General features: G+C 55.0%; 6 protein-coding genes across 7 annotated transcripts; 3 read left to right on the top strand and 3 right to left on the bottom strand.

Annotated features, from left to right (window-relative positions):
- Positions 1-7,322: 7,322 nt before the first annotated feature.
- On the bottom strand, positions 7,323-10,013 carry GPR3 (G protein-coupled receptor 3). Its single transcript, XM_016219590.2, has 2 exons — positions 9,961-10,013; positions 7,323-8,877 (listed from the first exon to the last, which is right to left on the bottom strand). The coding sequence occupies exon 2, from the start codon at positions 8,867-8,869 to the stop codon at positions 7,880-7,882; it is 990 nt and encodes a 329-aa protein (XP_016075076.1). The 5' UTR covers positions 8,870-8,877; positions 9,961-10,013; the 3' UTR covers positions 7,323-7,879.
- Positions 10,014-16,628: 6,615 nt separating this feature from the next.
- On the top strand, positions 16,629-19,797 carry CD164L2 (CD164 molecule like 2). The gene is made up of 5 exons (XM_016219579.2): positions 16,629-16,772; positions 17,210-17,377; positions 17,472-17,543; positions 18,081-18,125; positions 19,649-19,797. The coding sequence occupies exons 1-5, from the start codon at positions 16,685-16,687 to the stop codon at positions 19,795-19,797; spliced, it is 522 nt and encodes a 173-aa protein (XP_016075065.1). The 5' UTR covers positions 16,629-16,684.
- Positions 19,798-23,343: 3,546 nt separating this feature from the next.
- Positions 23,344-27,248, top strand: FCN3 (ficolin 3). Its single transcript, XM_016219176.2, is given in 9 exon segments — positions 23,344-23,431; positions 23,711-23,806; positions 24,151-24,195; positions 24,438-24,470; positions 24,685-24,812; positions 25,857-25,968; positions 26,060-26,174; positions 26,176-26,192; positions 27,007-27,248. Coding segments are annotated over 9 exon segments (876 nt in total).
- A 1,623-nt stretch (positions 27,249-28,871) lies between these two features.
- On the top strand, positions 28,872-39,895 carry MAP3K6 (mitogen-activated protein kinase kinase kinase 6). The gene is made up of 29 exons (XM_087820819.1): positions 28,872-29,276; positions 30,599-30,738; positions 30,824-30,847; positions 31,125-31,315; positions 31,433-31,601; positions 31,954-32,060; positions 32,463-32,633; positions 32,721-32,833; positions 33,204-33,363; positions 33,564-33,726; positions 33,809-33,916; positions 34,037-34,086; positions 34,175-34,270; positions 34,426-34,513; positions 34,593-34,726; positions 35,103-35,230; positions 35,471-35,607; positions 35,935-36,040; positions 36,537-36,694; positions 36,796-36,988; positions 37,104-37,242; positions 37,546-37,705; positions 37,847-38,023; positions 38,301-38,406; positions 38,662-38,830; positions 38,919-39,028; positions 39,120-39,193; positions 39,491-39,567; positions 39,777-39,895. The coding sequence occupies exons 1-29, from the start codon at positions 28,949-28,951 to the stop codon at positions 39,865-39,867; spliced, it is 3,867 nt and encodes a 1,288-aa protein (XP_087676945.1). The 5' UTR covers positions 28,872-28,948; the 3' UTR covers positions 39,868-39,895.
- A 338-nt stretch (positions 39,896-40,233) lies between these two features.
- On the bottom strand, positions 40,234-48,791 carry SYTL1 (synaptotagmin like 1). The gene is made up of 15 exons (XM_087820818.1): positions 48,669-48,791; positions 46,023-46,251; positions 44,932-45,080; positions 44,639-44,711; positions 44,511-44,556; positions 43,993-44,065; positions 43,641-43,741; positions 43,391-43,504; positions 42,999-43,165; positions 42,649-42,745; positions 42,170-42,328; positions 41,785-41,863; positions 41,570-41,669; positions 40,651-40,856; positions 40,234-40,454 (listed from the first exon to the last, which is right to left on the bottom strand). The coding sequence occupies exons 2-15, from the start codon at positions 46,211-46,213 to the stop codon at positions 40,315-40,317; spliced, it is 1,695 nt and encodes a 564-aa protein (XP_087676944.1). The 5' UTR covers positions 46,214-46,251; positions 48,669-48,791; the 3' UTR covers positions 40,234-40,314.
- A 2,829-nt stretch (positions 48,792-51,620) lies between these two features.
- TMEM222 (transmembrane protein 222) lies at positions 51,621-60,461 on the bottom strand. Of its 2 annotated transcripts, none has more exons than XM_016216740.2 (6): positions 60,271-60,461; positions 57,157-57,241; positions 55,874-55,905; positions 54,046-54,142; positions 53,832-53,962; positions 51,621-52,672 (listed from the first exon to the last, which is right to left on the bottom strand). In XM_016216740.2, the coding sequence occupies exons 1-6, from the start codon at positions 60,459-60,461 to the stop codon at positions 52,585-52,587; spliced, it is 624 nt and encodes a 207-aa protein (XP_016072226.1). In that variant the 3' UTR covers positions 51,621-52,584. The 2 variants fall into 2 exon arrangements, with proteins under 2 accessions (XP_016072226.1, XP_016072234.1); XM_016216748.2 differs by having other exon boundaries at positions 53,876-53,962; positions 60,271-60,436.
- Positions 60,462-60,870: the final 409 nt, after the last annotated feature.

The raw sequence follows: 60,870 nt of genomic DNA, 5'->3' as shown, positions 1-60,870 counted from the left end.
GCTGTTCAGAGAGAGTCACCCACTGGCATCCCGGGAGAAGGGGCAGAAGTTTTGAATTGTCAACAACTGCGCCAGCCGCTCAGCTCATTGCCGAAGGTGGGAGTGCAGGGGAGGGGGCTTGGGAGCCGCTGGCCCCTGTGGAGCCCCTCACTCCACCCTCCTACTCAGGCCTGTGTTTAGTCAGCACTTGGCTTCTCAAGGCTGGTGACTGACAGGCAGCCAGCCGCCCGCCCTGGGAGAAGACAAAATGGTGGTGCCGGGAGCCGCCCTTGCTGGGGAATCGGAGGGAAGGAATGTGGTTCTGGGAAGCAGGAGGCCCAGCCTTAAATTTCGGCTTCTCCACTTGGAGCTGTGAGCCTGTGCAGGTTGCTTCACCTCTTGAGCCAATGCTGAGAATAAGAAGCATTTACTGAGTGCCTACTACCTGCCCCAATCTGCATACATTTTATTTCAACCTTATAAGGCAAGCAAGGGTCCCCCTTATTATACATGAGAAAAACAGGTTCAAGGGGGTAAAGTGAATTTGCCTAAGATCACATAGCTGGCCAGAAACAATGCCACATTTCGAGCATGGGTGTCCAGCCAGAGCTCATTCTCTGTTCATGCAACTTAAACAGCTTTCAGAATCTCTACATCTAGAATCAAGGTCTTTAGTGTCCTAAGGGGTATGTTAAAGGTTTTCCCTTCTTGTCTACCCACTTCCAGGTAATGGTTAATTTTGTTTTTGCTTTGAAATCAAGTGAGCTAAACTGAGAGCCCAGCTGTTGTAGACCTTTAGAGTTGGAAGTACTTGCACCCTAAACTTCCTCTAGGTACCAGATAGGGCTTCCCACAGACACACACTACTTAGTATGTGCACACACACCTGTTCAGATGCACACTCATGCACACTCAAATAGACATCAATTCATGTGAGTGGGCACACGAGAACCCAGGCCCAGGGACACTGGCATACACGCAGAGCCGTGCTCTTGTGCAAACAAGGACACAGATCCGCACACAGTTACAGGGATACACATAATCACAGGCAAACCTCACAAAAAGTGCTTGGGAGCCACCCCTCCCTTCACACTGCCAGTTTCTCACTGCCCCCTCCTGGCCACCCAGTGGCCAGGGCAATCTGGCTCTATTTCCTGGAAGTTCTATGGGTGGTTGTCAGCTAGTTCCGTGCTAGATCACAAGACTCAACATTTTCGGGTGCTCACCATGGACTACCTCTCAGCCCCAGGAGATGAGGGTGCCTAGAGAGGGTTCTGTAGCTGGAGGACAGAAAAGGCCTTTCACACCCAAAGAAGCCACGTGGTAGAATTGTCAGTGCCAGGGTGCCAGGAGTCCTGCATAGCGCACTTCTGTCTCAGCAGTCAGTATCTCCGCCCTTACCTCGGCAGCTGTGCACACACTTGCTCACATACATACGTAGAGAGGAGCAGACTTACTGGCTGAGGTCAAAAGTCAGCTCTTTAGGCTCCCACCTTGCCGTTCCCTTTGTGGGCCTCACCTATTCAGTGAGGAGTTGACCGTGATGACATAAGCAGGCCTTTCCACTCTGGCATCTCATCGTCTTGAGAACTAATACCTCCCCCAGATGTGTGTGCCTGAGTAAAGCACATTCATAAAGATGACCCCATGGACTCCTCAGACCAGTCCTAGGAGGATTACCAACACAAAGCTTTTTATTCCTATTTTACAGTTGAGGAAAAGGGGCACAGAGAGGCACAGCAACTTGCCCAAAGTCACACAGCAAGTGGTATCAGGCATGGAAATAGAAACTCCCTTTCCAATGCCCCAGGTTGCCTACAACAGAGTAGAATACCCTGTGGGCTTGGTCTCAGAGCCAAGGAGACAGGAACTACAGAGGCTAAAGCCAGAAGCTCTGCCCTTCTGTCTGGGAGCCCTGAAGGCTAAGACGAACTCAGAGGAGGACCCAGGCTTAGGCATTAACATGGACGTAGAAAAAGGCAGCTTGGAACCTGGGTGGGTTCCCCCCATTCCCATCCCCTCCAGTGGACTGCACCAGCCTTAAGCTTCCTTTCCCTCTGCAGAGCCAGAGGCAGGCTACAGGGGTTTCTCCCTATGCTGTGGTCACCTGGTAGCTTGTTCATCTATTTACATGCATGTGAGTGGGGTGCACAAGTGTGCCTGGACCCCACAGTGTGCACTCACGTGTAGGTGTATGGTCGTGCATGCCTGCAAGTATACTTAGGAGAACATTCATAGGCAAGTGTTAACATATAAGTATGTGTTTGCAAGCCTGTACATGTGACTGCATTTGTGTGTGTAGGCAAAGTGCAATGTGTGTTTTTTAAGTTTATTGATTTTAGAGAGATTGAGAGAGAGAAACATCAGTTTGTGGTTCTGCTTATTCACGCATCATCGCTTGATTTTTGTATGTGACCTGACCTGGGATCAAACCTGCAGCCTTGGTGTAGCAGGACGATAACCAATTGAGCTATCCAGCCGGGGCTCGAAGTGTGTTTTTATGTACATATAAATTGTCTTGGGATATCTGGCAGGTGCATTGATGTACATGTAAGATTTTGCTTGCATGCCTGCTGGGTTTGTTCATGAGTGTACTCGGGTATGTGCAAATGTTCACTTTTCATTTGTGTGAAGTGGGTGGGGCATGGCCATGCACAGGACTGGTGAGTGTGTGTGCATGAAGGGATGGCTTCATGGGACTGTCTACATGTGAATCAGAGGAGGGCCCTCCTAAGAAAACATGATGTCGGTGTTTCCCCAGCCCTGGCATAGGGGGTGCCCTACCTGGATCCAGCCAGGCCCTGTGCTTACAGCACCCTCACCCTGCCCCTGCACTCTATTCCCCAGATCCATCCTACTTAGCCAATTTGCAGCCTCTCGCTCCCAGCTCCCGAGAAGGCCTGCAGCAAAGTTGAGGGGCTGGTGGCCAATTAGCGAGGGGGTTAATCAGGGATCTGGGGACCCCTGGGGTGGGAAGCCAGAAGGCAGGCATTGGGGTTGGCAGGAGCTGCAGCTGCCTGTCATGAAACTGGAGGAGGGGAGAGGCAGGGAGGGGAGGTTGAACCACCTCAGCTCCATGGTGCTAGAAACCAAGGGTCTGCCTGTGAATTCATGATTGCTAAGCATTGACAGCAGTGGGGAGCATGTGCAACTGTGTATACTGTGTGCAAAAGGGCATGTACTGGCCTTCAAGTCATTAAATGCAGTCCCGTATGCTAATGTGTGTGCATGACTATGGATACCATCTGTATACACGTGCAGTTTCCTGTCTATATATGTGGGTGTGCAATGGTGTGTAAATGGGTCTGGGTATGCATGTCTGGACCCATGTGCACACATGTATACAAGGATAAGTCTGTGTTTGTGTCTATACACATGTGTGCAAGGGCAAGTGTTCCTGCATGCAACCATGTGCACATGAAGTTGACATGGTCTGTCTACGTGTGTGCAATGATATATCTGTGTACGGATGTATGTGCCAGTGTGCAGATACATCTGGTTATACATGCATGTTTGGGGGAGTATACATGTGTGTGTTCTCTGAACAGCCAGGGGCCTGGCCCCCCACATGTGTGCTTGTGTGTATGTGCCTGTGTACACACAGGCCTCAGCATGTAGGGAGCTGGGCTATGCGGGGCTGGAGGGCTCCAGGCTCCAGGAGAGAATCTGACAGACAGACTTGCCGCAGCCCCCAGCCCCGGGAGTCTGTTTTCCAGCCTGCAGAAGCTGTGAGCCTGTGAACTCATCTTATATTAATAGCTGCTGTCTCCTCACTTATTGCAGGGAGAAGCGGTCATGGCCTCAGCAGGGGCTCAGCACTCGGGCTGCCCCCCCTTCCCCACACAGGACCTGGGAAGAAGGGGAGAGATGGGCCCCACCTCCAGCCCAGGGTCTACCCCAGCAGGAAGGCAGGGCTCTGGGCCCCAGCCCTTGCCTCCCCCAGTCCGGGGAGCCCAGACTGGAAGTCTTTGCTACCCCCCCCCCCCCCCCCACACACACACACAGGCATGCGGTCCTGAGCAGCCGCAGGCTGAGCACCAGATGAGTCTGAAGCTGAAAGAGACATGGAAGGTTCAGTTTCAGAGGGCAGACATGTCCCTCTGTTGGAGGGGAAACACACAGCCCTGCCTCCAGGGGTCCCCTGAGAATCCAGAGATTCTCACAAGGAAGGCAAGACTTCTCTATAATGTTTAGCCAGAAGTGCAGCAAGGTGTGTTGTATAAATCACATCTTCACAGTTACAGGAGGGCCTGGTCAAGGAGGCTTCCTGGAAGTGGGTGTACGGGAAGATCCTGAGATATATCTGAAGAATCTGGGAGTAGGGAGAAGCCATCATATGGGCACACATGCTTCAACTCAGAGGCAGATTGAGACACCCCTCAGGGTGGGCCCAGGACCCAAGGTAGAGACTCCAGATACAGGCCCCCTGAAATACCTCATATCTACACAACCACACTGACAGAAAGACAGTGGGGGATCCACAGCATGGGGGTCCACCACAGGCCCTCCCAGATAGGAGGCTGGCCAGCATTAAGGCCTGCTGAGCCCTGAAGCCAGAAGCTGGGATGGGGAAGCCAAGGACCAAGCCCGCCCCGGGTAGGATGGGCACTGGTCTCTCCTTCTGAGCCTTGGTTGGGGCTCCTGGGGAGCATGGGGAGGCAGTAAAGAAGCCCTTCCCTATACTACTCTTCTCAAAAGTCTAGGGATATCCTGGAGACCCCCAATTCTTCCCCAGCCCAGTGTCAGAGTTCCCTGCCCTGGTTTCCATGGTTTCCTTGTGTGCTGTTTTTTTGTTTGTTGTTTAAATACTTCTTTATTGATTCCAGAGAGAGGAAGGGAGAGAGATTTGAAACATCAATGATGAGAGAGCCATTGATCAGCTGCCTCCTGCACACCCCCGACTGGGGATCGAGCCCTGACCAGGAATCGAACCGTGATCTCCTGGGTCCTACGTCGATGCTCAACCGCTGAGCCACGCCCAACCGGGACTTGTGTGCTGTTTCTGAGATGCTCCTGAGACCCACTCTCTCAACCAGGAAAGGAATAGATTTGGAGTCAAATGGACCTGGATTCAAATCTGAGCTCAACTTCTTTTATTTTTTATTTTTTTATGCATTGATTTGAGAGAGAGAGGGAGGGAGAGAGAGAGAGAGAAACATCAACTTGTTGCTCCACTTATTTATGCATTCATTGGTTGATTCTTTATGTGCCCTGACCAGGGGTCAAACCAGCAACCTTGGCGTATTGGGACGATGCTCTAACCAACTAAAATACCCAGCCAGGGCCCAGCTCAGCTTCTTATGAACTGTGTAACTTTAGGCAAATCAATTGTCACCTTCAGTAAGGCCTTTCTTGGGCATCCTTATTTAACTATCACACATACTCCCTGTGTCCCTTCCCTACTTTATTTTTCTCAGAGGACTTATCACTCTCTGATATTACCATATTTTTAACTTAGCACTTTATTATTATCTCCCCCGGCTAGAACTTAAGCTGTCCACAAGGACAGCAGTACATGAATGAATGCCCATTACTCCCAGAGCCTCAACTTATTCTTCTGTAAAATGGGGAGAGCAGTAGTGAAACCCATTGGGTCCTGTGATGATGTGTGAAATGTTTGGCCCAAAGCTTGTCATGGGGGAGGGGCTTGCTGAATGGGGGTCTTTTCCCAGGGACCTTCCAGGAAGGTGGGGAGAGAGGATAAGGCTCAATATGACCTGGTGGGGCCTCCCCACTTTGTGCCTCGACTGGACCCATGTGTAACTCAGCCAGTCCTGCCCTCTACCAGCTCTGATCCAGCCCCTGCTGGCTGGCATGTCCATGCCCTAGGTTTCTGTGACCACTAATGGGGAGGAGTCTTGTACACCAGGCAAAAGAGCTCTGCCTAGGGAAATAGAGAAAGACCCGAGTCCTAGCCTGGCACAGCTGTGTGAGTTTAAGCAAATGGCTGTTCCTCTTCTAGCCTCAGACTCCCCAGCTGTGCAATGGAGGGGTGGCCAGAATGCTCTGAGGGCCCCTTCCAGGCTTTGGCCCTGGAGGCTGGGAGGCGTGGCTAGTCAGAGCTCCCTCTTCAGCCACGCCCAACCTGTTCTTGCCCTTTCCTAGTGAGCACATTGTTTCTGGTTCCAAAATCCCTTAAACCAGGGTCCTGCACACTTATGTCTTCAAATGCACCCAAGGGTACATACTCTTACCATCACTCACTTTTGCATAAAAAAAGCTATTCTAGTTCCAAAATGACCAGACCCTATCCAACCACTTCCCAAATGTGGCCACTGGCTCTGAGAATGAACCCCAACACAAATCAGGGTCCAGAATGTCCTAGGTCCCAGATTTGGAAGGAAAGGAGATGAGAGGCTAAGAAAGAGCACAGGTTCTGGAAATATGTTCCCTTGGGCCATTCACCAAACCTGCCTCATCCTCAGTTTTCTCATCTGTAAAATGGAGATATTACCTGTGCCCTGGGATGCTTGTTAGGCATAAATGAGGTAACACGTGTAGTATGCTTAGCACAGTGCCTAGCACACAGTACACAACCATGATTAAAAGGGGCTGTAAAGGAAATTAACAGGCTTTGAGTACATACTTCATGCTAAAGCCCCAAATTAAAGTTAATGTTGGCAGGATGTGAACATTCTCAACCCAAGAAGGTCCAGCATCCCGGTTCCTATCCCCCAGGGGGAGGTGGTATCCTTGTCTGGTGGTACCCGGGTATGAGCAGAGGGGCCCATTGGATTGGCATCCTGGGATGGGAGTGTCACCTGCCAGCCACACTCCACCCTGGATCTCCAGCTTCTCAGGTCCCCCAACAGGCACCCAGGTGTGGGTTAATCCTCCCATTCCATGCTTTCCCACCTCAGGCCCCACTTCACTCCCTCCACACACAAAGACAGAAACATATTACAAAATCAGCTTTTATTAAGGGTTGGGTTGGGGACAGGAATAGGGGACACTGGGGGCCATACCCAGATTGGCAGAGAGGGTCAGGTGTTGGCTCGCATCCTGCCTCCTCTAAGGGCACCTCAAAGTGAGGCCTGGCTCCCAGGCCATGGCTGTGGCGCTGGACGCCAGGCTGGAGTGGAGTTGGGGTTGCCACGTTTGGTCCTGGCTGCTTGGCCAGGCTGGTTTTCCTCAAACCACCACCAGAGGGCAGCAGGTCCCCAGCGCAGAGGAATTCTCGGTTGCTCAGGTGATGGCTTCTTAAAAAAATAAAAAACCAGAGGCTGGTGTGTTCCCCTCACAAACCCCAGAGGAGCGGGCCTGGGGAAGAGGCTCTGGTTTCTATGATCTCTTCAATAAAAAGTAAGCAAAAATACTAACAAAATACGTGGTTTCTTTCCCTCCCCCCCCCCCCCCCCCCAGGAACTGAGGTCAGAAATGGGGGTGTGGGGACTGGGAGTACCCTGGTATGGTCTGGATTTCAAGGTATTGGTCTCTTTTTCCCCCTTATACTTATAAATAAATTCATAAATAAATAAATAATATTCTCTTCATATGTGCACACATATATATAGATAAATCTTTTTCTCCTATCTAGGCAACAGAGTGGCTAACATCTCTAACTCTAGCTCAGAAACTCAAAGTGACAAGGTCAAGGGAGGGGGAAGCCCAGGGACTTGGAATGGCACTGTAAAACACCCAGCAGCATTCTGGAACTCCAAGCCAGCTGGGCTGTGGGACATTTCTGAGTGGAACCCTGACCATCTGAACATTCTAGAATCCTGGAGCCAGCTGGGCTCTGCAGGGATCTGAACAGAATCCTGTGAAACACCCAATGTCCTAGAACTCCAGAACCAGCTGGGTCTTCGGGGTGTGGAGCTGGGGGTTGGAACAAAACCCTGGAGGATCTAACATTCTGGAACTCTGCAGTGGTCAGGGTTGAAGGGTCACCAGTACACAACTAGACATCACTGGGAGAACGGGATCGGAAGGGGATCTTGGAAGAGGAACAGCAGCAGCAGATGGCCCACAGCACCTTCTGCACATCCTGGTTGCGGAAGGCGTAGATGATGGGGTTGATCATGGAGTTGTAGGTGGCAGGGAGCAGAGTGAGATAGGTGTAGAGAGATGGGGAGTGGGCATCGCCCAGCAGGCAGTAGACGGTGAAGGGCAGCCAGCAGGCGGCAAAGGCGCCAAGCACCACAGCCAGTGTGGCAATGCCCTTGCGGGTGGCCACGTAGTGGGAGGCAGGCAGCAGGTGCCGCTGGAGGGCAATCTGCTGGGCATGGCGGCAGACGATGCGGCAGATCTGGGCATAGAGCTGCAGCATGATGCCAAACACCATGAAGAAGGCAACAGCCAGGACCACCAGATGGTTCTTGGAGAGTGGATATACCACGCCGCACGTGGTCGGGGCGTCCAAGCAGTTCCAAGCCAGCACAGGCAGCAGCCCTATGCCGAGCGCACCCCCCCACACCAGGGCCAGCATCACATAAGTCCGAGTCACCGTTGTCTCTGAATAGTAGGTGAGGGCATTGTACAGAGAAAGGTAGCGATCTACAGTGATGGCCAGTAGGCTGCCGATGCTGGCAGTAAAGGCCATTGCCAGGACGCCAACCAGCACCAGGCTCATTTCCGCTGAGCCAATGCAGAAGACAGCAGCAAAGTGCAGGACTAGGCCCAGGCCTGCCAGCAGGTCTGCAATGGCAAGGCTGCCCACTAGCAGGAACATGGGGGCACGGAAGGCAGGAGTGCCCACAATGATGGCCACCACCAGCGCGTTCTCGCAGGACACCAGTGTGCCTGAGATGCACAGCACCACATCCCAAGCCCTGGGTGAGGGCAACGGTGCAGCTGGGCCTGTGGGCCCCTCTGCTGAGCCCACGCTGCTCACGTTCAAGTTGCCTGGGCCTGCAGAGAGCCAGGCCAGGGGGCTGCCTGCACCCCACATCTTGGTACCTGTAGGAGAAAGGCTCTGTGAGAAGTTGGCAGGGTTAGGCTCTGGGTAGAGGGGTCTGCAGGAGCTGAGGTGCCTCTCCAGATACTTGGTGGGAGTCTCTCCTCAGGATACCTAGCTGGGTCCCAATGTCTTGTCCCCCTACACATGCCCCAGGATTCCTTCCAGGATATTTTATTCCTCTCCCATGCCCTCATGTCTCCTTTTCTGGGAATCCCAGTCCTAGGTCTCTTCATCTCCCTTCCAACTCCCTGGGTCCTTCAGGCCTCTTCCTCCCACGTGTGTGACCAGAGGAGAACCAGATGAAGGACTACCTTGAATGGAGACTTGTAAAATCCGGGAGATGCTGCGAAAGTCCAGGACTGGGGGCTGGGGGGGTGGGGGTGGCGAGAGGGGCGCACATCTCAAGACTGAGGGCCGCTCTGCTCCCTCCCCCTCAGGGAGAATGACGCTCAGTTTCTGAGGCTTGCCAGACCCCTCAGGATTCTCAGAAAGGCCAGCCCCAGGCCCCGCCCCCAGGGAGTGCGCGCGTGAAGCTCCCGCCAGCCCCCACCCTGCACTCCTGGGGTAACAACACCTGGGAACTCAGCCCCACCCCCAAACATACCCACCCAGACTTCTGTCCCCGGCCAGACCCTTCTTTCTGCCTACACCTCTAGGTTTTTGGATCAGACACCCCCTGCTGGAAGCCTGGATTCCTGAGTCAGACCCCTCCAGCCCAGACTCCCGAATCTTGGGCCTGACCCCGCCTCCTGCCCGGAAGTCTGCATCCCTAAGTCAGACACCCTCCTTCTCAGACTCCTTAGTCCCAGTCCTAGCCGCCTCCTGCCAGCCCAACCTCAGATGACCATCAGTCCCCTCCAGGGCCTCGGGTCCTTGTAGGAGTGCTCACCCCTTGCGGGTTCACCTCGCTGAGGACGCTTAGCATCCAGACAATGGGTCCCACCTGCTAGCCCAGAATCTGGGTTTCAGGTCTTGACCTCCGACCCTGGCCCGCCGCTGGGTGCCTGACAGCCAGCTCAGCGCCCCAGCATCCTGCGTGCCCTCCCGGACGCCTGGTGACCGCGGCGGGGACCGCTACTCACCTCTCGGGACCGGGCGCGGCCGGGCCGCGCGGGAAGATTCCAGTCGGGTCTGGGCGATGCAGAGTGTGAGCGGACCACTCCAGGCCCCCGCGGCCGCGGGAGAGGCGGCGTGAGTCACCCCGCCCCGCCCCGCCCCCGGCCCCCGGCTCGGTGACGTCAGCGGCTCGGCGAACCAATGGGCGCGCCGCGCTGGCGCGCAGGGCGCGTCGCGCGGCATAGTAATAAGGCTTCGCACCGCCCGCTCCCCCATTCATAAAAAGCGACCGTGGCCACGGCCGCGGCCCCGCCCCTCCCGATTCGGCCCGAGCTGTCCTTGGCCCCGCGCCCTCTGCGGGCGGGGGGTTTTCGGGGCGCAGGTGGGAGAGCCTTAGAAAAGTCTGAGAGAGGCTGCGGGGGGGAGGGGGCAGCGGAAAGGAGACCGGGATAGGCTGTGGGGTGATGGGACTCTCGGGTAGCAGAGATAGGCTGATGAAATTCAGGTGACAGAGACCCAGTGGATGGGGCTGAATGGGCCTCCCTAGTGAGGATGACAGAGGCCATTAGGTGATGGTGACAGGAGCACGAGGGAGGTGGGTGGCAGTGACGGTAAGAGCATGGTGACAGAATCTTGGGGGATGGTGGCTGAGGGATGCTGATGTAGAGAGGGAAGCCTCCAGGGCAACCATACCAGTGTGAGGGTGACTCTGTGGCATGATGGGGTTCAGAGATCCCAGGGTGGCAGAGGCAGTGGCAAGGGAAGACGGAGTGTGCAGGTGATGGGACTTCAGGTCACCATGACCCTGAGGTACTGAGGTGACAAAGTTACTTAAGTGATGAGGGTTGTGGGATTGAATGAAGATAGCAGGTGACTATAGTGAGTGGGCTCCGGGGTGGGTGGGACAGGGTAGAGGGTCAGGATTGACAGTGATCAGGCAGGTAAACTGCTTCCAGGGCAGGTCTTATGATGCTGAGGCTGGGATAAGAAGCTGGGTGACCTCACTTATGTCAGCTCAATAGCACCCTCACAGCACAGGAGGGTTGATCTAGGCAAGATTTCAAAAGCTGAATTATTTATTCAAGAATCTAGAAAGCTAGCAGCATGGTGTATATGTGGGGAAAAGGGTGGGGGGCACTTCCCCGAAGCAGCTGGAGAGGGGAAGCGAGGAAGAACTTGGAAGCAGAAAACCTGGCAGCTCAGTCCCAGGGCAGGCCCCTCTCAACCTCCTGTCTCAGGCATCCTGGCAGGTAGGGCATGGAGAAGGAGCTCTATCTTCCCCAACCCTGTCTGTTCTTAGTCCTAGATTTCTCCAGGTGGGACAAATAAGGCCAGTCCTGGGGGAGAGGAGCTGGCTGCTCTCCTCCCTCTCTCTAGCTTTGATCATTGAAATCATCCAGGCCCTGTGGAATGGGGGAGGGGGAAGGGATCAGGTTAGGACTTTGGGAAACCAGAAGGGCCCAGATCCCAGGTCCCACCAAACTTCTCCCTCAACACAGCACCACTGCAGTTCCCACAGTTTGTGTGAGCAAGGAGAAAGGAAGTGACAGGCCAGTGGCAGGGTACATGGGAAGAGGAGAAGGCTGGGCTAGGAAAGATAATGCACCTCAGGTTGGATACCGTGACTTCAGGGTGCTTCGCAGGTAGAGGTGGTCAGGAGTGTAGACTGGATTCAAACCCCAGTTCCTCCATTTCCTAGCTGTGTGACTTTGGGTGAGCTGTTAGACTCTTTTTGCCTGTTTTCTCATAAAAAAGATATGGATAATGTTAGTATCTACCTCATAGGATTGTTGGGAAGGGCCTGGCACGTTGTCAGCGGTGGCTGTGTGGGCTACCAACAGTATATCTGGCAGGAGGAAGGCACCCAGGAGGCATAGGTATGCAGGTAGTGACTGAGGTTCTAGGGGTAGATGACATCACCTGGGGGGAGCAGAGAGTGAGGAGCCTCAGGGAACCCCACCATTAAGGGCATAGCCTATGGATGCAAGTGTTCCTGTTCCTGGGCCTTTGCACTGGCTGTTCCCGCTACCTAGACCCTTTCACTTCATTACAGTCTCTGCACCCAAGTCAATTCCTTCCAAGCAGGCTTTCCTGTCCTCTACCCTAGATTAGCACTCTCCCAGCCCCCGCCCGGCCTGTAGTAGATGTTGACAGATATTTGTTGACTGGATAATTAAACTAAAAAGCAGCATCTAGAGAAAGAGAAGGAAAACAGAGAGTAGCAATATCCACGGTGTCAAGGAAGGTGAGGGTGCCAAAGAGAGAAAATATAGGGGCATCGGTACCCCAGAACTCAGGTATCTACTTTCTCCCCCATCAGAGCTGGGTCCCAAGAGCTGTCCAGCTTGTCTCAGAGAAGAGTGAAAGCTGATGGGAGGCTGGCATGAAAGGGGTGTATAACAGAGTATTTTCTGGTATTCTGAGTGGCAGTGATCTTTTAAGAAATTTTTCAGTTTACTAATTATCTCATGAAAAATCTGCACAATCACCACATATAAAGTCATTGCAGAATCTTTACTCCTTTTTGCACCAACATTGGCCTTTCCCGTAGCCCTGACTCTCTTCGTTCTGTTCTTGAGTTCCATTCGCTGTCTTTTTCTTCCGCAGGCCATGTCTTGCAAGCTTGTGTTTGGGTTTATTTTTCTTTACATAATCCAAGGAATAACAGATTATGTCAAAGCCAGTTGTTTTACCACCACCAAAATGGATTCTGACTCCAAATATAAAGATGAAATCTGGTGTGGTCTTGTATATTTTGGCTAGTTTGTCCCAAATTTCTGTCTTAGGTACTGTTGCCTTCCCAGGGGGAGGACATGGATGACCATGTTTCCACCGAAGTAATTGGTTGGCCAGTAGTTCCTGATCCAGAGAGTTACTGTGTCATTCATGGTAGAGGTCGATCCTCAGGTGGCCAGGGAGGAAAAGAGTGCAGTGATAGCTCTAACCCTAATATCCAAGAGACTCAAGTGAGCCTATGGATTTTCACCCACACACTCTCATGCTCCAAAACCACCCCATGCCAACAGGACAATTGAGGCCATCCCTGCCAACCAGGTCTCTGGTCTTCAAATATCTGCTGTCTAGAGGAAGAGGCAGCCCTTCCTTCTCTCTCCCCCTCAGGCTCTGTACCCTACCTCCTTGCTTCTCCCCACCGTCAATACCCTCTCCAATCTTTCCCACCTACCAGGTGCCAAACCAGAGCCCAGTGCTTACAACAACCCTGTATCCCAATTTCATAGGCGAAGCCCAGAGAAGCAGAAAGTCCTGCTCCAAATCACACAGTAAATGACAGAGCTGGGATCTGAAGCCAAGGCTATCTAACCAAGTCCAGTGTGCCTTCCCATTCTAGCCTAACATCACGGTCTCCCCAGAAGTGATACTTGACCAGGACTGACAATATCTGAAGTTCCCCAGGTGACCACCAGATGGCTGTGAGTAATCAGTTCCAGGTAAGAATTCTTTCCTGTGGGCCTAGGTTCTCAAGGGAGGTTTGTGTGAGTGAGACACAGATAAGATTCACACAAACTCCTTGTCCAACCCTGAAGAACCTGAGTATCGTCAGTGCACACATTCTTAGCACAGACCCATTCATTCAGCCGATATTCACTGACAGTTCCCTGGGATTGGGTTTGAGTGGGTGCTATGGACAGAGATGATCTGACCACATCCTGCATTTTCAACATTCAATAAATATTTATTGAGCATCTCCTATTTGCCAGGCACTGTTCTTTGCCAGGCACAGAGGATACAGCAATAAACAAAAATTCCTGCCTTCCTCATGGAGCTTCCATTCTAATGGGGAGAGATGGACAATCACAAATAGATACTTAATATGATATTGAGTAGGCAGCCTGTGAGGGTCTCACAGATCAGTGGGACAGACAAACACGTACACAAACAGTCACACCATGGTGCAGTATGGGTACTCAATAAACACCTGCTTAGCCCTATGTGTGCAGGGAGTTAACTACGGAAGAGGGTAGATATTGTCCCTGCCGTCGTGGAACTTATAGCCTGGGAAACAAATGAAGAACATGATGCATGTTCTGAAGGCAAAAGGAGGTGTCAGGATGTAGAATATCCGGGAGCCCTCTTTTAAGCAGGGAGGCCACAGAGTGAGCCATTTGAAGGGAGAGTAGAAGAGTTTCAAGGAGAGAGCACACCAAGTGCAAAGTCTCCGATGTGTGTTTAAGGAACAGGGAGGAGGCCAATGTGTCTGGAGCCAAATAAGCTCAGGAGTAGGAATTGAGCTCAGAGAGGTAGGTGGGGTGGGAGAGTGGGGTGGGGAGGGAAGGATCATGTAAGTCATGGAAGCCATTGGTGGGCATAAGCAGGAAAGTGATATGATTTGACTTACATTTTCAAAGGATTGCTCTGACAGCTGAGTGGAAGACAGACTGGGGCGGGGGGGGGGGGGGGGAGCAGGAGCAGGAGCAGAAGCCCCACCTACTAGGAGGCCTGCAGTCACCCAGCCAAGAGATGATGAGGAGGTGAGGGCTCTGGTGCAGGAAAGCAGATGGATTCAGATCTACCAGCTGGGACGAGTGCTGCAGCAGCTCAGTCTTGCTTTGAGACAGTGACAGAGGGCTTCCTGCAGGAGGTGGCTCTTTAGTGGTGTCATGAAGGATTAGTTGGCCAGACAGATGGAGTCAGGGGTGAAAGAGGACCCTCCAGGAGACAGAACAGCTATAGGATAAAGGCAAGGAAGTATAAAAGGCAAGGTGTGTTGGGGAGGGGCTGTTCTATCTTCTTGGAGAGTAGGAAGGTGTTGGGGTGAACCCAAGACATGCTGGAGGGACCAGGTATCAAAGGGTTGTGGAGGTCAAGCCATTATGAACTGAAAGTGACATGGTCAAATCCATGGTTTCAGGAGAGCACTGCACTGTGAGGGCCAACTTGGGGAAGGGCCCAGAGGCTGAGAGGCAGTGAGGCCAGCAAAGAGAAGACAAGGGAGTAGGACCAAGGAGATATGTAGAAGCAGAATCTGCAGGATTTTTGTTGTTGTTGTTGTTAATCCTCACATGAGGATATTTTTCCATTGATTTTAGATGAATGGAAGGGAGAGAGGGAGGAGGGGGGGAGAGAGAGAAATATCAATGTGAGAGAGACACATTGATTGGTTGCCTCCTGTATGAGCCCAGGTTCGTGTCCTTGACCAGGCATTGAGTGCTTGACCCTTCAGTGTGCTCTAACCACTGAGTCACACCAGTCAGGATTTTAATTTGGGAGACAAAGGGAGGGGGTAAAGATGAGACCGTGGTTTCCAATCCGGTGTCTTAGGGGATGAAGGGGCCTCTCTGGGTGGGGAAGAGGGACCAGGCAGTTTCAGAGGCCTGAGACACACTCAGGTGGAGATGCCCAGGAAGCAGATGGACCCAAAGGAGGCACAGCAGAGGGGAGAGCAGCCTCTGGCCACATTGGATCCTGGGCTACATCCTGACCCTCCCGTTGTGATTGTGTACCCCTGGGTAGGTGATGTTACTTCCGAAACCTGCAATTTGGGGTTAACAAAACCCATACCTAGAGGGTAGTGGGACATTAGGTGAGAAGCTGCAATAAAAGCTCTTAGTAGAATGTACATTCTGCTAATAGTTAGGGGTCAATAATTGTTAACTATGTATCATTAGTTACGGGTGTGGCAGCTGGGGAGTGAACACTAGGCTGGAGATGGAGAGATATTTGTGGGCTTTCAAATGGGCACTGATGGCAAAGGAATGACTGAGCTGACCCTAGGAGGGCTCAGGACTGAGCTGGGCCACTAGCAATGATGATCCTGAAGGAGGAAAAGGAGAAGCAGGGTGGGAAGAAAGGGAGCGGAAGAGAAAAGGAGGAGGGGAGAGAGCAAGGAGGCCCTGGCCGTGGTGGCTGTTGGTTGGGCATCGTCCTGTGCACCGAAAGGTTGCTGGTTCGATTCCCCATCAGGACACATGCCCCGCTGGATCCCCGATCCCCGGTAGGGGGCGTGCAGGAGGCAGCCCTAAAAATTTCGCCCCTAAAAATTAAAAAAAAAAAAAGAAAGAAGAGGAAGAGGAGGAAGCCTCTAAGGAACCAGAGAGGTGGCTGTGGTGGGAGAAGAACCAGAAGAGGTCGGTGCCAGGGTGGGAGCCGCGACAGAAGGGAAAACTGTGAAGAGGCTCAGTTGCCCCAGTAACAGACCTGTGACTTGGTCAGAGGATGTGGTGGTTTGGAGGCAGACATGGTGGGCTGAGGGGCAGAAGAGAGGAGGGTGCAAAGATCAAAGCCAGGTGACAGCCAGGGCCTAGGGGCCAGAGGAAGCTGGTCAGCAGTTGTGGGGCCTGGATGGAGGGTGCACGCCACAAGGCCCCGCCGGCGCCGACCCTGGGAGGCAGGAGAGTGACCTTGCTTCAAATACAGATTTTGCCACTAACTCTAGTCGCTCACCTTTTCTGAGCCTCAGTTTCCTCACCTGTGAAGGAGGGATAGCTCGCTACTCAGCAGTTTCTGCAAAGCTGCTGCGGGGGCGCCTCCAGCGACCCGGTCCGCTTCCAGTCCTGGGCCCCGCCCTCTTTTGTCCGAGCCCCGCCCCACCTGACCCCGCCCATTAGCCACACCCTATCCGGCTCCACCCCGGACCATCAAGCCCCGCCCCTCCTGGCTGCGCCACTGGCCCCGCCCACCTGGCCCCGCCCCCAACGCCCGGGCCTCCTTCCCCACCACCTGGCGGAGCCGAGTCCAGAAGGGACGCGCCACACCTGCTCTCCGCCGACCCCAGCCCCCGCCCCGGCGCCCATGGCCTTGCCGGGACCCCGAGCCTTACGGGCTGCGCTCTGTGGTGGCTGTTGCTGCCTCCTCCTGTGTGCCCAGCTCGTTGTGGCTGGTAACGCGGGCCAGGGTCTGGTTAGGAGCAGGGGCAGGTGGAGCGCGACTTTCACCCAGGAGCAGTCTGGGCTGGGAGGGGCGGGGTAGGGGGCGAAAGGGGACCTTCCTGACGCGTGTAGGGCTCCAGGGGTGCGTAAAGGGGGCTCTAGCTGTGTGTGGAGCCCCGTGTATGTATACTGTAGGGAGCCTCAGGTGTGTCTGAGGGACGCAGCTTCAAATGTATCTGGGGAACCCCAGGTATATGCAAAGGGAGGGAACTCTGGGTGAATGTCAGGGAGGTTTTAGGTGTGTGTTATCATATTTGTGGAAACTCCAGGTAGGTAGTGGGGATTAGGGGATCCAGGTGAGTGTATATGTGCAGAGGGTGAGAACCACAGTAATGGGGAAGGGGGGTTGCAGCTCAGACTCAAGGAGTTGCTTCCACCCCACTCCCAGGTAAAGGAGCTCGAGGCTTTGGGCGGGGAGCCCTGCTACGAATGAATATCTGGCCAGCTGTCCGAGGGACCTGCACACAGCTGAAGCTCTGTGAGCACTGTGTGGAGGGGGACAGAGCGCACAACCTCTCTGGCTGCGTGTGGGAACAATGTCAGCCCGAGGAGCCAGGTATGGAGTTTGGCCCACCCCAAGTTGAGTGCCCTCGTTCTGAACCCCAGGGCCTTGCCCCCCCAAACCTCTCCCCTGCACCTTCTCCCACCAGGACACTGTGTGGACCAAGCTGAGGTGGTCAAGGAAGGTTGCTCTGTCTACAACCACTCAGAGTCATGTCCAGGTAAGGGGGCTCCTGCTGGCCTAAGCCAAGTTGGGGGAAGGGGGCTGAGGTGTCCCTAGCCAGAGCCTGCCCTCCAGGAGAAATCTGTCTCTCTCGGGGAGTGGACCATGCCTACGAACACCTGGGTCCAGTTTCAGTTCTGCCTTTAGCTCACCAAGAATTCCCTTCCCCTCTCTGGCCTGTTTCCTCATCTGTAAATTGGTACAGATGGAGGATCCAGGACAGGGGTGTGGAGGGGGTGGGGGAGTTAGCTCTTCTCATTTAAAGCATAGTGAGGACTTTGGAAGTTCAGAAGGGAACAGGGGAGGGCTTTGTGGAGGAGGTAGCATCAGAGATGACACTTAAAGGTCAGGATGGAGAGAGGGCACATCTGGTGGAAGGAACTGCGTGAGCTAAGGCCTGAAAGTATATTGGGTGGGTCTGGACCTGGGACAGAGGACCTGAGTCAGAGTTCCAGCTGTTGGCTAGGCCTGGGATCATCTCTATGGGAGTCAGGGGGTGGAAAAGCTGGGTTCTTATGGATTCCTGTCTCTCTAGCTGCCCACCACCACCCCACCTATGAACCGAAGACAATCACAACAGGTAGGTACTGCCTCGGGGAACTGGGCAGTGGCAGGACTAGAGGTGCAGGGAAAGACAGAGCTGGGCTGAGGCACTGACATGCTCTGTGACCTCAGACCTGTGACTTCTCCCTCTGAGCCTGTTTCCACATCTGTAACATTGGTTGGGTACCACCTTACATTGTTGCTGTGAGGATTTTATGAAAGGGTATGTAGCACCTAGTCCAGTGTCTGATGCAAGGAAGGCAATCAAGAAATGATGGTTTCAATCCCTTCTCCGCAACACCATTTCTGAGAACTCAGAGTGACCCCCTCAAGGACCTCTGCTTGGTGCTGAGGGTGTATGGCTCAGATTGCCAATGAGATGTCCACTGTGACCACCTACTGTCCAGAGAGCGTCACAAAGCAGATTCCTGGCAGAACAGAGGCAAGAACCCCACCCCTTGGCCCCCGCTGCCCCTCAGGGCCTGGAGTTCAGCAGGCTTGGCAGGGATGGCTGAAGAGGCTCTTGGTTAATTAAACCCAGAAACGTGATCTCAGAGGCTGAATTATTGATGGTTCAGCTCCCTCCAGCTCAAGCCCCAGATCAGTCTTGTGCAGCTCATTTCTTTCCTCTTCTGCTCCCCTTCCCCCAGAAAGGGCTCCCCGAGCTGCAGCTGGGACCACCCTTTGCCCTTCATATTCTCAGACCTCCTTACACAAGCTACCCCCTCTAGGATGTGGACCCAGCTCCCAGCAGGGCCCAGTGTCCACTGCCCCAGAATGATCTCCCACCACCAGCCCTGCCCTGTCCTGGGCACCGGGCCCAGGGCCTGAAATCAAATCCCTGTTGAGAGTTGATGGCTAATGTGGCACAGCTGGGAGCCGCCCAGGCTCAGCCTAACAACTATGGTCCCTACAGTGGGGCTGGAGAAGGGGCTAGGGGACACTGTGTAAGTCTGGCTCTATCCTAACTGTGAGGTGACTCTAGTCAGGTTGGGCCTCAGAGCCTGGCTTCTCCCTCTGACATATATCATCTAGTCCCCATTTTCTGTGGTAGGTAAAGGTGTGGGCTACTGCTTCTTCCTCTGCTCCTTCCCTTTCTAAGTCAGGGCTCTGACATGGGGTAGCTCCAGGGTCTCAGAAGTCCTGAAAGGGAATCGTATCATCTGTATCTGGGCTTTGAAACCTGAAACCCAAAGTCGAAAGGGGTCTGGATGCCAGAGTTCTGGGTTCACTCTCATTCTATTGGGCCAGTGTGGGAGAGGGAGTCTGGAAGGGAGCTCAGTTGCCATCTGGTCCATGTGATCAAGAGGCCCAGAGAGGGTGTGAGAAGCACCAAGTCACAGAGCAATTCAGGAGCAGAGCCAGGGCCCTGGCCCCCAGCTGGGCACTGTCCCTCCCACCAGGCACCTCCCAACTGCCCACAAGATCTGGCTGAACTTTTAAGCCCGCTGCTTCAGGCTCCCATAGTGAGGACCGGCGTCTCCAGGTGACCTGTGTGGGTTACTGGGGTAGGCCTGGGATCCTGGTCCTCAGTGTCCTGCCATGACCTCCACCCTGCAGGCAGTCCTCCTGTCCCTGAGGCCCACAGCCCTGGCTTCGATGGGGCCAGCTTCATTGGAGGCATCGTGCTGGTGCTGAGCCTACAGGCAGTGGCCTTCTTTGTGGTGCGCTTCTTCAAGGCCAAGGACAGCACCTACCAGACACTGTGAGTACCTGACCAGCCTGCAGAGTCTGGCTCACTTCCCCCACCCCACTCCTGCCCCTCAGGTCCCCTTAAGTGACAGTGGCAGCCCTAAGGGCAGTGACCCCCTAGCAGTGTCCCCCATGTGAGCCACACCCCTCTCCCTCCTCCAGTCTTGGAGTTCTCTCTGCCAGGTATTGACTCAGCCTGGGCCTGGTGTCTGAGAGCCCAGCTGAGCCCACTTGCCTTTGTCCCCTCATGCTGCCAGCAGGGAGGAGAACCAGTAGGTGACAGCCTAGGCGAGACTTTGGCCTGCAGCTCTGTGGCCTTGGCAGGACCTTGGCTGTGTGTGCGGTTTGGTTTTCCTCTGGAAGGGGAGCTGCTCCAAGGCCCCTGTGTGCCGTGTGTGCTGTGGGGCGGGTCATTGCAGCCTCCATTAAAGTGTTTGCTCTTCCAGCTGCTGCTGCTCTCTGGGGGTGGGGTCCTTGGCCCCTGCCAAGGCAGGGCCACTGCCCTGAGTGCCCTCTCTGTCTGGCCTCTGCAGAATCTGACCCCCTTCAGGCCTGGATTCCACTGAGGGGAAGGAGGTTGAAGAGGCTGCCTGCTGGGCCCCCTTGGGGGCACTGGGGATGGGAAAAACTTTGGCCACCAATTTCTGGCCCCTGAAGGCACCGAGCAGTCTCAGTGTCAGTACCTGGGCCTGGTATCTGCAGCTGAGAGCATCCTTCAACCACCACCTGTCTCATCTGTCATCCCTGTGGGCCCCCTCCGGACCCCCTGCTTGGCACTGGCTCTGTGCCTGCCTCTTCCCACTGACGTGGCCTGAGAACTGCCCCCAAATAAAGGAACTCTTTCCAGCGCTGTGCTTTGTGTCCCGTGTCTTGGACTGTGTGTGGATTGGGTGGGGCGAGGGAATGGCCGCTATCCCCTCCTAGTGGGAATTCAGCCTTGGACTGTTGCTGTCACCTTTAAAAATATTTTCATCTGTTATACGTTTTTAACCCCCTTCCCTGCCCCTTTACAGATGAGAGTACAGAGACTCAGAAAAGTAAGTATATTTCCTCAAGATCACGCAGTGGGACAGGGCAGGGCTGGGGTTTGAATCCAGGTTTTTCTAGCTCCAGAGTGAGCAAAACTTCAGAATTCCCCTGCAGAGGCATCTTCAAGGTTCTCTCAGCTCCTTACGGTATGTCTCTGCCCCAGGGCCAAGGTGGAGATACCCCTGAACTTTCAACAGCCATTTCCTCACTCAGGCCCTCCTGGGAAGCCCCACTCATGCCCTCATCCCACCCTTCACCCCCCCATCCCTGGGCCCAGAAGTCTTCCCTGACTAATAACATTTCCCACTGAGGGGGCACATGCTCAGAACCAGGCATGTGGCTGAGAGTCTGATATATAGCCCCAGGACTGTCCTAGGAAGCTGAGAGGCAATAGAGTAATGGCTGAGAGTTCAGCCTGTGGAGCCTACTGCTCTGTGTGAACTGGAGCAAGTTATTTAATAACTCTGGGCCTCAGTTTTCTTATCTGTAAAGTGGGGTAACAGCAATGTCCATCTCAGTAGGGTGTGGGGAAGATTCAGAGCAGGTGCATGTGCCCCATCGGCTTCATGCCAGGGCACCCACCCACCCTTCCAGCTGTGCAGCTGCAGCAGAGCCTCTGTACCTCTTCTCCAGGCTTAGCCTCCCTGCAGGGTCTCCAGCTGCTGCTGGAAGTCCACAGGTAGTTCCGGCTATACCTTGGCCTCACAGAGGGCTCACCTGCCTACATATCACACCATCATCCACATGACAAACAGCCCACCCACTCCTCACACGCACATACTTCAATCAACGCCCACAATCCTCTCAGACAGCCTCCCCTTGAGCCTCCAGCCACATGGATCTACCTCTTGTTACACAGCCTGTCTTCCTCTCTCCTCCAAGCCTTTGCACATGCAGTGTCTCCTGCTTGGTTCACTCTCCTTGGCTTCTCGCTTCTCCAACCAGCACTTAAAAGCTGGCCGGGATAATGCCCATTCTCTGGGGCTGAGGGAGGAAATGCCCCCAACTCCTGCTGGCTTTCCACTCAGCTAAGAAAATTTCTTCATTGGATGTTTTCTTTTTCAAAAGTAATAAATGCCTGTAAGGAACAAAAGGACTATACAGAAGTTTATATAAAGAGTGAGAATTGCTATCCCACTGGTCTCACTCCCCAGAAGTAACTATGGTTCACAGTATTTTCAGACCTTTTCCTGTGAATTTACATTTAGCTTTCTTTAAATGCAAAGTGCTATACATTTTGTTCTGCAACTTTGCCCCTTTCATTGTCATCAGATTTGCACTATGACTTGTCCACACGGTGATAACTTACTTGCCTGCATCCCATCAATGTGCAGTTGGGTCATTTCCACATTGATTATTATAAATTGTGTCATGATAAACAGGCTTGCCCACAGATCTTGGCACACCAGTGGGAGAGTTTGGGGAGGGCAGATTTCCAGAACTGGAACTGCGGGACCTCAGAGCATCCATCTCATGGATCCACCTGGTATGGCAAACTTGGCCTCCCCCTTTCCTGATGCCCCATTGTACCTCAACCCCCCTGACCCCCACAAGCTCTGGGTCTGGCACAGAGGAGGCCCTCAGGGAGGGTTTGATGAATGAATGAATGAATGAATGAATGAATGAATGAATGAATGAACGAATGAGATTCCCCTCCCCTCCCCTATCACCTGAGGTCCCTCTCCAGCTCACACCTCACTCCTCACATCTGGATCATGGCTGCTGCCTCCTTACTGCCTGGGCCACTCATGCAGTTGGCCTATATTAGCAGCTCTTCCCTAGGCCCAGTCAGGGGCTCCCCAAGGGACTTGAGGGTGGGCATGAAGTCATTTTGCTAAGGGTGCCTCTCTCTGGTGGGGGCATGTGGCTTAGGCAAAATCTCTATGGCTCTGGGCATACAAGTGCCAGAGAGAGCACTGGCCATGTCCCGTCTCTGGGTCTCAGTTTCCCTTCCTTGTTCCTTCATTTAACCAGTATTTATTCCACATCTGCTTTGTGCCGGGCCTATAACCCAGGGCCAATAACAATGATTGTGAGCAGGGCTGTGTAAGGATCAGAGGCAACACACAAGCTGCACCCAGCAGACTTGTGGAGTGCAGTAGGTGCCAATGGTAGCAGCGGTCGTTAACACTGTTGACAGGACCGGGGAAAGATTCCTAGTGATGACATTAGGGCTGGAACTTCAGGGACAGGCGGAGCTTCATAGTAGAGATGAAGAGAGAGGCATTCTGGATGGAAGGCTCGGGATGAGCTAAGGTTCAAAGGTGGAGAGTCCCCTGTGAATGCAAAGCTCTGGAGAGATGCTGGGGAGCTCTGGCGGCCAGGTCAGAAGTCAGACTCCATCCTGGGTGAACAGGGCAGGGATAATACCCATTCTTTTGGGACTGAGGGAGGAAATGCCCCCACCTCCTGCTGGCTCCAACTTGCGCGGAGTGTCCATGGGGAGAGGCAATGGACAGAAGCCTTTCTCCACATTTTTCCACCAGCCTGGCCCTTATAATCTGGCATCATCCCCTCTCCAGGGCACCAGCAAGATGGGCTTCCTGCGGACTCCACTCCCTTTGCTCCTGTTGCTCAGGGAGCCTGTGTGCCTGAGGACTGAGGACCACCCCAGCTGTCAGGGTAGGGTCCTCGGGTGCCCCTTCCCACCAACTCACTCTCATTCCCTCCCTGGGTGTTCACGCAGGCTCACTAGCCTCAAAGAGAGGGTGGGAATTTTATAATCTGGGCTCTGTAAATAGATGCAAACAGTGTGAAGCCTTGAAAACTCTTGAAGGCAAGTATCCCAACAGCTAGAATCTGGGAGATGGAAAGGGAACTGCAGAGGGGTCTGGGAGAGAGAGACATGCCCACTCCCCCTATGACTACTTTGTGCCCAACCAGCCCTGCGTCTCCCTGCAGAACCCAGGGAACTGGAAGCCAGCAAAATTGTCGTCCCGCTCAGCTGTCCTGGAACCCCAGGAAGTCCCGGGGAGAAGGGAGCTCCAGGGCCTCAAGGTGAGAGATACCAGGGAGCAGGCAGGGACCTGGGGTAAACTGGGGAGGCTGGCGGTGCAGTAGTAACTGTCTATGCTAAGAGGCCATGACAAAGGGGCAGGAACCTACTGTGTGCTGGGCTCCAGACTGGGCACCCAGCATCCAAAGATCAACTCTATGAGGTAGGTAGAGAGTTTTCCCCATTTTACTGACGGGGAAAGTGAGGCTCCAAGAGGATAAGTCATTTGTCCAAAATTATAGTCAGTGAAGGGTGCAGCTGGTATTGGACTTCTGGCTCCAAGTCCCTGTTGTTTTTGACCCTGGGTATGGAGTGGGACTTACAGCATCTGTCTCTGGGATTTCAGGGCAACCTGGACCACTGGGCAAGATGGGCCCCAAGGGTGAGCCCAGTGAGTGTGTGGGGCCTGGGCCTCTTCTTTCTTTGCCCTGTCCCTCAGCTAGAGAGGGAGAGAGCCCTGCGGGACTGCTGCTCAGCCATTGGGTGTGACTGCCCTCCCGCAGGGGGATGGAAGGCTGAGGAGTGGGCAGGATTAGGAGAAGAGCCTGGGCACTCTCCTCTCTGGTGGTTTGCAGGCATCCCCTCGGGGGTACTCAGACCTTGGAACCAACACCTGGTCTTTCCATGTGGCAGGAGATCCAGCAAACCTGCTCTGGTGCCAGAAGGGTGAGGTAGCCTTCACAGGAGCCAGGAACTTGGAACCAGGCTGTGCTGGGGTGTTAGTGGACCACCAGGCATGGTCCACCTCCAGAGCCCCTTTCAGGGACTTGAAGGAGCAGAGAGGGCTCCTGAGGTCCCACTCTTAGCTTCTTCCATTGCCCATGGGGTGGGGGGTGGGGCATAACTTGGGGGCGCCCTCAGTCCATCTCCCCTTCTTTAGGCCCCAGGAACTGTTAGGAGATGCTGAGCTGGGATGCCACCTTGAGCAGCTGGTACCACCTGTGCCCACCTGAAGACAGAGCCCTTCCAGTTTTTTGTGACACGGACACCTTAGGAGGTGGCTGGCTGGTGAGTGTCAGAAGACTCACAGGCCAGGCCCAGTGGGCACTTCTGCCCCTTGGCCCCTAGGGGGAGTCAGAGCCCACTGGAGCCAAGGCATTTCTTAGAGTAATTCACTGATAAAAGTTTACTCAGCTCCCAGGCCATCTGAAGTCTGAGAAGGCTTCACAGACAAGGTGACATTTGACAGGGCCTTGAAAGCTATGCAGAAATTCTCAAAACAGATGAGGTGCAGAAGAGCATTCCAGGTAGAGGGAAAGACAAACCCAGGGAGGCAGGACAGTACAAGAGGGTTTGTGGGGGGCCATGTGAGTGCGCTGAGAGCAGGTATGAGTGGTCGGCTGAGGAATACTGGTGTGGGTCAAGCATGGATTGAAGGCCTCTGCGAAGGCCAGTTCATGGAGGGCACGGACTGAGGATCATGGAGGTAAATGGGGAGCCATGGGAGAGTTTGAAGCAGGGAATTGCCAGGTCAGATGTATGCTTTAGAAAGATGGGAATGTGGAAGATGCACTGCAGTGCGGGGCAAGAGTGGAGGCAGGGACCCAGGTTAGGAGGGCTTCAGAGGTCCAGACAGGAGAAGACAGTGGGCAGTGGCAACAATGGAAATAGAAGCACTTAGGCTGAAAGATATTTAGGAGGAAAATTCTACAGAGCCTGGGGACTGCTTGGCTTGAAGGGAAGTATGGGTAAGGCAAAGAGTCCAGCTTGGGCCTCTGGAGGTGACCTATCTTGGTTCTTATTGTAGAAAATTAAAGCAAGTTATTTTAAATCTGACCCCCAGCAGGACTGACCATTTCCAGAAAGCAGGAACGATTTTTCTATCATTTCAGTCTCCTCCAGGGCTTGCAAGACTTTGGTGTGAAGTTGAGTGTCACTAACTATTTTCCTGACACTAAAGTTAATAAGAGAACATAGAGTTCATCAGTATAGTCACAGGCGAAGCTCACTTGGACGCACACTAGGTCAACAAACCCTCAGTCCAAAGAGGCAGGGAGTGTCTGCCCACACCTCAGAGTGATGCCGGTGGGCTGGCCTTCTCTGCCTCCCTAGGTGCTCCAGAGGCGACAGGATGGTTTTGTGGATTTCTCCCACTCTTGGTCCTGCAAAGCAGGTTTGGGGAGTCAGGAGTCTGAATTCTGGCTGGGGGATGAGACTCTCCAGGGTAAGTTCCCAGCAGGGCCCGGGGAGCCTGAGGGGCATTCCTCTGGCATTCTGGGGTCTGAGGATTCCTCCTCCCTGCCCCCCACCCCCAGGTACCTGGGAGCTGTGACTGGAGCTGGAGGACTTCAACGGCCACTGCACCTTTGCCTACTACGGGTCCTTCTGCCTCCTTGGGGAGGCAGGTCACTACCAGCTGGTGCTGGGCAAGTCTTAGAGGGACTGCAGGTGAGCAATCCTAAGGTGGGGCCCTGGAGTAAGAGGAAAAGGTGAGGGAGGCTGGGTACTTGCCCAGCACTGCCACTGCCTCCATAATGGCCTAGGATAGTTCCTTCTCCTCTGTGGGCCTCAGTGTCCTCATCTAAGAAATGGCACTCATGAGCCAAGGTGGTACAGGAATAAAGAATTTGGGCTCTGGAAGCAAACAGATGTGAATTTGAATCCAGCTCTGTCATTTACTAACTATGTGACCTGGGCAAGGCCCTTCCATGTCAGAGCCTCAGCTTCCTGCACTGTAAAATCAACAGAGGCAGGGAGGGAGGCTGTGGCACTGTCTGAGGCTCTGCCAGCATTATCTGCTTTGGAAGAGGAACTAGGGCATGCATTTTTCAGAGAAACAGCAACTGTTGAGGAGAGACTTGAAAGAGGGAAGTAATTATGAGGTGTTGCCTCAGGGGAGCCCCCTTTCCTGTCCAGGCACCTGAGAAGTCCCTCTCAGCTCTCCCTGACAGAGGTGCTCAGGCTGCTGATGGGAGCTAGGAAGAAACAGAGGAGCTAGGGGGAGGCTGGGGATTCTGTGAGGGGACAAGGCAATGGGAGGACCTGGGGGCTTTGGAGCCACAGTCCCGAGTTCAAGTCCCCATGCCCCTGTGACCAGTTGAGTACCCTGCGGCAAATACCCTGGCTTCTTGGTACTGCTGCTTTCTCATGGGGCCTGATAACACCCACCTCTCAGTTGCTCTGAGGCTCCTGTGGGGTCATCTCTTCAGAGATGCCAGGCATGGTGCCAGCACCAATGTGCCTCCCATTCCCTCCCTGCCAGGGGACTCCCTGAGCTTTCACAATGGGAAGTCCTTTAGCACCTGTGACGCTGACCATGACACAAGTGAGAACAAGTGCGCAGTGACTGTCCATGGTGCCTGGTGGTACGAAGCCTGCTATCACTCTAATCTCAACAGACGCTATGCGATGTCCCCCACCACTGTCCACAAGTATGGCATGGACTGGTCCTCAGGCCTCGGCGTGGGCCACCCTTACCGCAGGGTTTGCATAATGCCTCGTTAGGGCACCCTGGCAATGAGCACCCTTATCTCTCCTGTACAGCTTCCGGATGCTCAGCTACTCCCCACTGCTAACTGCCTCTGTTCTGTTCATATTTAAAAATAAAATAATTTTAACCCTTTTCTGGCTTGCAGGACTCTTCCAGTTACTTGGAAAAACTAAAGAGGGCAGAGTAGGTACCTAGGTTTTAGCTCCATTCAAGGAAGACTTCTTTTAGTCAAGAAGATGGAAGGGTCAGCTTCATAAGTCTGGAGGCAGACAGGCCAAGGCCAGGGGAACATTTAGTGAAGGACTTGGAATTCAAGCATTCCCTGACAGTGCCCTTGGGCCCTCTGGATCCTGCAAGTGGGTGGCTTTTTGTTAATTGCAGCTTTCTCACCTCTCTGTTGCCCAAGCCTGTCCTTTCTAGGTTATCTGTTTTCCACCCCAGCCTGTGTTGTAAACCAAATTCTCACCCTTGGCTTCTTCTCACAGGTTCCACCAGGAGCTGGTTTAAACTCAGGGTCAAACCAAGGAATGGGCCACAGGTAGTGAAATAGCAGTTGCTGAGCTAGCATTTATCAAGCACTTAATTTGCCAGAGCCACATTCTAGAAAGTGGCAGAGCAATAAGTAGTTAAGAGTCTGATATCTGCATTCTGATAGGGAGTCCTGGGATTGCATCCTGCTCTGTCACGTGACTGAGTGATCTTGGAAAAATTACTCAACCTAAGTCCCCAGTTCCTGATTTCACGATCCACTGAGGTTTACACCAGTCGCTGCCTCACTAATTCACACCAAAAGGGTAGGGATTCTTGGGAATTTGGAGATGGGAAGCTGTTGTAGCTGAAGGGCTGGGGTTCTGGGGTTCTTCTTCAGGTGGGTAAAGGAATGTTTGTGTGGAGACTCTTCTCAGGTTGCGTGGTCACTTTGAGTGGAGGTCAAAAATCAGCAGATTGGTTTCTGGGGAAAGCAACCTCCTGGCAAGAGGGCAAAGGTGGGGGCTCAGGTGCCAGTCCCTATACTAGGGCTGATGGCCTCCTGGCAGGTGGAGGGTAGACTTCCCCCATTCCAGCCCCTCCCTGGAGAAAACGCACTCTTCTCCGCGCTCCCGCACACCCCGACGCCTCTGGAGACCCATTCATTCAACAGATCCCCGCAGGCAGGGCCTGCGAAGCACACCTCTCCCTTAGCCCCGGCCGCAGAGTGGGCGGCGTGCACAGTGACACAAGTGGCTGTTCCGGAAGTGGCCGGACTCAGAACTTCTAGCTGGAGAGAAGGAAAGGGAGCAGCCGAGTCCGGGGCAGTCAGGGAGCGGTACTGCCCCAGGGCCGAGGGTGGAGCTTTTAGATCGGCCAGGAAAGGGATGGGCCCAGCCCACGAGTGAGGGCAGGAGAGAGCGACTTTGGACGCTTTCCCGCGGAGTCTGTGCCGCGTACAGGGTCCGACCCATTCCCGGGACCTCCCTCGTGACTCTGAGCCGCGGATCACCCGGTGCCCCAGATTCCTGGGACCCAATTCCCGATTTCAGATCCTCAGGACCTTCCAAGTCGGAGCCTGGATTTCGCCCTGGACTCCAGATCCCGAGGAACGGAACCTCCGGCGGGACTTCGCATCTGCAGATCCCGTAGGAGATTCACGGTCTCGAGACCCCTGGATCCGTCGTCCCAGGTTCCTGCCCTGCCCGGGGTGCCCAGAACGCGCGCGACGCCCGAGCGCCCCCGCATGGCGGGGCCGTGCCCGCAGCGCGCGGGCAGCTGCTGGCAGGACCCTCTGGCCGAGGCGCTGAGCCGGGGCCGGTCGATCTCGGCGCCCCTCGGCCGGGGCTGCGCGCGAAGCCGGCCGCTCCGCGTGGTCTACGTGCTGACCCGGGACCCGCGGCCGGAGGGGGAGCCGGAGGGGGCGGCGGAGGCCGAGGCGCTGCCCCTGCGCTGCCTGCGCGAGGCCTGCGCGCAGCTCGCGGGCCCGCGGCCCCGGCCGCAGCTGCGCACCCTGCCCTTCGGGACGCTGGCGCTGGGAGACACGGCGGCGCTCGATTCCTTCTACAACGCGGGTGAGCGCGCTGGGGCGGGGCCGGGCGGGCGGAGCTTAGGGCTGCGGCGCCGAAGGGGCGTGGCTCGGCGGCTCCGGGGAGGGACCCAGGCGGGTGCGAGGTCTAGGGAGGTTTGAGGCGAGCTCAAGCTGAGGGACTCTGGGGGGCCTGACAGCAGTGGAACTTAGGGGTCTGGAGCGCCGCCGGGCTCTGGCTAGGACTTAGCCGATCCAGCCCGGCTCCGGGTTTCGGGGTTGGGACGTAAGCACTCTGGAGTCGGCACCGGGGAGGGAGAGGGGCTAGGATTGGGCCGCGGCTGGGAGCCGGGCAGCGTGCGGTGTCCTAGGACTTGGGTTGGAGAACTCCGCCTCGGGGTGATTTTGCGCGGAGCTCCTGGGAGGTGGGGCTTGGACTCGGGAAGGGGCTCTCCAAGGGAGGCTGGAGTTCAGGGGTCCTAGCATACTACTTCTGAGGGTCGGGCTGGAGCGGCGGAAAGCGGCGCGGTGGGACCCAATGGACTGGATTCTGGGCGAGGGAGTTTAGATGGAGAGGGCTCCGCAGCCCCAAGACAGTGGGCGGGGCGGGGGCGGGGCGGAGCGGCTGGGGTGGGGCCGGCAGGCGGCTCTTCCCCGGCGGGCCACCTCTTCCTTCCGCCAACCCTAACGCCCGCCTCCAAATACTTATTTGTTTATCCAACAATCCTGGCGCCAGCGCTAGTCCGACGTCCATAAAATAATTGCAGGCTAAAAAATGAAGGCTCACTTGCCCTCGAGGACCCAGACACACAGAGTCATGGATTTACGAGCCACGTATATGTCAATACACAGGTCCTCACAGACCCTGTCAAACACAGAGATCCAGTCACAGTAAGCTACACACACACACACACACACACACACACACACACACACACGCACGCACGCGCACACACACACGCACGCACGCGCGCACACACACACACACACACACACACACACACACACACAGTGTTGAGGACCCAGAGAAGAGGACTTGCGTGTTTGCCCAACTCTTGCTCCTCAAATGGCCTAGAACAGGCTCTGGGCTGGTGCACAGCCTCCTCTCCTCTGTGCCCAGTGCCCACAGGCTCTGAACAGTGGGATGAGGGTCCTAGCCCATTGAGCCCAACTCCTCTCCTGCAACACCACAGATACTAGTTCTGTGTAAGAGCCAAAAGGACCCTAAGAGGGGGAAACTGAGGCCAGGAACAAAATTTGATCCTGCTGGAGTCACCCAGGAAGGCAGGCTGAGCCAGGATGGATCCCAGCCTCCTTCCCCTCCAAGCTGGGCTTCAGGGCTCAGGGTCTCTACCTATGTGCTCGCAGATGTGGTGGTGCTGGAGGTGAGCAGCTCCCTGGCACAGCCTTCCCTGTTCTACCACCTTGGTGTGCGTGAGAGCTTCAGCATGACCAACAATGTGCTTCTCTGCTCCCAGGCTGACATCCCTGACCTGCAGGCCCTTCGGGTAGGTGGCCAGGTGGGTAGTGGAGGCAGGCACCGGGTGGGGGTAGGGCCTACCCAGAACATCAGTATCTGTCTGTTCCTTTCAGGAGGACATTTTTCAGAAGAATTCAGTAAGCAAAATCCACCCCTCACCCCAGCGTGCCCTTTGACTTCCATTATGACCTCTGACCCCCCCCACTACCTTTCCTGGCCTCCTGGTCACCTCTAATCCCCCTAATACCCTTTAACATCTGTGTGACCCTCTGCTCCCTATTGCCTTCCTCCGTGCAGTGTGCCCCTTCCCTGCTATTCCAGTTCCCACCGCTGCTGACCTCTGACTCCCTCACTGCCTCTCTCGAACTTGGTGTTGATCTCTGACCTCTACGATTCCTGCCTCCCTCCCATCAGGATTGTGTTGGCAGCTATACGCTGATCCCCTATGTGGTGACAGCCACTGGTCGAGTGCTATGTGGTGATGCAGGCCTCCTGAGAGGCCTGGCTGACGGGCTAGTCCAGCCCGGGGTGAACACTGAGGCCCTGCTCACACCTCTGGTGGGCCGGCTTGCTGGTCTGCTGGAGGCGACGCCCACGGACTCTTGGTAAGGGGCTGGGCGAGAAGGGGCATCCCGAGGAGGCTGGAGAGTGCAGTGGCCTGCGCTGAGGGACGGACCCCACCATTCCCACTCCTTCTCTCCCTCTCCTGCTGTGGGCATCAGTGGCTATTTCCGGGAGACCATTCGGCAGGACATCCGGCAGGCCCGGGAGCGGTTCAGGGGGCAGCGGCTGCGGCAGGAGCTGGCTCGCCTGCAGCGGAGACTGGACAGTGTGGAGCTGCTGAGCCCTGACATCATCATGAACCTGCTGCTTTCCTACCGAGATGTGCAGGTGTGCTCAGAGTGGCAGTTGGGGCATAGCATTCGGTGTCAGACAAACCCAAGATCAGCTCCTGGCTGTGCCGCTCAAATTACCTGACATCTCTGAGCCTGAGTTTGTAATGGGGATGATCATGTCACTGTCTCCCAGGGCATTTGTGAGGTTGGGGCACACAGTGGGTTCTCCATGTAAGGTGTGGTGTCTGCACTACCTGCCAGGCCTGAGGGAGGTGTGCAGAGGATGGTGGGTGGAAAGGTGGGGTGTCAGGGGTGGGAAGGGACCCCCAGCTCAAGGTGTTCCTCAGCTGGGACCAATGGGACCCACCAGAGGCCATCGTGTCAGAGCATGCTGTTCCTTCGCACAGGACTACTCAGCCATCATTGAGCTGGTGGAGACGCTGCAGGCGTTGCCCACCTGTGATGTGGCTGAGCAGCACAACATCTGCTTCCACTATACATTTGCCCTCAACCGGTGAGTGGCAGAGTAGCGCTCAGGTCATAGCCACGCGTCCCTGCTGTGTGAGGTCATTGCTGTCTGGGATCAGTGCTGTTCAGGGAATTTGCTGACTAAGGTCATGCTGATGTTATGGTCCTGTTGTTCCATTACTGCTGCCCAGGGTGGGGTGAGGTGGTACCCTCGGAGAGGTTACAGCTGTCCAAGGTCACCTCTCTTCAGAGTCATTGCAGCTAGAAATCACTTTCATCTGGGATCACTACCTCTAGAAAGGTCAGTGTTGACCAAAGTCACTGCCATTCTGTATTCATTACTATCAGGTCCCTGGAAGGGTCCCTGCTATTCAGCACCTGGGGATCCCCAGACATAGTGGTACAGGGCCATCAGGCAGGTCCCCAGCCCATCTTCCCCCTACCCTAGGAGAAACAGGCCTGGAGACCAGGAGAAGGCATTAGCTGTGCTGCTGCCACTGGTACAGGGAGAGGGCTCTGTGGCACCTGACCTATACTGCATGTGTGGCCGTGTCTACAAGGACATGTTCTTTAGCTCTGGCTTTCAGGATGCTGGGCACCGGGAGCAAGCATATCACTGGTAAGGGGCACAAGCAAGTGGACAGTGGGCTGAGGTGTGGAGCTGTGGGCATCAGTCCAGCCTTGCATCCCTCTGCTCGACTCACAGGTATCGGAAGGCTTTTGATGTGGAGCCCAGCCTTCACTCAGGCATCAATGCTGCTGTGCTCCTCATTGCTGCTGGGCAGCGCTTTGAGGACTCCAGCGAGCTCCGGCTTATCGGTGAGCCCTAGTCCTGCACCCCTTTCCCCCCAACAGGAGCTCAGGTCAAGGAGAAAGAACGCTGGGCTGGAGTTCATCTCCCTTGGGACCTGTTCTGCCTGAACCCACACCTGAGTCCTTATGCCTGTCCTGGGCCCTCATGAGCCCTTAAGCCTATGACTCTTTGTTCCTAAGCTTACATCTGTGTTCCTTCCACATACACTTGTTCTCAAGCCCTCACCTGTTTATGAGCCACTCCCCCCTGAGATCATGCCACACCTACATTTTCACCCACATCTGTGTTCCTGCCTACATGCATGTTGTGGCCCACAGCTGGGCTCTGCCCACAACTGGAACCACACTCACTAGGGCCCATGCCCCTCACTCCCAGGTATGAAGCTGGGCTGCCTGCTGGCCCGAAAAGGCTGTGTGGAGAAGATGCAATATTACTGGGATGTAGGCTTCTACCTGGGAGCTCAGATCCTTGCTAATGACCCCACTCAGGTGGCACTGGCTGCAGAGCAGCTATACAAGCTCAATGCCCCCATATGGTAAGTGGTCCCCTCTTCAGTCTTGGCCTGACTTGTGCTGTCAGCTCCTGCACCTATGTCCAACTGGCCTGAGCCCTGGGCCAATGACCTGGCTTATTCCAGACCAGTGCCCATGACACCTAATGCCCCCGTTCAGTCTGCTCTCCCTGGCAGTGCTAGCTAGTGCCTGGGCTGAGTTGGAGACAATGCTATGCCTGCAGGTACCTGGTGTCCATGATGGAAACCTTCCTGCTGTATCAGCACTTCAGACCCACACCAGAGCCCCTTGGAGGACCCCCACGCCGTGCTCAATTCTGGCTCCACTTCTTACTACAGTCCTGCCAGCTAATCAAAACAGCCGGTCCCCAAGGGGACCAGTGCTTGGTGAGGCCCGTGGAGGTGGGGGACCTGAGAGAGGGGCAGGCCCCTTCTGACCTGCGCCCCCACACCCCCTTGTCACCTGCAGGTTCTGGTCCTGGAGATGAACCAAGTGCTGCTGCCTGCAAGGCTGGAGGTTCAAGGTATGAACCCAGTGAGAGCAGTGACCCTGAGCCTGCTGGAGCCTGAGACCCAGGTGAAGTCACCACTGAGTGCCCCCCACTCACCACTAAGCACCCTTCTCCTGAGCCTTTCTTCCATCCTCAGACCTCTGTTACTCCCTGGCACCCTCCTCTGACTCACTTTCTTCTCACAGGACGGTCCCTCCAGCTGGACCTTCTCAGACTCCTCCCTCTGCGGTATCAGGTGAGGGGCAAGGCCTGGGGCAGTCGGGTGGGGTGGGTGGTGCTGCTGGCTGGCCTGGCGCTCACTTGTGTTGTTCATCCCCTCCCAGCACCTCCAAGCGGGATGAGCGCTGCTGCTTCCTCTACTCGCTGCCCCCGGTTCAGGACTTCCAGCTGTGCTTCCCCAGCGTAGGGCACTGCCAGTGGTGCGCAGCCTCTGGGGTCGGGTACTGAGGGATGCCCTGGGGGGGGGGGGGTGAGGGAAAGGAAGGGATGTGTCCCCTAGATATTCTTGGCATAGTTGGGGGACACTTTGCACCCAAGGTACCCCTCGGGTCAGTCTGACCTCCCCCGCCCTCAGGTTCTGCGGCCTGATCCAGGCCTTGGTGACGAATCCAGATTCCAGGTCGCCCGCGGAGGAGGCAGAGGGTGTGGGGGAGGTGCTGGAGGTGAGGAAGGGGGCTGGGAGCTCGGGGAGGGGAAAGGGCTGAGAACCCTGCCAACCCCCCATCCCATTCCTCCCCGCAGTTTGATTACGAGTACACAGAGACGGGTGAGAGGCTGGTGCTGGGCAAGGGGACCTACGGTGTCGTGTACGCGGGCCGGGACCGGCACACGCGGGTGCGCATCGCCATCAAGGAGATCCCCGAACGAGACAGCAGGTGGGGCGCGCGGGCCGTGGGCCAAGGGCTCTGGGGCTGGTCGAGCGGGTGGGACCTTGAGTTGAGAGGGTCTTGTGGGCGGGGCGCTGGGCGGGGAGGGGAGAGCCGATGCCCTACTGGTCCGGCTCAAGCGGACGGGCTCTGGGACGTAAGAGTCCGAGCCCAGTAAGCCCTGGCCCCGGGCAGAAAGGCTGGGACCTGGTGGGTCCGGCTACGGGCTACGGCCCGAGGGGCCTATGGGCTGGGTGACAAGGTGGGGGAGGTCGGGGAGGGTACTGTGGGCAGAGCAGATCCCGGGGGCTGGGCTGGCTAGGGCTGCAGTCGCCTAGGCATCTCTGCCCAACTCTGGCCTATTCCTCTCCCTACCTGCGCCTAGGTTCTCTCAGCCTCTACACGAAGAGATCGCCCTGCACAAACGCCTGCGCCACAAAAACATCGTGCGCTACCTGGGCTCAGCCAGCCAGGGCGGCTACCTCAAGATCTTCATGGAGGAAGTGCCTGGAGGTACCTGCCCTGCTGGGATGGGAGTGCGACTGGAGGTGTGGGGCGTGGGGATGGAGCCAGGCTGGGGTGGAGAACCCTGTGGGAATGAATGCTAGCGTGTGTGGGTGGTGTAGCCCAGAATTAGCTGACGCAGTGCAATTGGGTGATGGAGTCTGGGCCATGGTGTGGGTGTGTGTGAGCAGAGAGCTCTGAGCTGAAGTAAGTGGGTGGCAATGATGACCTTGGATTGCACCTGCCCAGGCAGCCTGTCCTCCTTGCTGCGGTCAGTGTGGGGACCCCTGCAGGACAACGAGAGCACCATCAGTTTCTACACCCGCCAGATCCTGCAGGGACTCAGCTACTTGCATGACAACCGAATTGTGCATCGTGACATCAAGGTAAGCCCTGTAGCTGGCCCACCCTGGCTTGCTGGTAGGGAGGAAGGAGGAGATATGGCCCCAGACAGAGGCTGGCAGTTTAGACTTAGTGGGCTGATCCTTTGCAAAGGGTGGGAGATTCATCAAGCAGGTTCCCTAGAGGAGAGATCAGATCTGAAGCCAATCCAGGTGCCAGCTCCCAGGGGCGTTGTGGGATGGCAGGGAGAGGAGGTTGATAGAGGCAGAGTCAGGCAGGATTCCCAGGAGATGGTATCCTGGGATAGGATCCAGTTCTGGTGTCAGGACCACAGCCTAATGTCCACTGAGTGAAATGTCCACTTTACTCAGGGGGACAATGTGCTGATTAACACCTTTAGTGGGCTACTCAAGATCTCTGACTTTGGCACTTCCAAGCGGCTGGCAGGCATCACGCCTTGCACTGAGACCTTCACAGGTAACAGGTGTGGGGTGGTGAGTGGGGATGCTGACCTGGGGCAGAACTCTTGGGCACCTTCCAGGGAATGGTGCTTCTCCTGGGCATGGAGATGGAGTCCTAATGGGGGATAAAACCCAGGGCAGCTGACTGAGACAGGGGTGAGGTAATGGAATCTAGAATTGGAGCTTGGATAGCTGAGGACATTGAGTTTAGTGCCTGAAATGGAACCCCAAAGTGTTGGTGAGGACCAAAGTTGGTGATAGAATTCAGAGTGGATGATATAATCCAGGATATATGATGGAACCTACTGCAGGTGATGGAATCCATGGATGTGATGGAGCCTAAGATGAGTGAGGACACCCACATAGATGTTTGACAACAAGGATAGGTGATGGGAACTGTTTGGATGATAGAGTTCAGGGCAGGTAGAGGTCGCCAAAGGGTGATGGAGCCCCCTGCTGCTCCTTTAGTGATAAAGCCTCTATGAGCATTATTGCTACTGTTCGTGTCCTAGGGACCCTACAATATATGGCCCCAGAAATCATTGACCAGGGCCCACGAGGGTATGGGAAAGCAGCTGACATCTGGTCATTGGGCTGCACTGTAATCGAGATGGCCACAGGTCGCCCACCCTTCCATGAGCTAGGGAGCCCACAGGCTGCCATGTTTCAGGTGAGAACCCTCAGGCCCTGCTCATGAGGTGGGGTGGGGACAGATTGTACCCTAAACACCTCTAAACTTAACCCATGTTTACCCTTCCTGTCCCCTCCCAGGTGGGCATGTACAAAGTACATCCACCAATGCCCAGTTCTCTGTCAGCTGAGGCCCAAGCCTTCCTCCTGCGAACTTTTGAACCAGACCCCCACCTCCGAGCCAGTGCTCAAGCACTGCTGGGGGACCCCTTCCTGCAACCTGGGAAGAGGAGCCGAAGCCCAGGCTCCCCTCAACATGCTCCACGACCCTCAGGTATTGTGCAAGTAGAGACAGTGAACACACTGGGGTGAGGGCAGAGGAGCTGTGGAGCTGACAGGGCTGAAGGGCGGGGGGAGGGGGGCAGCTGACAGTCTTATCCCTCCCTCAGATGCCCCTTCAGCCAGCCATCTTCCTTCAGCTGATTCGACCACCCAGTCTCAGACATTCCCACGCCCTCAGGCACCCTCTCAACACCCGCCCAGTCCCCCGAAGCGCTGCCTCAGTTATGGGGACACCAGCCAGCTCCGGTGAGAGCCCAGGGTCCTGGGGTGGGTTTACTTTATCTAGTTCTGCCCTTGTACTCCCTACAGAATAAGTCCTCTTTGCAGACCTGGGCATCTTAACCACTTGCAAGGATGGCACTTGGTGCCCACCTCCCAAATACTCTTACTTGTATTTAGTTAGGGTGCCCCCTCAGTGCCAGGTTTCTCTCTTATTCCTGTGAGAGAGGCCTGAAAGTCAAGGACAGAGTCAGGGTCCAAACCCTAGCGTGGAGGCGGCTGGACGGTGCGGCTGTCCGCCCTCCATTGGCTGCTCCCCGTTGCTCCCAGGGTGCCTGAGGAGCCCGGAGCCGAAGATCCTGCATCCCCTGAGGAGAGTTCGGGGTCGAGCCTGCTGCATCAAGAGAGCAAGCGCCGGGCCATGCTGGCCACGGTGCTGAAGCAGGAGCTGCCCACACTGGCAGAGAGTCTGTGCCTGGAACAGGAACAGGTGGGCAGCCCGCCCACGCCCCCTGGTGGCAGAGCACCGACAGGATTCCTACTGATGGCCTCCCCCAACCCCAGCCCCATACCAGCCTCTCTCTTGGGTCAAGAGGGAATACCTGTTGATGACCCCTCTCCTCTTTCTCAGGGTCCCCGTCTGGGCAGGAATCTTGTGGAACAGCTACTGTGCTGCCTTGGGGCACATATCCACACTCCCAACCGCCGGCAGCTGGCCCAGGAGCTGCGGACACTGCAAGAGCAGCTGCAGGCCCAGGGCCTTGAGCCTGCACTTCTGCACGGACCGCTCTTTGCCTTCCCTAATGCAGTAAGGGAGCTTCCTCACAGTTAGGGCTGCCTAAGAAGAGCTCCCTGTGTTTGGGAATGTGCAAGGACTTGATGCTGAAAGATTCCATGTCTTCTCTGTGAAGATAGAGCTGTTAGGGAAGAGCCATCTGCCCAGTCCTTAGCTTCCCAGGCCCTCCCTTGACTCCAAGCCTGTCCACCCACTTGCTTCAGGCAGAAGACTTTCTAGGCCTTTCCAACTCAAGCCCCACCTCTATTTGAGGCTTAGCAGTCTTAGTGGCGCCATCCTCCCTCTCCAGGTGAAGCAGATTCTCCGCCAGCGCCAGATCCGCCCACACTGGATGTTCGTGCTGGACTCGCTTCTCAGCCACGCTGTAGGGGTAGCCCTGGCGGTGCTGAGCCCAGGTAGGCCGGGGAACGGAGCATCCTGTGGGTGAGGGTGTAGCCCTTGGAGGCGTGATCACTAATGGAGCCGGCAGGGGGTGTGATCACTACCCTTAACCTGGGTGAGGAAGGAGCCGGTGGGGGTGTGACCAAATGGACACCTCCCAGACTGACACTGCCTGGCCAGTGTGCAGAGCTCCCTCTGCCCTCTGCCTGTGTCTGAGGGTCCCAAATGGGCATTTTGCCCAGCCTAAGATCACTCACTCTAATTGGTAGAAGTGGAGAAGGTTGCAATCCCTCCGAGGTCAGAAGAGTCCAGTAAAGAGGAGCCCCAACCCTTGGAGCAGGAGACCCCAGTCCAGCAGAACTTGCTCCCAAGGGAACCCGAGCAGAGCCCCCCACCTTTGATGGTGCAGCTGGGCCTCTTGCAAGCAGAGACTGATAGGTAAGGCCCCTGGGACCCATCCATAGCCTCTGTGTGAGCTTCACCCCCACTCCACCCTCCCTTCTACTAGCCTTCTACCATCCAACAGGCTTCGAGATGTCCTGGCTGAGAAGGAATGGGAGTGCCAGACTCTGATGCAACAAGCTCTACAGCGGGTCAGTGAGGACAGGACCTGTTCCCTGGCCTCAAAGCCCCCAGGTGAGCAGAACTGGCTGGAGAACACTAATGGTGGTGTGAGACACCTTCTGGCAGGAGGTGTCCCTGGATTCACCTGATTTCTCCTTGACAGCTGCTCAAACAGTGGACCAGGACCTGGTGCGGTGGCTACAGGAACTGAACGTGGATTCAGTCACCATTCAGACAGTGAGGGACAGAGTGCTGGCTATCCCTGACCTCTACCAACCAAAGACTCCACCTCTGCCCATCTTTCAGCTCTTCTCACTTTTCCCCTCTGATGCAGAGAATCTCAATCTCAACATTAGAGGAACACTTAGTATACCCCTCCCATTGTGAAGATGAAAAAAATGAGGCCCAGAAAGGGTGGGATCTGCCCCTAGAATGTTGGTAGTAAAACAGAGCTAGCCTCTGATTCTCTGGACACAGCTTTCTCTGATTTTAATCTCTCCCTGTTTCTGTGTGCGGGTCTTTGTCCACAACCAGCTGCTGAACCACAGCTTCACCCTCCATGCCCTACTGACCTGTGCCACTAGAGATGACCTCACCTACACCTGCATCAGGTATGTCCTGCACCCTCCAGGATGACCCATGCATATGGGATCATGCTGGTCAGATCCTGACCCCCAGCTACAGGCTTGCCTAGTTTCCTCTCTGGAAACTACAGGGACACCAGGGTCCCTTGGGGATAGAGGGGGCATTAGGCAGACAGTGGGTACCAGAGAGAGCCCAGGGTCTTCCGGCTGAGCCACAGTGAGCTTGCTGCCCCCAGGGGAGGGATGGTGTGCCGTATCTGGAGAGCCATTCTGGCGCATCGAGCGGGATCCACGGCTGTTACCCCTGGCCCCCAGGAGGCTGAATGAGGGCATCAGAGGCAAGAGGCCAGACCCAAGGATGAGTGAATGGAGAAGACCCGAGCAACTTCCGGCACACCCACCCCAGGGCCCAGGGGCAACTGGAGGAGGCCAGGTGGGTGGGGGGCAGTCCAACCACAGAGATGCCCAAGCTCACCGAGCACCACCAGACAGACTATTAAACAGAACACTTTTGTACCTTTGGGCCTTGGCAATTTCTGTCCGAGGTATTCAGGGGTCCTGGGACCAGCTCTCTAAGGTCTTTATGCCTGAGTCTAAAGTGCCTTCACCTGCCCCCCTACACTCCCCTCACTCTTTCCTGTCATGCCCCCATCCCCCCAGCCCCAAGTAGATATCAGCTCCTTATTGCCCTTAGAATATACTTTATTGACGTTTGCCAAGGGCAGGCCCTGAGATGATGGTCCAGAGAGGGGTTTGGTAAGGCTTGTCAGGCAGCTATGTCCTGGGGGCCAGGTTGGTTCTGAGGGGAAGAAGGCCATCCACCCACTCGCATGGTCGCTCCAGGAGTGTCTGCCACAGCTTCTTCTCCTCAGGTGTGGAATCCATCCAAGGCACCTGGAGCCCGTAGCTGCTGCCTGGGCAAGGGTGGAGGTCATGGGCATGTTAGACACCTCACGTCCCAAGGAAAACCTGCCTGATCCCAGATTATGCACTGACACCGCAGTTCTCAGTGGACACTAAAGCTCACAAAAGGGCAGAAAACTGCCCATGGCCACACATTAAGCCCCTGCCTCCCAGCATGGGCTGCCCCCAGGGTCCTGCCCCACTTACCGGTGCCCAGGCTGAGGCGTGTGCCCCCAAGCTGGCGGCTGGCCAAGGCCCCATGGTCCCAGAGGGAAAGCTCAGCACAGGCCTGGCGCAGGTCAGCAGGCCCGAAGCCATCGTAAACCATGGTGTGGTTGAACACAGGGCTGAGGCTCCTTCGCACCACCCTTGTCCGTTGGCGGCTGGCCCGGCTGTCATCAGGCAGCACTGAGCTATGGGGAAGGTGGGCTGGCATCAAGTAGCTACCCGATCATACTCCCGAGAACCAACCAGTCAGAGTCCTACCTATGCTCCCTCACAGTGTCCATGCCCCCTGGCTCCCACCTGAGACCTGGCCTCAAACCCTCGATACCCTAGGACCTTTACAGCAGCCTCCTCTCAGGTCTCCTGCCAGAGTAACGGCTCTGAAATGGAATTTTGCTACTCCCCGGCTCAGTGACCTTCATTGACTTCCTGCTGTCCCCCAGAGTAGTTTCCAAACTTTTTAAAGCCTTGGAGCCCTTTCTGCAAGATAAAAATATTGCTCAGAAGTACAAAACCTAAGAGACAAACAATGTTTGAATCAGGGCTGGGATCTTAGAACCTGTTTGGCCTACCTCCATTTCACTCTCTGAGGGTGGGGCAGAACCTGGGGACACCACCAGAGGTCCCCCAGAGCTTACTTTGAAAACCACTGAACTGCAGGCCCCAAAGCCTGGCCTTGCAGGTTTTCCATGGAAGGGCCCCCATGACCTCCCGGGTCTCAGCCTCAGCTCTCCAACAAGTCCTATAGGTGCCCGTCACTGAAATGCAGCTCCTCAAAGGTGTCCTCAACTCTCTGGACTCAAGCTGTCCCCTTCACCCCTGCTCAGAGGTCAAAGCCCAGGCTGGGGGGGATCAAGGGTGGATGATTAGAAGGGGGTGGGGAGCTCCCAATGCCCCTCACCATTGTACGTAAGTATCCAGGGACCCTGAACGAAGAGGCACGAGGTTCTGAGCTTCCTTCACCCAGAAGTGCAGCTCCCCGCTCAGGGGCAGTCCTGCGCCTGTGGAAAAGTGGGGCTCAGACTTTGCCCCATGGACAGCCCTCCTCTTGTGGGACAGAAGTCCCCTGCTTCCCAGAGGCCCTTCCAGCTTAGTCTCTCCTGGGCGGCCACTCACCCTCAGAGCCAGCGGGGACATATTTGAGGGACAGAGAGAGCAGCCCTCGGCTGAGAAGGTCATCAGGAGAGGGTGAGACCTAGGAGAGGCAGTTGAGAGGCGGTTGGTCAGGGAAGGGGACAGACTCAAGGCAAAAAGGCCCCAAGGGGGTGGAGTCTCCAGGCACCCATAGGGTATGGCTAGCAGGGTGGGAGGGATCTGTAGGAGCAGACCCTCAAAAAAACCCTGGCCGTTGGGGGCCAGGTCTTTGCATCTAGTGGAAAGATTTCCAGGCTGAGAGGAGGGTCTGCAGAAGGCGCAGTCTGAGGGGCCTCCGGGAAAGCTCGGTGGGGTGAAAACCGGAGATTTGTGCCGCGAGTCCCTCTACGCGGATCAGCTGCCTCACCCGGGGCTGCAGGGGGAGCCAGACGGCCTCGGAGTCCCAGTTCCAAGTATCCAGGGGCACTTCGACTTCGCCCAGAAAGATGTTGCGACCCAGGCTTTCGCGGTGCCACACAGACAGGCTCAGCACGCGGCCCGGGAGCTCGGCCTGCTGGACAGAGTACTGGGGACAGGAGGTGCGCGTTAATGGAGCGTCGCTGATGGCCCTGGCTTCGGTGCTGCGGGAGTGTGGACTGGGGCTTGCTGCACCAGTTTCCTTACAGGGTGGAATCCTGGGGAGCCCCGAAGGGCATTAATGGGAGTCTGGACTAATGCCGAGCCCACCGCTAGATTCCCTGCCGTTGTGGCAGAATGGAGGACTGGAGCGACGGGCACTGACGACACTGTGGCTGCCCCTGCCACCCTGAGCCCTCAGGAAGGGACGTCCGATGCATGAACAGGGGCGGGGGGGGGAAGGGGCTCCCCCCTTCGTCACAGACTTACCCGGAGAGTCTCATTGAAGACCGGGTTCAGATTCCGCTTCTTCACGGCCGTCTTGCGCTTGCTCTGCTTATCCGGGAGGAGGTAGCTTTTTACGTAGCTGGGGTGGGGGAGGTGAGGACCAGAGATAAGGGGGGGTGGGCCTTTCGGAGCTTTCCCAGCCACAGCCTGGAACACAGCTTCCCGTGCCAGGCCTCTTGCAACTCATTACAGGAGTCATCTCACTCAACCCCACGCCTCCCAAGAACGTTGTCACTACGATTTTGGAGATCTCGGGAAACCGGCCAAGACAGGTGGTGGGGCTGCGCGGTGAGTCTCCCTGGCGCCCCCGCCCGCCCGCAGGGGGCACTCACGGGTCCGAGCGGCGGCGCCGCGCGGCGGCGAGGCCCTGGCATTGGATCACTTGCACGCGCAGCTCGGCGGCGTTCGGCTCGTAGAGCAGCGAGAACTGTACGGAGCCTCGCACCTGCACCGCACCCGCCTCCGCCTCCCCCGACAGGCTCAGCAGGCTGCCGCTCAGCTGGGGGCGGGGAGAGGAGGTCAGGGCGGGGGGCAAGCTCACGTCGTAGCCCCGGAGCGTGGAAGGTTCAGATGGGGGTTATGGGGGCAAAGTGAGGTGAGGTAAAGGGCACTGCGAGGTAGCTTGCCTAGGGGCTGGAGTGTCAGGTCCCGGGGCGAGGGGGAGGTCGGGTAGGGGCTGTCAGGCTGTGGGGAGGGGGGCGCCCTCCCCTCTCTCTCCCCTCACCGTGGAGGAGTTGAGGCTGGACACGGAGGAGCTGCTGCTGAGCATGCGGTCGAGTGAGAGTCCGGGCCCCGGGGCTTCCTCCCCGTTCTCCAGGATCTCGGTCGCCGCCTGGATCTGGGGAGGGGGAAAGTGACGCGGGCGCCCCGCTTTTTCCAGCCCCTTCCCCGACGGCGCTCCGTCCCGGACGGCTCGCTCCCGGCCCGGAATCCGCTCCGGGTCTTGGGAGCAGCCGCGGGCCGCTCCCGCCTACCTGGGCTGCGCGGGGCTGCGGCTCCTCCTCTTCCCGAGCGCCGGGCTCCGGCTCTGGGTCCGCCTCGTCCTCGTAAACCTGTGTACCCCCGGGGCCAGGGGCTGGGGTGGGGCACTAGCTGCTGAACGGGCCTCTCCGAGCCCGTCCCGAGCAAATTTGTAGGGACTAGTTTACCACCCCCCTGACCTGAAGATTGGGGCCCCAGTGCTGCCCCGGGGTCGTCCTTAGAGACCACACGCCACCCCCTCCCCCCAGCGCAGGTGGAGGAAGGTCAACACTGGTGGCTGGAAACGCTTAGAATTGCCTCTGATCCCCGCAACCTCTCTGCTCCCCAACACATCCTCCCACTTACCTTCCTGGGGCTGGGGCTCCTCTTCATGATCTGAAGCCTTTGGGGGGACATATGGTGAGGGGAAATCAGGTCCCTAAAAGAAGGGGTAGAGGTCACAGTGGGGACTAGTGATGAAAGGTTAAAAGGTTATGATGGGGTCACAGGTCAGAGGCTCCAGCTAAGGTTGCCCCCGCTTTAGGTTAGCACAGCCATCGGGGCAGAGCTGGCAACCAGCGGCAGGACCAGTTGGACCTGTACTCCACACCCCTTCACCCTTCAGTGCCTGCCCCGCCTGACTCCCAGGGTCCCAGCAGTGGGAGCCAGTAGTTTCTGAGTCCTGGACCTCGACCTGCTCAGTTGCTACTCGGCCTCTAATAGCCAGATTTAGAGATTTTCTTAGGGGTCCATACTCCCATTTGACAGAAGAGGGTGACAGACCAGGGTCTCTTGATTCTCAGGCTGGGTCTCTTTCCCAACACATCCCACCTCTACTCCACTGTATGTTCCTTTATTAGTTCACTCAGTCACTCAATACTCACCTCAGCCTCACTGAGCCTCTCCTCAGGGGCCTCATCTATGAGGAGTCTAGGAGTAGGGAGAGGTGGTTGTCAGGGACAGGACCCAGATGACTGGTAGGCACCCTCCCCTCCCTGCCACGCACACTCACCTGGGCTCCAACTCCTCTTCAGTCTCTTTCCCAGCAGCCTCAGTTTCCCCATTGCTACCCAGAGTCTGTTCTCCTACATACAGGTGAGAAGTTCTGTGAACCCCCCTTCACAGAGAGTCTGGCCTTGGGAAATGATACCCACCTCCCATAGCCCACTGAGGGGTGGTACCCAGCCAAAGGCACACAGTACCAGGGGCAGCTGGGACTGGGACTCAGGGGTCCTCTACCTGCCTACATATACTGGGTACCCCAGCCTGCACAAGGCCTGCCCTACCCTGAGGATCTCTTCTCACCCTTGGAGCTCTTTTTCTTGCGGATAGAGGCTCGGACGAGGTCAGATCCAAGGTGGGCATGGTGGTGCCGTTGGGCACGTGCTTCCTGGAACCAGTCCCCCGTCAGGATTTTCAGCTGCCCAGGGTCTGCCAGTGAAGCCCGGAGCTTGCTGAAGGATAGGGGAGGCCATGGCTGTTACCACTCATCCAACCAACATTCCTGCCACTCACTATATGCCAGGCCCTGTACTTGGGGCCAGTGACAAAACAGCAAATCAGACTTGATCCCTGCTCTGGAGGAGCTCAGGCTGGTGGGGAGACCAAGTCCAGAATAGACAAGTACACTATAGTGATGTAGGTGCCAAGATGAATATAAGAAGGTGCCAGGTTTGTGGGAATCCAGAAGGGCTTCCCAGAGGAGGCAGCATTTGAATTGCTTCTTAAAGGACAAATTGGATTTCACCAGGTAGAGAAGTAGAAGAATTTATTTATTAAAATGACTACTATGCATAATCCCTCCTAATTCTATGAGGTAGGATTCCTTAGCCCCACTTTACAGTTGAGGAGAGTGGTGCTGGGGAGGTCAGATGAGTTGCCCAAAGTTACATAGCTAGGAGGTATCTGTCCCAAGCACTACTTATAAGTCCCATGCTCCTTTGCCACTGTGTCTTCCAGGAAGAGGGAACATCCTAGAAGTGAAAGGTGGGTGTGTTCAGGGCCTGTGGAGCACCAGGGGTGGTGGTAGGAGATGAGATGTGGGAGGCTGGCAGAGACCAATCAGGCAGGCCTTGTGGACCACACTTAGGAGCTTGCCCCTGACACAAGATGCTGAGGAGCCAAGAGAGGGTTCAGCAAGGCATATTAAGGACAGATCTGAGGAGCTCCAGCTGTGATATGGTGGGTTGGCTGGAGCAGGCAAGCCTAGAGGAGGGGAAGCTGGCAGGGAGCTGATGCAGCCTCCCTGGGAGAGGTGATAAGCTGAGCTGGCCAGGCGTGCAGGGAACCAAAAAGCAAAAACAAGAACTGCTCAGATATCTGATAGGCTGCATGTTGGTGGGGGCAGGGTTGGAGCCCCCCAGTGCCTGAGGCCCCCTACTCCTTCCCTGCCTCACCTGACCCGCCCCTCCTCCAGCTGGCGCAGGTGGGCATCTCGCTTCAGGACGTTGACAATGGCCTCCTGCTCCTCTTCTGTCAGGAAGCTGAGGTCCAACAGCCCATCGGCCTTGGGCTCTGGCTCATGCGCCATGAGGAGGTAAGGCGGAGCCCAGAGCCCCTCTTGAGATGGGTGGCCCCTCTGGGGCATCAGCTGGGGCAGTGCCCCCACTGGGCACACATGGCTCCCTGAGGGCAGATGGGGGGAAGGTCAAGCCCTGCCCAAATATAGGGCACATCCTGGAGTTGACTGCCCCTTTCTGCCCAAATATATGCTAGGTGGTGGGCAGGGTACAACCCAGGAAGGCTGAGGTCAAGGTGGCATGAGATGTACCCATGGACACATGCAAACACTGGCCCATAAACACACTCAGGGACACACTTGAAGACATATACAGAGTCACACATGCACACACACTGATACCTGTAAACACAACTGCCTACACTGAGATGTATTTCCAGTCACACATGCACACTGATGCCTGTATAAGGACAGGCACACACACACCTGTTCCTCCATGAAGGGCCCTAAGTAGTCACAGGCCCAGACCCATGCCCAAACCAAGAGATGGATCTAACATAGTCTTAAACCTGCACACAAAGGCAGGCAGGACCCACAGCACAGGGTGGGTTCACCTGTATAAGAATAAGTCCTGGGCCCAGACAGTGTGGCTCAGTGGTTGAGCATCAACCTATGATCCTGGAGACTGTGGTTCGATGCTTGCTCAGGGCACATGCCAGGGTTGTGGGCTCGATCCACAGCAGGACGCGTGCAGGAGGCAGCAGATCAATGACTCTCATCATTGATGTTTCTATCTCTCTCTCCCTCTCCTTTCCTCTCTCTGAAATCAATTAAAAAAAACCCAAACAAAATGAAATAAATAAGCATTAAAAAAAAAAAAGTCCTCGGACAAAGACTTGTTCCTAGATATCCCCATCACACAGTCTTTTTCCACACAGTACCACCCCCCAAATGGATTGTGAGCTCCTTGAAGTAAGGACAGGCCCTCACCCCCAAAGCCAGTACTTTGCACACAACAGATGGTTGCTAAAAGTTTGATGAATTAAAGACATCTGCACACACCTAGGGAATGAACACATACAAACATGCACATAGGCACACACACATATCTGCTCACCTCCATGCCCTGGAACCTCCCAACATGGGTCCCCTCCCTCTACCCTTCACCTCCACCCTGCCCTGGCCCATTTGGCCTTCCTGTCTGAGGCAACCTCCTCCCAGCCCACACCCCCAACTTCCTCCCCTTCCCCCCACCGAGGTAACAGCGGGACCCACCCACTCCCTCAGGCCTCTAGACCAGGAATGCCCCAGCTGCCAGTCCTGCCCTCTTGTCTAGACCCCCTGGGCCCCTCGCTCTGGCCATATGGATCCCCCATCTCCCTGACACAGGACCTGGCTAGGGTCCCAGTGGTGGAGGCTAAGTGCTGACAAAGCAGCTCCAGCTGCTCAGGTACAGTGGTGACTCCGGAAGCAAAACATTTGCCCAGGCCTGAGGGGCGTGTGGGTGTGTGGACGTGGCAAGGGGCCCATGACTGGGCCACGGGCAGAGCAGAGCCATGGCCTGAGCCCACTGGACAATCTCTCCTTCCTATCCCTCCTGTCCCCTCCCATTCGAGGGCACCAGGCTGGGCTGCATGGGAAGGCAGGCTCTGGCTTGTCCCTGCTGCCTGCGCCCTGTGCCCTCCCAGCTGAGTCAGTGTCCAAGCCCAAGGGAGCCCTCTCCCCTGCTGCCCCACCCTCACCTGGGAGCCTGGGTTCCTGCATGTCTGCACCAGGCGTGTTGTATGTAGCCTGTGTGAGGGCCTGCATGCCCTGCGTTAACACTAGTTCCTGCACACCTACTGTGTTCAAGGTATTGGATGTTGCAAATGCAATTTGGGCCCTTCTGTGGCTGGTGTGAGCCCACAGTGATGTCTCCGTTGAGCTGTGCTGTTTTGACAGTCGGTCCAGCAGGCATGCCTGCGTACTGAGGATCTATGAGCCTGTATATTTTGCCGGCATGAATGTCATATCACTGCCTGTGTGTCATGTCACAGTGTGATGCTGACTGGGTGACTGTTGTCTCTGTGATGTGCTCAGTGACTTTCTGGGTGACAGTGTTGTGTGGTGTGTGCACTGTGTATTTCCTACTGTACTGTAAGTGTAACTGAGCTGTGTGCTATGGTATGTATTCTGGTACCCCAAGGGCCACCAGGTAGGGGTGTGTGTGTGTGTGTGTGTGTGTGTGTGTGTGTGTGTAGAGGTGAGAGGACATTTTGCAAAAATGACCCTGTTCTTGTCTTGCAGGTCTTCCTGGGGCTGGGCTGTGGGCACCTGAGCCCAGAGTCCCCAGCAGCACAGGCTTTCCTGTAGTCCCCTTTCCTTCCAGAGGCAGAATCAAGTATCTGGTCCTCTCTGCTCTGTTTCAACACTATGGGACAGACCCATTGGTCAGTACAAGGGTCTATCCATCTGTCTGGCTGTTCCAGTCCCAGACACACTCCCGCCTCCCCCACCCAAGGTCCCAGAGTTCGCTCAGGATACCAGGTGGCAGTGCCTGCCCCTTGGGACACTAGCAGGGGACCCTTGTCCTGAGGTATGTTACCTGTAGGGATCCAGTATGGATCCTTCGTAGGGTGGCCCCAGCTCCCCTGGCAGCCGAGTTTCAGGGACCAGGAGAAGAGCAGTGAGGGACTAAGGCTGACTCAACCCGCGGCTCAGCTCTCTCAGCAGAGTAGCTGCCCCACTAGAAGGAGGAAACACCTTCTCAGGAGGGCCTGATGCAAAACCGGGCCTGGATTCTGGTTCCCAGGCATGCGCCTAGCCTCTGCTTTCAGAAAACCCAGAGCCGATTTGCTGGGCCCCAGAGGCCTGGGACTTGGCTCCAGCTCCACTACCGACTTACTCTGTAACTCCTGTCACCCCTTGGCCTTGGCTGCCCCATCTGTGGAATGGGTAGCAGCCCCAATCTGTCCTCTGAGGAGCTGATGGGAATTTGCTTTGAAAGCAAAGTTAGAAACCTTTCTAAGAACCAGGGTAATGGAAGGATTGCAGACTGCAGTTAGACAACCCTGAGCAGAGTTTCTGCTCTCCACTATGATTTTGAGCAAGTCTCTTCACCATTCTGACCTGCAACTTCCTTCAATGCAAACTGTGGGCAGCGGAGTGCGAAGAGCGTATTTAAGGGAAATAAAAGTGCCTGGTACAAGCTGGCATAGAATGGGTACCAGCTGTTCCCTCTCCAACAAAGTCCCTTTTGACAACCACTGCCCCTCCATGTCCACGTATGCCTCCTGGGAAGTGCTGGTCACTAGGGTGTGTGTGTGTGTGTGTAGAGGTGAGGGGACCCTCTGTGCCTGAGGAATCCCTTTGAGCACCCCATTCTCCCAGATTCTGCCCCACCCTGAGAATGCTTTGGGCCCTAGATTGCATTTGCTTTAAGACCATGGACCAAGGCCACACAAAAGCTTCAGGATCCCCAGAAGTCTGCTTCATTCTACTCTGCCTGTCCTGCTGTGTTCCCCTTTTTGGTATGGATTAAAGATCAGAGGGTACCTCCCAGACCCCCAAGAGAGGAGATGGGACAGGGAGAGGACTCTAAATGACACCCCACTCCTTTCCTTCCTCATCAGAACTGGCTCCAGTAATGTTATCACCATTCTGAGCACCTGAGGGTCCCTCAGCTACCTCAGCCCAAGGTCCAGCCTTCCCCATTTATTTTTTTGCAAGTCAATCTTATTTTCTGACTTTTTACTTATCTGTTAAATGGGGGTAATCCCTTTTCAGATGGTTTTCACAATTCAATGCGATCCCTGCAGGCCCTTCATAAATATACATATGCACATGACTGTCCTTAGAACCTTACTACAGACTCAATGCGATCCCTGCAGGCCCTTCATAAATATACATATGCACATGACTGTCCTTAGAACCTTACTACAGACTCTGCTCCCTGTCCCTTCAGCACCCCTAGCCATCTGTGCTCCCTCATTCTCCACTGCAGAATGCTTTCCCACCTGCTGTCACCCGCTGGGGGCTCAATGCCTGTGCACTGTGGCCAGTTTCTAGGCAACTTTAAATTGTAAAGAAGCCCCAGATCTGGGTTAAAATTTCCTGGAGGGCCACATGGCCCCCCATGGCTTTGGATCAATAATCTTTGGAAGCCCCACTCTCTCCCTTTTTAGAACAGGGAAAACAGCAGCCATCTCACAGGACTATCTTACAAGTTTCCTTTTTCTGATCTCCAGCATCCATTCTCTCTTGTGATACTGCCCCAGTCCTTTGGAGAAACAGCCCCTCTCCACTTTCCCTCCTTGTGCTCCAGTGAGGCCATCTCACAGGGTGGTTCCGAGTGGGGGCTCCAGAGCAAAGCTGCTGGGTTTGAACATCGTTCTGTTTTTCCTATCTCTGTGACCTTGAGCAAATCAGTTTACTTCTCTGTGCTTCTTTCTTTATTGGTAAAATAGGGATGATACACTTACCTCAAAAGGACTTTATGACAAGGCCTGGCACATAGTAAATACTCAGTAATAATTGTTGGGTGATTCTCACAGCACCTGTTTATGTCCTGTCTCTGCAAGGTGAACTGAAAATTCTGCTAGGCAGAAGCAGGTTTTAAAACTTTTTTCTATCTGTTTTGCTGTGGTTTTCCTCTGTACTGGAACTCCCCCTGCCTCCAACCAGCTCTGATGGACCCTGATATGCAAGAAAGATTTTTGAAAATGGAATGTTTCTGAAGTGGGGAGGGGGAAACTTGTCCTGGAGAAACTTCAGGCTTGGAGACCACAGCACTGCAGGGTCTGGGATGAGCTGATGGCTGACCCAGGGCTCTGAGGGCGAGCAGCAGGAGCTGTCCTCAAGGCCATACTCAGAATGAACCCGAAGGGCTCAAGATTTGGAGACCAAATCCTGTGCTAGTTCAACTAAGTGACGCGTGACCAAGGGCAAGGTTAGGAAAGACCACCTCAAGAAAGTGACTTAGTTTTCAGCTGGGCTTTGGGAAGAAAGGCCATGATTTCAGCAGGCGGGAAGCACAGGACTGGAGGTAGGCAGGCGCTGAAGAGCAGGGTGTGTGGACAGTGGAGAATGCGGGGCTCTGAAGGCCACAGAGAAGGGGAGGCTTGCTGGAGCAGGACAGTGACTGGATCACTGGGGTCAGTACAAGGAACTTGGCAATATGACTGATGATGAATATGGCCGGAGTCAGGGGCTAGGGCTCTCTTGGCCTATCCCAACTGTAGACCCCTGGGCTGTGGTTTGCTCAGCCCCAACTGTCAAGTTCCTCCCAACAGGGAGTATGGAAGGAATTTCAACATTCATTTACCTTGAAGAGAAAGCTTTGGAATGGTAGGTGAGGAATGGTGGGAACTCCCAGACCTGGGCCCAGGGCAGGATATACTTGAAGGATGCTCTGCCCCTATAAGCCAGGCACTGGGTAAAGACTTAACCAGACCCCTTGCCAGGGGAAGAGGTACCCAAGGACACCAAGGAGATATAAGTTGAAGAGGTGAAGGGACCAATGAAGGGGGAAAACAAGGACAAGGCACTTTCTGGAGTTAAAACTCTTTATTGTCCCATCCAGGGAGCCCCACACATAGGAATCCACGGGGCAGAGGTTAGGGGGCAGCACAGGCCCTTCACACAATAGAAGAGGGAGCCAAGGTAGGTGGGAGGAAACCACTCCCCTTCAGCTCCCTGATGGCTCTGGCTGCTCTATGGCCCCCACATCTTGGACCCAAGGGGTGCCATCACCAGCATGAGGTCCACACCTGGGGCCAGGGCCAGGCTTTGTTTCTACTGTTCTGATGAACAGGATGTCACTCTGGACACATCAGTGTCACTCATTTCTCCAGCCTGACTAGGGGAGCCCAGGCCCTGAATTGCAGGGGGAGATGGGCCCAAGTGCTTGGAGGCCCTGGGAGAATGGGAAGAGGGGCTGCATGGTCTGGAGGGCCCCAGGAGATGGGGCATAAACTACCCCTAGTGCAACTTCTGGCCAAAGGAGGGCCCATCCAGCCCAACTGGACCATTCTAGAGGCCAGTGGTGAGGGCCCCAGAGCAGCTTAGTTTATTGGGACTTCCTAGTGTACCCCGCCCACCCCAGGATCAGAGCCTGGCAGGAGAACAGGCTCCAAATCCAGCTCTGGCCCTGTCTGGTGGGTCCAAATGGCCTCCCTTCCCCCACCAGGCACCAAACTGAGGCAGTGGAAGCCCAGCAGGCAGCACAGGAGCAGCTCTACAGAGAAAAGCTAAAGCCTTTCCAACAGATGAACAGAGAGGGTGCTTCAAGCACGGGGCTCACCAGCCTGGGAAGAAGGGTCAGGGAACTTCTGAGTGACCAGGGAGACACAACAGGCAACTAACTACACACCCCAACCCCTGCTCATCCTCAGCCCTATGCCATCCCACCTAGCCCAGACCCCTGGGTCAAAACCAGCAGCAGGCTCATCCCTGCTTTTTGGGGTGAGGAGAAAGAATCTGGAACTGAAAGGAGTGGCGGGTCCAGGGCCACGAGGCAGCCATCACCGAAGGTTAAACACCAGGCTGGTGGTTAAGATGATGACCAGGAGGATGACGAAGGGTAGCCAGGTCTTCACGAAGGCCCCGACGCTAATGGGGGAGAGGGGAGCATGGGTGGAAGGGCCTGGTGAGTGAGCATGCCACCCAGAGCCCCCTCCATCCAAACCCAGGAGGCGCTCCTGTCCCTGAGGAAGCTCCTGGAACCACACCTTCACTCTCTAATTTGGTCACTGGGCTGGACATGGTGCCCACTATGGAGCACTGCCAACGATAGTCCTGGGCAGGAGCTAGTCCAGGTGGAGATGTGACACATCTCTGGGTGGGTTACAGAAGATGTGCCCACCTTCTCTAGGCCTTATTGGCTCCATCTACAATCACCCCAGTCTCTGGGGAGAGGTCTCCAATGAGAGGACCAGGAACTTGTCTGGGCATGAAAACCAGGAGCATTATCTGCCCACAGCTCTCATAATGGGGCCCCCGGGGAGGGGAGGAGTCAGCAAGCGTTAGCATTGTTGTGGCTGGAGTCAGGGCTCTGGGTACAACTCCTGCTCTGTTTCAGTGTGTGTGACCACAGTTATAGACTTCTTCTCAGGGGACCTCTAAAAGCCTTTGGACTATAAAAAGGCTCGAGAGCCTCCTTTTCAGACGCTCTTAATGATGAGGGCAGTTAGAGTAAAGCCTGGCTGCCTAGGTGCGTGCTGGCTCCAAGTGGACAGGTCATTCAACCTCTCTGAGTTGCCTGTACCTGTGAATTGGGACTAATACCTTTGACCCTACAGGTCATGAGGCTGTGGCTTCCAAGGTCCTCCCAGGCCACCACCGGCGCCCACCTGCCCAGACCCTGCCTCAGATGATGGATGCTGGGAAGGGACCATGTGGGGCAGTTACCCATTCTCCTATGAATGTTTACCTGTTCACTTGACCCGCACACAGGGTTCTGTGCACTCACAGCCTCCCTGAGGAGCCAGAATCTTTTATCTCCATTTTACCAAGAACAGCTGCAGCTGAGAGGCCAAGGCAGTTACCCAAGATCTCACAGTGAGCAAGTGACAGAGCTGAGCTTGATACCCAGGTGGAGCTGACCTTCAGCACAGCCACCTCCCTCTCCACCAGGAACTCAGCTAGTTGTTCTAGAACCTTCAACATCTCCAACCAACATCTGCTTTGTTAGCTGCAGGACTCCAGAAATGTCCCTGCTGGGATCCTTGGGAGAGCAGCCCCAGGGGACAGTGGGGGGTGGGTAGCTCACCTGACATATTTTCCATAGAGTAGGCAGAAGAAGCAGAGTGTTACCATGTTCCAGTTGGTGCTGTTGTTGTAGCGCATCAGGTTCAGGGCCAACGCCACGTGTGAATGGCAGTTGTCACAGCAGAGGTTGTGCTGGAGATGCAGGAAGGCAGGGTCAGGCCGGGCTAGGGGGAAGCTCCCATCCTGGTTCCCACCCTCAGGAGTGGCTCGCCTACCATGCGGTGCTTGTATTCCTCAGAGGCATCATGCACAGCTGTGTCCCACGCATTGGGCCCGCTAGCGTATACCCGAGCAGGATCCAACTTCCAGTACCTGAGGGGAGAGGGAGGCTCTGGGCACTGGCTCAGCTCGACCAGTGTTCCCTGATGCCCACTCTGTGCAGGGCCCTGAGCTGGGTGCTGAAATTGCAGGGGTAAGCCAGGTCCAGGGAAGGAAGAGTCAGTTCCAGGTCCGTGTAACAGTGTGATGTGCCCAATGCCACGTGGATCCTGGGGACGACATGAATTCAGCTGGGGGTGTTAGAGGCTTCCTGGGGTGACAGTGAGCCCAGCCTGAGGAAGAGGAGTCAGCCAGGCACAGAGCAGGGATTGGGTATTCTAGGCAGAGGGGACAGCGGAAACAGGGGAAGAACAGGGTGACGAGATGCTGGACGGTGAGGCTGGAGATATAGCAGAGCCATGTTGTAGAGGACTTGAATGTCACTCTGAGGAGTTTATCCATCAGAAAGCATTCTCCCCCGTCTCCCCACATGGGAGGTTAGGGTGAGTGGGAGAGCAGCTGGTGAAGCTAAAGCTCATAAGCCTCAAGCTGGGTGAGACCCCCGAGGGGGTACTGGGGGGTCAGTGCCCCCTCCGGCTGTGAGTGGAATGGCTGGGCACAGAAACCTAGAGTAGCAATTTTCAAAGGTCTGCCCCAAGACACTTTTTTTTTTTTAATCCTCACCCGAGGATATCTTTCCCATTGCTTTTCGGGGGAGGGGAGAAATAGCCACGTGAGAGACACATCTACTGGTTGACTCCTGCACTTGCCCTGACTGGAGCCAGGGATCAAGCCTGCAACCGAGGTATGTGCCCCTGGCCAGAATTGAACCCGGGACCCTTCAGTCTGTGGACCGATGCTTTAACCACTGAGCCAAACCAGCTGAGGCGCCCCAAGAATTTTTAAAACATGCAATACCTGACTATTTAGTGAGGGCACTGACTTCTTTTCCATTAGATTGTCAAAGAAAAACAAATCACAGTCAACACAACAGCTGTCCGGTGTGAATTAATCAGATCGGCAAAAAATATGTTTTTTGGTGTGCTGCAGAATTTCAGTAATTAGTTTATGTGTGCCAGGAGATGAAAAAGGTTGAAAATCGCTGGCTTAGAGACAGGGGACCAGTGAGAAAGCAACATGGCCTGGGCAGGGGCTGCTCAAGGGTTCCTGCCCAGAAATGGATGCCAGGAGCCTCAAACAGCAGCCTGGCAGCAGACACCCAGCTCAGAAGCCCTAGGCCCACATTTTCACCTGCCTGAGGAAGCCAGCAGGCTGCCTCTGCTGCGTGGGATACCAACTCCTCCCTGGGCCCCGGCTTCTTCTGAATGCAGCCTCTGGCAACAGGGCACCTGATGCTGTTCTGAGCATACAGATGACAGAGGCATTGTAACCAGAACCACATTTGAGATGGGCCCTCCAAGAGAGAAAAAAATTAAAGCAAACTAGCAATAGCTCCCGGAGGACTTGAACTGCTTTAATTCTTGCCAACCAGAACTTTCCAGAGGAGTCCAAACAATGCCTCCCCTACACTTTAAATGGAGTGTTTGCTCCTTCAGAGGCAGGAGAAAGAGTCTAGGTTTTGGAGTAAGACAGACCTGGGTATGAGTCCCAGCTCTGCCACTTCCTGTGTGATCTTGACCAAGTCTCTTCCCTTTCCTCACCCTTCCAATGGAGCTGAAAACATGACTTGAAGAGCTGAGGCAAGGCCTAGCTGGCCTGTGGATAAAGGACCCAGCCAGGAGGAACCTGGTCGTAGGACCAGTCACATGGGTGTTCATCACTTACTTGGCAGGCTTCCCAAAGGCCATGTTGTCTTCCTGTTGAGAGACAAGAGGAGAGGTCAGTGGGGAACCCGCATCCAGCCCAGGAGATAGACCTGGGTTGGTGGTAGAAGCGCAGTGACTTAGGAGGTGCTGGGTGGGCAGCAATGGGGCCTGTGCCTTGCTCTGGGGCTGGTTCAGTATGTGAAGTGCCAGTAGCAGCATGTTTGTGGGAAGAAGGCAGCAGGGTAGGAGTGTACAGAGCACTGTACACCAAGACAAGGACTCTGGGTGCCAGCCACACTGCCCCTGGGTGTGGCTCCAAGTTAATTCTCTCACTCTCTCTGGGCCTCACTTTCTCCAAGTTCTCTGGTCAATTTCTGATTTTTGATCACAGAGAGGCAGTTTCCTTTGTGGTATGAATGAGGACACCCTCTGACCTTCTGACCCAATAGCAGTGCCCATACAGAGAGCCCTTCTCTGCATCTGCAAGTCTGATTGCATTCAGAGCAGGACACGGAAGGGGGTGGGGCTAGAGGGGCCTTCAATGAGGGAGGCATTTCAGCCAACTCCTAGACCTACCATATAAGATGCGTGGTATGGGAGTGATGCAGGGTCAGATTCTGGGTTCAGAATCTGCTGACAGCTGGCCAAAGATGAATTACCATAAAAGTATATGACAGTGAAAGCAATGGATATGAAAGCCCTTTTTGTGTTAAGATGATCATGACAACTATTAATATATACAGGTTGAAGCCACCATATACTTTTACTTCAGCCTTTGATGAAGCTGCAATCTCGAAATAGATAGGATGCTGCCTACGTATTTGGAACAAGCCCACTACACCCATCTTGGCACATCCCCCCCAAAAGACCTGAGAACATAGCTGATTCATTATAGAAGGTCCACCCCCTTTCTCCATGGCCATACCCAGGGAATCATGTCAGCCTCCCCTGTGCCCCCACCTTGTGACTCCCACCTTCTGAAGGTCCAGAGATGTGGTTCCTGGATGATCTGACTCTCCATTCTTGCCTCTAACCCCTACCCGTGTCTCAGTACCCAAGGGGTGGGCAAAGGGCTGGGTCAGTTACTTAAGAATCCTTCTGGCCACACTGCCCTTCTGGCCTGTCCTGGAGGCAAGAGAAGGGGTAAAGGGGTCACTGGTGAGGAGCAGAGGACCAGGGCCGGGGCTATGTGCTACCTGCATTCTCTTGGGTCTTGGGGAGACAGGAAGCTGTCTGTGGGCAAGAGAGGCCAACCTTCCACTTAAGCCTTGAAACCCTCCAGAGGGGAGAAGGGGGACTCACCGAGACAAAGTAGGGGCCAGCAAAGTCCCGAATGACTCCTGTGGATGTACAGATGCCCATGTGGCCAATGATGGGGAAGAACCACCTGCGAGAAAAGGACAGGGAAGGAGCTGAGCTTAGAGGGTCTTTCAGCTGGTTAGACAGACGCCAGGGACACTAAATCCAGTGTGAGAGCATGTGACTGTAACACTGTGTGATGTATGCCAGAGGGTGGCTGGAGGGGCCAGGGAAGCACAGAAGAGGGGCAGGTGCACATGAACAGGACAGCGGGATACCGCCCCACCCCCACAGAACGGCTATGACGAAAGGATGATAATGTCGAGTGGGTGAGGATGGGGAGCAGCTGGATGCTCATTCACCGCCAGCAGGAGTTACCCATTCCCATCTCTGCCAGTGAGAGGCGGGCAGTAACAATATCACTTCAACGAAGGGCTACTGTGAGGATTAAATAGGGACATACTTTGTGAAGTGCTTAGCACACTTCCTTGCACTTGGTAGTTGCTCAATGTTGTTATCATGATGTGTTCAATAAATACTTGCTATCTGATTGGCTGCACTGGCATAGAGTAAGCTGCTGAAGACCCATAGTGGCCATAGGATGGACACTCAGAATTATGTGAGACCCTAACCTCAGGCCCCTCCTTCCCCTCAATTCCTTTCATCTAGTTAGGGAGAGGGTCTGGGACCAGTATTCCACATACCACAGCTGTGCCAGCATCTGCTGATGGAAATTAAGAGTGAAGGCTGGAGACAACAGATCCCTGTACCCAGGGAAGCCCCAAAGAAGAAACTCTCAAAAGTATTTGTCAGTCCAGAAGCTTCATGAAGGCAAGCTCCACAGCTGCTTTCTATGCAGATCTAGTACATACTAGGTCCTCAATAACTATTTATTGAATGAATGAATGAATGAGTGAATGAGTTACTGATGCTGGAGCTTCCATCTGGGAAGATAGAATATCTCAATGAAAAAAGCCCCATGGCGGCTTCTAAGCCTTTATTTCCTCATCTATAAAATGGGATGACAGTATCTATTTTCATTAGGTTGATGTAAGGACTGAATGAGGGTGAGCATAAAATGTTTGGCCTAGAACAGAGTAAGTATCCAATCTTAGTTGTTTTTATTAGTAATAGTAGCTATTATCTGACTTTTCATGCAGAATTATCAACATCTCTGAGGGGGTGGACACATCTTTGGATTCAGCTGCCTCCTCTCTGATCCCTCATCCAAAGACAGATGACAGTTCCTTGTGCCACATCTATTCCTAGTTCTGTGCTCTAGACCAGCAATCATCACAATGTATGAGGATGGTAGTTCTGCTGGAGGGTGTCTTTCTATGGGAACATGAGCCCTTTGATGAAGCACTCTGGTATATTCATCTTGGTCTTATGAACACTGTACACAGATCTGAATAGAAATGGGGTGTGAATTGTTCTTGACCCAGATGACTGGGGATTATGGTGCCTCTACCTCATGTTGCTATCAGCTCTTTAAAGAGCAGAGGACTCCACAAATGTGTTTTTGAGAACAGAGAAAAACCAAAGAGATCTTAGGATAACAAGACAGGTTTTAGCAAAACAAATACATTCCCTGTCCCTTCCAGTTATTCCTTCTTCCATTAACATTTTATTTTCTGAGTTCTCTTATAAGTTTACTTGTTTACTATCTCCTTCCACTATGATTTAAACACTATGAAAGCCCTGGCTGGTGTGTCTCAGTTGGTTGGAGCCTTGTCTTGTATACCAAAAGATGGCAGTTCGATTCCTGGTCAGGGCATGTATAGGAGGCAACCAATCAATGTTTCTTTCTCAATAAAAAACAAAACAAAACAGTGAGGCCGGCGTGGCTCAGCAGCTGAGCATCGACCTATGATCCAGGAGATTGAGGTTCAATTCTGCGTCAGGGCACATGCTGGGTTGTGGGCTCCATCCCTAGCAGGGGACGTGCAGGAGGCAACCGATCAATGACCCTCTCTCATCATTGATGTTTCTATCTCTCTCCCTCCCTCTCCCTTCCTCTCTCTGAAATCAATAAAGATATACTTAAAAACAAAAACACAACAACATACCAGATGAGGATTTAAAAAATTTTTAAAAAGAGGAAACGCAAAACAATTGAAGTATTTTTACATAAGACAAAAATTAAGGTCATTTTAGGATCGGCAACATGTAAGGTAAAAATGATCCTTTTCCCACACCAGTTAGCTATTCTTGATAAAGGAAACAAGTCTATCCCATCAGGTGAGAGAGGATAGGATGTAGTCAAAAGAGAGCAAGTTATGGAGTCAGAAGACTGAGTTTGGGATACCTTTGCTTGGTGGGGTGTGAACTTGATCAAGGCATTTAATGATACAAAGAGCTCAGCTTCATCATCTGAGAAGGTAATGCCTACCTTAGAAAGTGGCTGCAAAATTCAGAGAAAATGGGTGAGAAAGAGCTTGGGCAACTGTCCAACACTGTGAGGAGTGGTTATTATCGGTGTCAAGGCTGAAGCAGGAAGGCAAACCAGCTCCCCCCAACTAGGAGCTTCTTGCTAAAAGGCAGTAGCATTACCTGCTTTCTCTCCTGACAAAAGCTAATGACACAGAAAGAACCTCTGTCTGGGAGGGAAACACGCTTTGCAACTGAGATGGTGTGTAATCTCCAGTCTCATCTGTAAGACAAAGAGCTGGACTCCCGGATCTCTGGGGACCCTAACAATGTTGACAACCCAGGAGCCAGTACGATCCCAGCAAACTCCTCCAGACTGGGCAGGTTATCTTGCGTACAGGAAGTGATCAGCAAGCATTTGCTCAAGAAATGAATAAACCACTGAATGAATGAAGATGTCTTCTCAGACCATGTTAGGGGCCCCTCTTGTGTACGAGCTTCCCGGCCACAGAACCTTTCCCGCTGGTCTACAACTGTCTTTCTCCCTGACTACACGGGTGCAATGAGGGCGGGGAGCACGTCCCATCGTCAGCAGAAACTGGCACCGCGCCGGGCAAGGCCTATTGGTCTGACCCAAGGGACGGGCTTGCTGTGGACTGAGGCCGGAGGCTGGCCCAGGGCGGCCCGAGGACTCCGTGCGGACCGAGGCTCTCCAACTCGCACAAGTGGATAATGGAGGAAACTCACGTGAGCACCGGGATGGGTGTCCACACCACGCAGTAGGGGAAGCGGCTCCGCTCCACATCCATGGCGACGCCGCCAGAGCCGCTAAACTGTTTCTTGTCCGTCTCGGCCGCCGTCGGCTCCTCCACTTCCGCCATTCCAGGCGGGGGTGACCGAGGCGACAGGAGAGGCGAAACCCCTTCCGCTTCCGCCATGCTGCGCGCGCCCCGCTCCGGCCGGCCCCCGCTCGGTCGTTGCTCTCCGCGTGGCGTCACTTCCTGGAACTGGGGTCCGCCCAGCTTGGCCTTCCCTCCGGGAATTGGAGTCGCATCCCTTGGGGCCGGGGTGCCTGGCCCCCTTGCCCTCGGCGCCCGCCAGCCTCCGGGTTTGCGCCTGCAGTGAACGGCAGCGGCAGGGATGCCCGCAGGCAGCGCGCAGTCTAGCGCCCCAGACCGACCCAGAACTCTAATCAGTAAGCTGACGGCTGGCTCCTAAAAGATGTGATACAGTCGCTATGTATTGAGCACTTCTTAGGTGCCAAGCACTCGCCATATATTGTTTTTAATCCCCATAAATTGGTTAGACACGCGAATTTAGGTATTTCCCCCAGGTTACAAGTGAGCA

The sequence above is a fragment of the Miniopterus natalensis genome, chromosome 9, assembly GCF_054644295.1.
Source record: "Miniopterus natalensis isolate mMinNat1 chromosome 9, mMinNat1.hap1, whole genome shotgun sequence".
In the NCBI taxonomy this organism is placed as follows: domain Eukaryota; kingdom Metazoa; phylum Chordata; class Mammalia; order Chiroptera; family Miniopteridae; genus Miniopterus; species Miniopterus natalensis.
This window is presented reverse-complemented; position numbering and strand designations above follow the sequence as displayed.

What these genes read in the sequence shown, in the direction of transcription:
- MAP3K6 (XM_087820819.1), top strand. Translation starts at nt 28,949, where the DNA reads ATGGCGGGGCCGTGCCCGCAGCGCGCGGGCAGCTGCTGGCAGGACCCT. An exon ending in CAGCGAGCTCCGGCTTATCG is followed by an intron (nt 32,834 to 33,203) that starts GTGAGCCCTAGT and finishes CCTCACTCCCAG; the next exon opens with GTATGAAGCTGGGCTGCCTG. An exon ending in CCTGGCGGTGCTGAGCCCAG is followed by an intron (nt 38,407 to 38,661) that starts GTAGGCCGGGGA and finishes TCTAATTGGTAG; the next exon opens with AAGTGGAGAAGGTTGCAATC.
- TMEM222 (XM_016216740.2), bottom strand. Translation starts at nt 60,461, where the DNA reads ATGGCGGAAGCGGAAGGGGTTTCGCCTCTCCTGTCGCCTCGGTCACCC. An exon ending in ACACCCATCCCGGTGCTCAC is followed by an intron (nt 57,242 to 60,270) that starts GTGAGTTTCCTC and finishes CTTTTCTCGCAG; the next exon opens with GTGGTTCTTCCCCATCATTG. An exon ending in GCCTTTGGGAAGCCTGCCAA is followed by an intron (nt 54,143 to 55,873) that starts GTAAGTGATGAA and finishes CTCTCCCCTCAG; the next exon opens with GTACTGGAAGTTGGATCCTG.
- CD164L2 (XM_016219579.2), top strand. Translation starts at nt 16,685, where the DNA reads ATGGCCTTGCCGGGACCCCGAGCCTTACGGGCTGCGCTCTGTGGTGGC. An exon ending in TGCCCAGCTCGTTGTGGCTG is followed by an intron (nt 16,773 to 17,209) that starts GTAACGCGGGCC and finishes CCCCACTCCCAG; the next exon opens with GTAAAGGAGCTCGAGGCTTT. An exon ending in ATGTCAGCCCGAGGAGCCAG is followed by an intron (nt 17,378 to 17,471) that starts GTATGGAGTTTG and finishes TTCTCCCACCAG; the next exon opens with GACACTGTGTGGACCAAGCT.
- GPR3 (XM_016219590.2), bottom strand. Translation starts at nt 8,869, where the DNA reads ATGTGGGGTGCAGGCAGCCCCCTGGCCTGGCTCTCTGCAGGCCCAGGC.
- SYTL1 (XM_087820818.1), bottom strand. Translation starts at nt 46,213, where the DNA reads ATGCCCCAGAGGGGCCACCCATCTCAAGAGGGGCTCTGGGCTCCGCCT. An exon ending in AGAGGCTCAGTGAGGCTGAG is followed by an intron (nt 44,066 to 44,510) that starts GTGAGTATTGAG and finishes CCCTTCTTTTAG; the next exon opens with GGACCTGATTTCCCCTCACC. An exon ending in GGAGCCCCAGCCCCAGGAAG is followed by an intron (nt 43,742 to 43,992) that starts GTAAGTGGGAGG and finishes GCCCCACCCCAG; the next exon opens with CCCCTGGCCCCGGGGGTACA.